The 70,298-nt window shown below is 46.5% G+C and overlaps 3 protein-coding genes across 5 annotated transcripts; 1 reads left to right on the top strand and 2 right to left on the bottom strand.

Annotated features, from left to right (window-relative positions):
- Positions 1–543: 543 nt before the first annotated feature.
- On the bottom strand, positions 544–8,269 carry LOC130874669 (disks large homolog 5-like). The gene is made up of 6 exons (XM_057770084.1): positions 8,137–8,269; positions 6,951–7,110; positions 5,156–5,299; positions 4,321–4,501; positions 2,994–3,109; positions 544–1,858 (listed from the first exon to the last, which is right to left on the bottom strand). The coding sequence occupies exons 1-6, from the start codon at positions 8,267–8,269 to the stop codon at positions 1,693–1,695; spliced, it is 900 nt and encodes a 299-aa protein (XP_057626067.1). The 3' UTR covers positions 544–1,692.
- Positions 8,270–10,557: 2,288 nt separating this feature from the next.
- Polr3a (RNA polymerase III subunit A) lies at positions 10,558–50,212 on the bottom strand. The gene is made up of 31 exons (XM_057770082.1): positions 50,062–50,212; positions 47,467–47,602; positions 47,113–47,250; positions 45,253–45,424; positions 44,705–44,859; positions 42,111–42,350; positions 41,834–41,996; positions 41,579–41,715; positions 38,992–39,095; positions 37,877–38,018; positions 35,493–35,633; positions 33,038–33,107; positions 31,907–32,034; positions 31,659–31,797; positions 30,571–30,735; positions 27,886–28,058; positions 26,226–26,337; positions 25,245–25,363; positions 24,544–24,681; positions 22,437–22,607; positions 21,183–21,296; positions 19,889–19,975; positions 19,723–19,805; positions 18,786–18,956; positions 17,630–17,723; positions 17,357–17,449; positions 15,712–15,876; positions 15,023–15,187; positions 14,533–14,664; positions 12,819–12,951; positions 10,558–11,272 (listed from the first exon to the last, which is right to left on the bottom strand). The coding sequence occupies exons 1-31, from the start codon at positions 50,103–50,105 to the stop codon at positions 11,124–11,126; spliced, it is 4,173 nt and encodes a 1,390-aa protein (XP_057626065.1). The 5' UTR covers positions 50,106–50,212; the 3' UTR covers positions 10,558–11,123.
- A 3,016-nt stretch (positions 50,213–53,228) lies between these two features.
- On the top strand, positions 53,229–58,759 carry Rps24 (ribosomal protein S24). 3 transcript variants are annotated; one of them, XM_057770915.1, is made up of 7 exons: positions 53,229–53,330; positions 54,078–54,143; positions 54,238–54,447; positions 56,105–56,215; positions 56,783–56,800; positions 58,114–58,133; positions 58,460–58,759. In XM_057770915.1, exons 1-5 carry the CDS (start codon positions 53,328–53,330, stop codon positions 56,786–56,788), a joined length of 396 nt encoding a protein of 131 aa, XP_057626898.1. In that variant the 5' UTR covers positions 53,229–53,327; the 3' UTR covers positions 56,789–56,800; positions 58,114–58,133; positions 58,460–58,759. The 3 variants fall into 3 exon arrangements, with proteins under 3 accessions (XP_057626898.1, XP_057626899.1, XP_057626897.1); XM_057770916.1 differs by lacking the exon at positions 56,783–56,800; XM_057770914.1 differs by lacking the exons at positions 56,783–56,800; positions 58,114–58,133.
- Positions 58,760–70,298: the final 11,539 nt, after the last annotated feature.

Below are 70,298 nucleotides of genomic sequence, written 5' to 3'. Positions count from 1 at the left end.
CCAACTGGACTGGGACTGAACGAGCATGTGATCAGACCGGACTCTCTGAATGTGGCTGACAATGAGGGCTGACTGAGAAGCCAATGATAATGGCACTGGGTTTTGATTCTACTGCATGTGTACTGACCTTTTGGGAGCCTAGTCTGTTTGGAGGCTCACCTTCCTAGACCTGGATGTAGGGGGGAGGGCCTTGGACTTCCCACAGGGCAGGGCATCCTGACTTCTCTTAGGATTGGAGAGGGAGGGGGAAGTGGGTGGAGTGGGAGGGAAATGGGAGGAGGTGGAAATTTTTAATTAATTAATTAAAAGAATGAAATAAACGTAATCTGTTATAACCTGAATAAAGTAGAGACACACTATTGTGAAGTTCCTGTGAATTTTAGGAAGTTTAATAGCACTTATGCCACTATAGATATTTTAGTTTAGAAAAATTATATATTTATCCATAACAATGATCACTAATACATTCTTTTTCTTTCAACTAATTATCATCAATGTTATGATTTAATGTTGATAAAATTGATATATTTGGTTATTTGACAATTTATTAAAATTTTAGTGCAAGAGTATATTTTAAAATAAACAATTTATGGTACACAGTTATAATAAAATGTTGAATGGTAAAATATTTGAAACAAGTATCAAGGAACTAGTAATTAGGGTAGAGAGTAAATACAGGGCATAAAGTCATCATTACGTTCAAGACAAATATTGACTACATCTACCTTGCTCTTTCTTAATAGTGAACCGCTCTTCAGATTTCTCTAGGAATGGTATTTCTTTTTCTTTGGGGCTACTTTATTTGCCTATACTCCTGGCCTGTTATTTTGTTAAAAGTCCCATCCTGAGTCGACTTTGCAAAGGCAATTTGCCTTTTCTGTGGCTTTAATATGTCTGTTGCACAAAAGTTCAAATGCAGAAAGCATTCTATTGGGCTTCGAGTTCAAATATTGTCATTCGTGGTGGGCTGGCCACATAACTCTTCGGAGTTTGTTTTTGATTATTTTCATCTCTGTGAAATAAATTAACTTTGAAATCTCAAAAAAAAATACATTTTTTTTCTTAAAGGGGGCTTTAACAGGGCATTCAACATAAACACTAGATAATACTCTTAACAAATTATGAAAAATCAATAACAAGAACAGATAACATCAAAATAACAAAGCCAAAACTTAAACAACTAAAAGCAAAAATTTTAAACAAAACCAAACAAAAATTAAGCTAATTAGCATTCTCTAAGAGACATGGTAGTGAGGCTGTCACCGATTGGAACAGCTTTTTAAGATGCCTGTAGTCATTCCTCTTTTGTTAGATGTCATGTCCCCCCCAAGGCTGAGGCCACTTGCTGCTAGATGTAGCATTTGGAGTAATTTTTGTCTCTGGTTTTCTGTACCCCAAGCATGGTTTTGATGCTTTCTTTTCTTTATGAGAACTGAGTCAACAGACACATGAATCAGATTGGGCATGACCACCTGGAGGGCAGCTGGTATTTCCTTCACTGGTGAGTTCACAGAAACAAGGGGTGTCTTTTTGTCTGGAGGCCTTGATCCTAATGTGAAGAATGTGATGGTTTCAAGGTGTCTGTGGCTCCCTTTGGCTTCCTCAGTTCTCTCAGGGGGTGTTATCAAGAAGGAAAGGGAATCAAGACCCAGAAGCAGCCATGCTGGGTCACTGGCTAGACATACTCAAGGCCTATTCCACGATGGGATCCAAATTTGAAGAATAAAATTGATCCCCAGACTTCAGTAGTTGCTGGGGATGGGGCTCAGCAGGTGGCTCTTCCTGTAGCAGCTCCTTCTGCAAGAGGCTCTCATCCTGGGCTGTGGCCTCTTCCACCTCAGGCTGGAGTGTTTTGGACCTGGAAGAGGATAGCAGTTAAGGCACAGGTCAAGAGGGGACATGCCATGTCAACTGTCTGGCTCCTACCTCCTAACACCTCAGGCGTCCTGGAGAACCAACATTGATCTTTGGACTGATATCATTTTTATAGCCCCCCCCCAATGGATCACAGAGTAGCTGGGCTTAGAACTTTTCTCAGTCCTAGACACATGTCATAACTTAAACTGAGCTTGTATGTTGCCCTTTCTACTAGAAAAATAGAACATTCTTCTACAGATCAGGGACATCATTTTGTACATAACAGCAGGATATAAATACTATAGCCAACAGTGTATGAGCAATACACTTGGTATTGATGAGTTACTGATCAACACATCATCTTATTGATAGCAGTAATACAGTCTTGCCATCTGGGCACCCGAACAAGGTCATGAGGTCAGCTCAGTCCTCATGCCCAGAGGGACCATAAACATGAGCACCATGCAAGATGGAGCCTGTCATGCTAGAGCAGCATTTCCTGCCATGTGTGCCTGAGAAAACTGGCCCTGCCTGGGCTCTGGAACCAAACAGAGACTTTCATTTCCTTAGGACTAAAGCTGGAGATCTGCATCCTGGCTCTCTTTGGAAGTCTGCTACAGCACACTCCAGAGAAGATTCTGATATGGCCTGTAGCTGAAGTATCTGCCTGGGTTCATCCTGGAAAGTCATTAACATATTCTATTCAGAGAACCCTTCGCACAGGAAATAGGCTAACGTTACAGAGAGCATTGCTCAAAGGTGGGAGTCTCTTCCCTACACAGGATGTTCCTAAATAAAAATGTTATTTCAGCAGGGTGTGGTGGTGCACACCTTTAAATCCCATCTCTGGGGAGGCTGAAGCAGACAAGTCTCTGCGAGTTCAAGGGAAGTCTGCTGAGAACAGAGAAAAGTCAGGAGGGAGAAAGTGAGACTCAACTCTAATAACAAACGAGGACCAAACATCTTATTTCCTGGATAGAAGTTCTTGTTGACTGCACCAGCACAATTCTCTTTGGGATTCTTTCCATGGTTCTAGCTTGGAGCCAAGCAGAGGGGCAGAAACTTAAAAAAGATAGAGGTTCAAGGTACAGGGGATCCACTTGTCTGTACCATGTCCTCCCAGTCTGGGCTCCTACCTCATCTGGGAGAACTCAAAGTGATGCCACAGCTTTTCTGCTGAGTCCTTTTTCTGGGTGTCTGCTTCCTTCTGCTTCAGCAGGAACTGAAGTCTTTCCACCAACCCCTTGAGCTCCTGTTCATTAGAAGAGTGTGTTCTTAGTGGAGGATTACACAATCTCACACAAATCTAAGCACACACAAAGGATCCCAGTAGCTTGCTGGTCATCCAGGCAGGAAAAACAGTAAACATCCAGGGAAGTAAGGAAGCCTGATTCAAGGCAGAGACTAAATAGAAACACAGTGTGGTCTCTGCTAGCCAGTGCACATGTGTGTCACGATCCACAACCCCCATATGCTTACACTACACACACATAGGCACACACACACACACACACATACACACAACACAAGAACTGAGAGTTAAAGAAAGAGGAACAGCGAGGGGGAAATGGAGTTTGTAGAAGCATCATGGCGGAGGAGCGGTCTAGACGAATCACACCAGCTCTCTCAGAACAGTCCCACAGCTCAGCCATCATTTCTTGAGGACGACTACGGTTGTGATTTGCTTGGCAAGACTATGTTGAGCTGGTTAGAGAAATTCTTCCCTTGAAGGCTCAATTCTCTCTCATTTGACCACCAGCTTGTCAAAAGCCCCCAGCAGATCATCCAGTCAACCCCAGACTGTAGTCTGCTGGATGGGAGAAGTGTCTAGCACTGATCCCAGACAACAGGGCTGAGGAGCTGCTACTCAGGCTCTGTCACTGGGAACTGAGAGCTGGGCAAAGGGAAGAGAACACACTGGGACACAGGAAGAAAGGAGAAGGCCCCATGCCACCCTAACCCATGCCAGTGAGGGGCACTCAATGGGCCCTTGCATGGGGATCTCCTTCTTGCAAACTGCTTCCCACCTGTGACCTCACATGAGCCCTGCCAAGCAAATGAGGCCCAGGACCCAGACCTCACTCACTCCAAGCTCTGTGCATAGAATGCTACCTATCATAGATCCATGTAAGTGTGTGGTGTGTTATTGACCCTTCTCCTTCACTGGACTGCAGCTTCAAACAGAGCAGCAGGAATGGTTCTCCTGTTTCAGACAGCAATTCCAGGTCCTGGTGACTATTGCTGTGTACTCAGAGCAATAACTCAGTCTCTCCTAAGAGGCTAACTTCCCAGAAGTACTTGGGCATGGACACTGAAATGAACACCTGGTAGCATGAGGTGGGAGGTCAAACGGGAGCATGAGTGAGTCAGGTGGGGGTGAATGCACAGGTGGGGGATGGGCAGAGAGCAGTCAGAAGGGCAAATGGGGCCAGACCTTAGCCTGGCTGATTTGCCTGCCCCTACCTGTTGTTGCGGGGTTTTGACGTCACTGTTCTCTTCTTGGTTCTTACAGAGCACTTTCAAGTCCTCTACGTGGTGCATCAGTAGGGCCCAATCATCCCGCAATTTCTTCTTCTCCTGCCTCAGCAGGTCCACCTTCTGCTCCAGGTGAGTATGATGCATCAGGATGAGGCTGTGGAGACCGCTGGAGAGACACACTGCATAGTAAGGCCCTGCCAGCCTCCTCCTGCCTCCCGCCTCCAGGAACCAGCACCCCAAAAGGCCTTATGCTTCCTTGAAAATGTAGCCAAGAGTCTGATACAGCCTTGACAGCTACACTCAGAAAGCCAAAGTGAGACAGCAGCTAATACCAGAAAGCATCAAACTACTATGGACAACCCAACACCAAACAGGATCCACATCCCTTCAATAGGAAGAGGAGGCCCCCACCTGTTCTTAACTGTCTATAGTAATGGGAAAACATCACCATATAGAGGGCAAATACCCTCCAAGGGGGGACAGGTGACCAAAGGTGAGCGTATTCTAACTACAAGTTCCGTAGCCACAAGACCTCTAAAGCCTGGGCCTGTGCTCCAGACACCAGGGCTGCCCAGCATTTCTCTCCTGGTGCAAAGCCCTTTTCTATCTAGAGGCTCCACGGGCTCTAGGACAATGGTGGTAGGGCTAACAGTCTCTTTCATGCTCTCCAATAATGAGTCCAAGAGACACAAGTCCCAGAGCTGCTTGCTAAGGAGCAGAAAGTCTAGAAGCAGAGGAAGGAAGTCTCTGTGCAGAGAAAAAGAAAGGCAGAGATGGCCGTTCAACAACTTTCAGGGTCCGTGTCAAGATGTGCCCTTACCGATACAAGACTGTCTCCTTGGTCAGCTCACTCAGCTTTTCTGAGGCCTCGGTGTTCTCGTCCTCCAGGCGCTTTAGTGCTGACAGGGCCTGTCTGTGCTGTAGCTTCACTTTCTCATTCAGGGGATTTGGTGGGTGGTAGGGCCTAAAACAGGAGGAAAGACTCCCATGAACACAGGCCTCAAGGATCATGGAAACTCAAGCTGGATCCTGGTCGACCACAGCCCAGGGGTTGCCACATTCTGGATACTATGTACTGGAACCTTGTGGTGCTTATTTCTTGTTATCCTGACCCTAGGTCAGCAGAGGCCTGGCTCAGATGGAGGGTTTCCTAGCTGCATGAGCTCACGCAGTAGGCCTAGGGGCCCAGTTGAGCTCTGTGTTACCAGGAGTGTATAACACAGGTGTAGCAACACCAGATATTGCAATGAAATCTCTTCTGCTTCAGAACAGCGATTCTAGGCCCTGGGTGACTCTCAGTGAACAGTAAGACAGAGAACATAACTCTGGGTTTCAGACCCAATAGCCAGACAGCAGTATAAACTCCATAAGGGAATCCTAGGTGCCATTACGGTGAACACATAAGACAACATTAGTAATGCTTAAAGTGGGCTCCCAGACCTCTGCACTGGCATCGCCTAGAAACGGGGGCAGGGAAATCCTTAGGTCCCAGCACAGATCCCTGCCTGCCATCGTTTGTAGGGACAGAAAAACATGCAAATGTGTGTATGGACACACACACACACACACACACACACACACACACGACAGATAGAGAAGGGAAGATATACAGACACAGAGAGGGTGAGCACCCACAATCAGATGCCAAAGAAATGTGTGGAGCAGTATTGTCAACGAGTACAATGCACAAAACTAGAGAGAAACTGTGATGAGCCCCAGGACTTCCAGTGACGCTGAGATGGACCAAGTGGGAAGAGGCCCCGCCAGCTGCTCCCAGCAGCTTTCAGCACACACCCTCCGGCCAAGCAAGTCCAAAGACTCACCACAAGCTAACAGCAGCTCGCATCTCACACAAGACACCGTCTGTCACATCTGATAATGCATGCTGGGAACTACACATTCCTGCCCCAGTCCCTGAGCCGTGTGACTCAGACCACAGGCTCTGGTTTTCATTTGGAGGAAGCAGAATTGTAAGAGTCCCCATCTCAGCTTCGGGGCTGCCTCTCCTCTGAGAAGAATTTAGGACATGAGGTCAGTCACTCAGGAAGTGCAGCCTCCTATAAACCAACACCTTTTTTTTTTTTAATTCAGAATTTCATTTTCATTTTATTTAAATAGAATTTTAGACACTTCTTTTACAAATTGTATATACAAATTTGCATATTCCCCTCCCTTCTCTCCTCCCTGTTGCCCCCTTTCCCATCTATACCCCTCTCCCCTTCAATTCCTTGTCTGTCTCCATCAGAAACAGGCAGGCCTCCTGTGGACTTGAGGAAAACATGTCATGTCACGTTAATACAGGCTGAGTTCCCTGCCTCGAATCATATCTAGTGTAGGTAAGGAAATACCGGATGGGAAGAGGTTCCCAAAAGGCAGATAAGCTCCAGAGAAGGGTCCTGATCTCACGACAGGAGCCCTACTAAGATATCAAGCTACACACTGTCACACACAAGCAGAGGGCCTAGGTCATCCCATGGAGGCTCCCGTCTGTTGGTCCAGAGCCCATGAGCTCCCACAAGCTCAGGTCAGATGGCACTGTGGAGCCCAAGACCTTAAAAGAAAGCAGGTGAGGATGACATTGCTGACGGTCCCATGAAGTCTGGAACAATGGATACCTATCATCCACCTTTCCTTCCGTGATAAAGATCACGTGATCCCGCAGTTCATTTCTTTGGCTGGTCATCAGCTGCAGCTCCCTGGTCAGCCTCTCCATTTCCTTCTGCATCTGTTTCTGGGTACGGGGCCTTGGGTTGGATGATGGCACCGCAGCAGCATCTGTGGGTAGATGGAACACAAGTGAGATGGCATAGCGACATGGCATAGATGATGGACAGGTCACCCTGAGACCCAAACAGAAGTACCATGTCTGGAACCTGGTGACAACCCAGGTTGAGATGCTCCCTCTGAGAACCTCAGCTCTCTCATTGCTCTAGAGATGTGGCTACATAAGCAGCCAGGGCTTTCCTCTGCCTCTCTACACATGCTCAGGGGAATAGACACCTCTTCAGACACAGAATTCACAGTAGCACAGGATGCAGTGTGGTCCGGAGCCCTGAAGCCTGCCTGGGGTTTCAGAAGCCGGAGAATAATGGCATAGCGCATAAGCACTCGGGTGCTGTGAGGAGCCCAGAATCCTTCCTGGCCAATCCAGGCCCATGGCTGTCAACTGAAAAGCCATGCAGGGGCACAACATGGTCAACGGGCTCACCAAGTCACCCACTGACTATCCAGATCACTGAAGCTGGCAGGAGGCAGCCAGTCTCTGCTCTGCTCCCATACCTCAGACAGTTGTTTGTCTACACTAGAGAACTGCCTGCCATCCTCAACTGCTGACATAGAACCCTAGGGGGCCACTGTCAGGGAGAGGTGCTCAGAGGAATTCTGCAGTACAGTCTGAGGATACAATGTCTTGTCCAGAGAACTTTTCTTCCCTTGTGACTAGTGTCAGAGAGAGAGACTGGACCCACAGGAAACCACAGAGGGTGAGAGGAAGTGATGCCTCCTAAGATGGGGACACATTAGTCCCTCCCTTCCTCCTATGGTCTCCTTCTGTCCCCACATATTAACCCAAACTACAGTGAAGGTCACAACTAAGCGGTCATCCCAGCACATCCTTGGCCTGGTAAGACTCTGGCTTAGGAGATGGGCAAACTCATGTTCTGGAATCCTTGACTTTGATGAATTATGAGCAGGGATGTCCATTAGCTACTGAGAGGCTCCTGGTCCGCTGTCCCATTACTGGAAGGCCCTCTTCAAATCCACCTCTTCCAGCTAGCTGCCCACCTCCTGCCCATGACTCACTGTGTCTTTGCCAGAACCATTTATTCCTTCCTGCTTTACGCCCAAACTGAGCGTCAGCTTCCTCCTGCCTCTCTCTGTTCTCTGGACGTTCTCCATCTGCTCTCCTAATTAGACCCCTCAGTCTTGAGAACATGACTCCTGCTGTACCCCGTGGGCACCAGGAATGTCCTAAGGGCAGTTGGTGTTGCTACAACACTAGTGACATCACATGGAACGCCAAGAGCTCTCCGGGATACAGTAGAATTGTCCGGGGAAGGGACTGCTGAGGTTATGGGGACTTGCATTTGTCCCCCTGCTAACTAGCTGTCCTGAACTGACCAGAAGTCCAGCTTCCCTGTCCAATAGCCTCTCTGGGAACACAGAAGAATCCATTCAGCACCTCCTCCTTCCAAACCCAGAGTTCCCTAAGCTTGATTGGAAAGGCCATATTACTTCCCATGTTGAGAACTGAGCTTTTCCTTCCAAAGATGCTGAAAATATCTCATTCTTTCTTCAAAATCACTCTGTTCATCAATATGAGCAAGCAAATCTTACTGAGTCTATGTTAAGATGAACATAACCAAGGAAAGGTCACCTTCCTCAAGAACAAGTGTTAGAAAGCACATTCAGGAAGAACCTGCAGAGCTGGTTACAGTGTGGGATTTAGGTTAAGAGTACAGTCATGGAAGCCATGTGCTTAGCTTTAGAAAATTGCCCTGGGATTCCACAGCCCATACAGAATGCTCCCATGAGGGTGCTGGCCAACGTGTAATGATCCATTAGCAGAGGAAACTGAACTAGGGAATCCACCAAGTGAAAAAGCCCCCAGGCTGAGTGTGGTGCTCTCCACTCTGCACCAAAGACAGCAATGCAGGGTTAGCTACAGGCCTCTGTGGGTTACCGTGCTTATTGTGGGAAAATCAAGGTAACAGCTGTAGACACTCCTCATTTGGCAGAGTGACTGCCTAGCATGTAGCAAGTCCTGCGTTCAATGACTAGTGCTGTCTTTAAAGGTCTTCGGGGCCCCATTTTTTAAAAAATATTTATTTATTTATTATGTATACAATATTCTGTGGGCTGGGTGATGGTGGTGCACGCCTTTAATCCCAGCACTAGGGAAGCAAAGGCAGGCGGATCTCTGTGAGTTTGAGACCAGCCTGGTCTACAGAGCTAGTTCCAGGACAGGCTCCAAAGCCACAGAGAAACCCTGTCTCGAAAAACCAAAAAACAAAAAAAAACAACAAAAAAACAATATTCTGTCTGTGTGTATGCCTGTAGGCCAGAAGAGGGCACCAGACCTCATTACAGATGGTTGTGAGCTACCATGGTTGTGAGCCACCATGTGGTTGCTGGGAACTCAGGACCTTTGGAAGAGTAGGCAATGCTCTTAACCGCTGAGCCATCTCTCCAGCCTGATCGGCGCCCCATTTGTAATCTTAGCCCTTGTGAAGTAGAAGCAGGATGATCTAAGCTCAAGGTGAACCTGCAAAACCAGTGTGAGGACAGCTTGGGAGACATGAAACCCTGTCTCAACATTAAAACAGAAATATAACCGACCTCCAAGGCCTCACCTACCAATCATTTCTATTGAAGAGAACAAACCATTCTCCCTATCATCTTGGGGAGATGGAGGGGAACATGAAGTGATCCAATAATTAAGGACCCTGTTCTTGCTTTTCCTTAGGTTTACACAGAGATGAAATCAAAGTGGGTATGACCATCTGAACTACTGAGCAATATCCAATGCTGCTTGCATAGTACTGTGTCTATGACAAACTCTGCCTTTCCCTTAGTGATGTTGCCCCAGCAGCAAGTGTCAGGGTCTGAGGCCCAAGCCCACTGATCCCTTCAGGGGGCTAGACAGAAGCCACCAGAGATACTCCTCCTCCTTTTCCAGAGATGAAATCAAACTGACCCATTCCAAACCTGGTTGGCTATGGAATCACAGATGATATTCCCTCACCCTTCTCAGAGTTCAGTTTAGGGTAGAGTTCAGGCACTTACATTTCTGATGAGTACCTTTGTATCCTGCCCAAGGCCCAGATTTGTTACAGGACTGGGTGCAGACAAGCAATGTGTTGCTGTCACTAAGAGGTACCCTGCCCAGGACTCTGCCCATAAGAGACTTTAGAGGAATCGCCCCTTCTTCCTCAGGATTGTTAATGACATTGGACAGTCTTCACTTGAGAGTCACAGGCTAGCCGGGCGGTGGTGGCGCATGCCTTTAATCCCAGCACTCGGGAGACAGAGGCAGGCGGATCTCTGGGAGTTCGAGGCCAGCCTGGTCTACAAGAGCTAGTTCCAGGACAGGAACCAAAAAGCTACGGAGTAACCCTGTCTCGAAAAAATCCAAAAAAAAAAAAAAAAAAAAAAAAAAAAAGAGTCACAGGCTACAGAGTCCTTCAAAAACGACTCACATTGCTAGGAAACCTGAAGTTTCTATTTCCTTTGCTTTTTAGGCAGTTAAATTAAAATAGACTGTGTCCAGTCAGGAACTAGCCATCCCACGCGGACCTCACATCCTAGTTGCTTTTCCAGGAATGCTTTGAAGCTGGTTTTCTTGGTTCAACAGTTCCTGGTTTCAAAGTAAAATAACAACAAACACTGTATTTCTCTCAGGACAAATAAATAACAGTAATGTATTTACATGAGTACATCAGTGTAAATCCCGCCAAAGGAGGGGAAATCAGAACTGTGCCCTGGCCTCTGTGGGCCCAGACCTGGCTCACAGGCAGAAGTGGGCACACGTTAGGGTCCTCTGCAGGGAAAGAGTGAGGTGAAATAGGCACTGAGCAGGCTGAGTAGCCATCGTGAGCCCCCACAAGTCAGGTTACAAGTAGACTCCCAGTTCCCCATCCGAGGAGTTCCTGCTGAGGCCATGGTGTTTGTCTGGCCCTGTGCACCACTTAAGGTCATGCAGGCATCTGTTCAAGGGATACAAACTTCTTCCATTCAGCAACAGACAGGACAACGAGCCAAGGCCAGGAACGGTGACCTCCTGCCATAGACTACGTGACAAGAGGGATGTGGAATTCGTTTGTGTCGAAGATCAGGGGCCTCCTGGGTGGTTTTGGGTCCCTGTTGGCCTTGTGCAGCAGCTTAAAGAGCCCAGTTCCGATGTTCATTGGGATTCCCATGATGATGCACTCAGACACACCTGGAACCAAGCAGAATCGAGGTCACATTACACAGGACTGCAGACTGGGGATCTGAGAACCAGCTCTACCACACACCACCTGACTGAACTTGGCTCACCACTTTCCTTCCCACATGCATATACCGGGGGACGGCCAAGGAGCACCGTCTCTGGAACCACAGTGCCTGCCTCAGCCAGCTCACTTTAACAGGAGCCAAAAAGCAGGAGGTAGACAGACTTCGGGGAACTGCTTAGGTAGGAGGAATCCTGCAAACGATCAGGAGATGCGTTTGCTACCTTCCTTCTTTAGCTTCTTGCCCAGAAGAAAAAATGACAATGTAGCTGAAAGTCCAGGCCCAGGGGTAGCAGCGCCTTTATCAGAACACTTGGAAGGCAATTGCCACAAACTTCCAGAAGGGACAGGAATTTCCTCCTCTCCTGGCTCCACTTCAAGACTGTCTATCTGTTTTGTTTTGGTTTTTGGAGACAGGGTTTCTCTATGTAGTCCTGGCTGCCCTAGAACTCCCTTCTGTACATCAGGCTTGCCTAGAACCTCCAGAGTGCTGGGATTAAAGGCATGTGCAATCACGACCTTCAAGTCTTAAAAGCTCTAAGGCTCTGTGCTAGAACTCTGATATCACAGGAAGGAAGCTGGAGGGAGATGCATTCTAAGTTGATGCCCAAAACAACTCCAGAACAAGACAGGTGAAAAGCCAAACTAAATCCAATACATAGTGGGAGTTAATGTTAAACTGGAATGTTCCATGTATAGGGACATTTCCAAGCAGGGTGGGGGACAGAGGCTGTGCCAAGGCTGCAAAAGTCGTACACGGGCTTCTCCTGTTCTAACCCTCCTCACCTTTCTTCTCCTGATGTTCTGAAGTCAGGGTCTCACTGTGGCCTTGACTGGCCTGGAACTGGCTATGTAGAAGAGGCTGGCCTTCGACTCACAGAGATCTGTTTGCCCTCTGCCTCCTGAGTCCTGGGATGAAAGGCGTGCATTCCCACACCTAGATTTCCCATCACCCCTCTCTCTCCATCTTCAACCTCTGTCTCCACATTTTCTGGGCGCCTTGGCTCTTTTTTTTTTGGTTTTTCGAGACAGGGTTTCTCTGTGGTTTTGGAGCCTGTCCTGGAACTAGCTCTTGTAGACCAGGCTGGTCTCGAACTCACAGAGATCCGCCTGCCTCTGCCTCCCGAGTGCTGGGATTAAAGGCGTGCGCCACCACTGCCCGGCCACCTTGGCTCTTAAAATGATGTTCAGTGCCTCATAGGAGGCAGGAACACAGGCCACTCTACTGCTACACCTGCTGGCTCTAACACCGCCTACCTTCTGTCAATCCTGGACAGCACGTAGGCTGTCAGTCAATGTGGCCAAGTATAGCTTTAAGGACTAAAAGGTCCCCACTGGCTCAGGGTCTATATTTTCTTTTGGGGAACTGAAGAACTGTCTACACTGAAAGTAGCTCACAGAATGGGGAGAGGGAAGGCAGGGTGCCTTAGCAGGACTCTGAAGACAAAAGATTCGTTTTCTATAAGCCATAGGCCTTCAACACTGCACACTTACCGCATACGGAGTCTTTCTGCCCAAAGTAAGCAGCATCAAAGAGATGGTCAGCTGTCTTCTCAAAGGAGGCCAGCATCAACACGCTCTCCTTCATCTTGGCCAGGCCAAACCTGGTAATACCCAGGACTTCACCCTGTGCCGGGGAAGAGGGTTAGATGAGTCTCAAGCCACTCCAGGACCAGTATGATCAGCCAAGCATCTATTCATGGCACCACTAAAAGCAGATGGTTTTCAGTGCAGCTTCACAGCCACTGAGGCAGGGATAATCCCAAGGACAAGGAGTCTGTTACTTGTCAATTGTACCCAGGAGCTGTGTCACACAGAATTGGGAACCTGAGTTTTAAAAAGGGGGTTCCTTCTTCGTCCTACATCAAGAAGCTAATACTAGAAACAATTTAGGTAATCTCAGTCAAGGAAATGTGCCAAACACAAACAGAACCACACAGGAGCGGTGCTATCAACATCTTATCAAGTGAAGGACTCCACGAAGTCTCACTGAGGATTTGTAGCCAGGTAGTGGCTGTTAGAATAGTCAGACATGGTCTTCAATGATGTAAACACGGGTGACGTACCCACGCTCCAGTTAATAACCTTTCCCTTACCCCTTGCCTTGTAAGCAGCCCGAATGACACTCATTGGGTCATTAAGAAAAAAGTCTTGAAAATAGAAGGACTAGAAGGAAGAGGAAGGGAATAAGGGGAGTAGGAAGTATACAAGAGAGGGTATCAGGGGCGAATAATACACAAAAAGGTCATAATGAAATTCAGGTTATGCATAATAATTATATGTTCATAAAAGCATTTCAGAAAACAAAATCAACGGCTCATGAGGAACAGTACCCAAGATTGACCTTTGGCTTCCACATAAATGGAAGGGCTGGAGATGAGCCCAGAAACTCAGGGATATTCACCATGACTTTGCTCTGTGTGAGCTACACCTCTGGTTCCATAATTTCCTCTAGTGCAGTAGAGGCTTGTCAGGAAAGGGTCATGTAAACACATGTAGTACTGTATGGAGCGGGAGCAAACACCCAGAGCAGCTTCCCTGACACTCCCACCTGAGAGCAAGGTAACTTACTGTGTGCGTGCATGCACTTGCGCTAATGGAGATCAAATACAGGGACCATGCTAGCAAGCGCTGTACCACTGAGCTACACCCCTCCTCTCTGGAGGGCTACAGAAGCAGCACTGGGATGGGTTAGGGAAACAACACCCCAAGTCACCTGGGCACCCTGGTTTTGGTAATGGCCAGTTTGGCTGGACAATAAGACTCAGGACATGGGCCCGGCAGTGGTGGCACTTGCCTTTAATCCCAGCACTCGGGAGGCAGAGGCAGGCGGATCTCTGTGACTTCAAGGCTAACCTGGTCTACAAGAGCTAGTTCCAGGATAGGCCCCAAAGCTACAGAGAAACCCTGTCTTGAAAAACAAAAACAACAACAAAAAGAATAAATGAATAAAGGACTTAGGACATAGGAAAAAAAGCCACGTTGAAGTTTTTCTCCTCCAATGATTGCCTGTGTTGAAATTCTCATACTGAGAATTTACCGAAACACCTGGTCTCACCAGCACACATGGGCCTTTTGGTGGTGACCTTACTTCCTGTCCAGGTCAGTCCTCACAGAAGTGTGTTTTATATGCTACACATGCTCTCTGGCTCTGTTTGCCAGACAGTGGATTTCAAGACTCTGAAACCCAGAGCCTCCTTTCTCTCACCTTGTAGGTCATCAGGTCAGAGAGCAGCATCACGTGCCTCCTGTCGATGCTCATGCCGTGGTTGACCATCGTGTACTGGATCTCATTGATGATGGTTGTCCGGGCAGCCTCAATGCCCAGAGTCTTCTCCACCTAGAGAGAGCGGAGTGAGTGGTGGCAGTCCCTTCTGGGGACTGTCTGAGAAACACAAAGCACAGACTGCTATATTTGCCAAAACAGATTGCTGTGAGCCGGGCGGTGGTGGCGCACGCCTTTAATCCCAGCACTTGGGAGGCAGAGGCAGGCGGATCTCTGAGTTCGAGGCCAGCCTGGTCTACAAGAGCTAGTTCCGGGACAGGCACCAAAGCTACAGAGAAACCCTGCCTCAAAAAACAAACAAACAAACAAACAAAAAAAAAACAGATTGCTGTGTAATTGTCGGGGTAAGAAAAGCAAATGTCAGGGACAGGAAACTTCTGGGTGTTGGCTCAGGATACAGATGCGATGGTACCTCATAGGTGTTATTGGAAGTGGTCCGGGTGCCTTTCACACCATGGGTGGCCATAACTGCCCGCAGGTTGTCACCTTCTACTAGAAGCTTGAACTTCTCCTTCCCGCTCTGCTCGTCGATATGGATGACAGCTCTGGACACCTCTGGGATGCCCTGTACCACCACCTACATTCAACACAATGCTTAAGATGCTGTCCCTACCAGAAACCTCAGAAACTGGGCTGAGGAATGCGCTGGTAACCAAGTTCACGCCACTCTAAGTCCCACTGTCACCAGCAGTGTGTGCACTCCAGGAGTGCCTAGGTACTGCTGGGGTCAGGAGACAGATGGTCCAGAGGACTGTGCTTCAACCTACAGTCAGCTTGAAGAGAGAGCAGGCAGTAGACAGACAGACAGACTTGCAGTCTCAGAAGTAGGTATAAAAGCTGGCTGAGGGCACAGTTGATAAAGGAACCTGCCACCAAGCCTGAGAACCCGAGTCTGACCCTTAAGACCAGGAAGCAGAGAGGAGTCAACTCCCACAAGCACACCACCCACTCCCAAAGCCCCCATATCAATAAGAACCAAGAACCAGACTGACTCCCTGGGTATATGACCATGAAGTACTGGGGTGCCATCCTTGGTCTCTGTAGTGACCTGGTCCCCAAGCCCACTCACGACTTTCTCTCCACAGGGGGACTCTGCCTCACCTTGGGTAGATCCTCTTTCAGGAACTGTAGCACATAATACATGGAGCTCTTGCTGTTCTCCCTGGGGGTGACACACACTACAGCCTCACCATGGACAGCCACATCACCAGGTTTCACTCGGAGCTTGGATGTGCAGATGGAGTACCGCACTGTCTCAGCATTCACCTGCAAAGTGTCGGGGGCATCACCAACAGCCACCTGCAGACTTCCATGCCAATGGCTTTCATCCTTGATGTAATATTCCCCCCGCCACCATAGGGTCTCTCTGTGTAGCTCTGGCTGTCCTACAATTCCGAGATCTGCCCGAGTCTGCCTGCTCATGATGACAGTTCTTGAAGAAGTCTTGGCAATTATGTTTGTGCCACCTCCCCTATCACAAAGTTTACTTTTCTTTTGATTCGTGTGTGTGTGTGTTTGTCTGTGTGGATGTGTATCACCTGTGTGTAGGTAGACAGGAAGAAGGGCTCAGAGCCTCTGGCCTCTGGCTGGAGTACAGGAGGTTGTAAGCTACTCTATGTGGGGCTGGAACAGAACTTTTGTCTCCTGGAAGAGCAGTAAGTAGTGCTCTTAACTGCTCAGCCAACTCTCCAACACCACAACATTTTGATATGCTACATATTTATGTTCAATATATGTGCTTGATTCATAAGTATCAGTTTATTCTCACTCAAAGAATGAACATTTTCCTCACTGAAAATACATGCATGCCCAACCAATGGCAACAGAACCACAGAGAACAACCTGGCCTCCTGGAGAAAGGAGGCCAGAGGACTGAAAGGTTGCTCTTTGTGTGCTACACTCCCGATCTAACTGGATTCTTAACTTTTTCTTTATTTTTATCTCGTCCCTAGATAAACCTAAGACCTTGTACAAGCAAGGAAATCCCTCTATTAACAAGCTACATCAATGCCTGTACATCAACTGTGTCACAAGGTCCACAGCAAGATAGACTTGACTGTCATGTGGGAACCACAAGACTGGTACTTGAGAATGGCTTCCAGAGTTTTTCAAGGCTAAGACTGGCTTAAGGATTAGAGAGCAAGAAAAGTGACAGCTCTCAGCCAGCAATTCCTACCCCTCAGCTGACCCCCAGCAATTCCTACCCCTCAGCTGACCCCCAGCAATTCCTACCCCTCAGCTGACCCCCAGCAATTCCTACCCCTCAGCTGACCCCCAGCAATTCCTACTCCTCAGCTGACCTCAGATACACGGTTATCAGTCAACTGTTCTCTTATCACCACAAATACAAGTCTCAGGGGACAGGTTAACTCACCAATTTAAAATATTACAAACCAGTCAAAAGCTATGGGGGGAGGGAGGGGGCACAAGTGCATAAAGCAGAGTTGGCTGGGCTCCTGATAGCACATAAAGATGGACAGAGATCAAATATCCTAACAGCCTGTGATGATAAACCAAAAAATGTAGCTCATACCCACACCAAGTCAACTAGTTTCTTATAATGGTCAAGTCTTTCTGCATCAGGGTCAGCTCAGAAGGATATGACAGTTAATGACGTGACCAACAACACAGACCAGCCAATATCTTTACACTGCTTCTTTTTCTGCTCACCGTTAACCCTGGTTTATCAGCACCTGTCTCAAGACCCATGCGATCACGTCCTCCACAGGTTACCTCTCTGGCTCACCTCCAATCTGAGAAGTCGAATCCGTTCCAGGGAGAGCTTGACAAGAATAAAGCAGTCATCAGGAAGAAACACCTCTTCAATATACTCTGAGATCTGCCATGGCAAAAGAGCAAAGCATTAGTCTCTCTCCACTCTCATGCCCCCCTCCCACCCCAGGCCCGCAGACACACTCCCCTCTAAGGCACATGGACGCTGCTGCAGGACCCATCCACAGCTGCTCTTGCACTTCCTCAACATTGCTGAAATCCCTTGTTAACAAAAGGGATTCTTTACCTCTCCCAGGAGGGTTTTCTCAATTCTGCCTTTCACCAGGCGTGCGTAATCTGCATCGTCATCCTTGTCTAGTTGTGCTGTGATAATCGGAGTGCTGCAAGGAGAAGGGATCGGCACACAAGGAAGGGGCTCTGTGCAGTGAACTGCTATGAAACCTGAGTGCCACTCACAGGCCTGAGCCCTTCAACAAAGGACTTCACAGACCTCTAAGACTAGTTTCAGGAGACCCAGGCCCATTCCATCCAGGAGAGGGTTGAACAAATTTTCCTGATGGAGGGAGCCCTCCCTCTCAGTTCTTTCTGCTCCCAGCTAACTCCTCATACAGGCCACCTCCCTCTGACCCTCTCCAGAATTATCCTACTCCTCTGTGCACCACTGCCCCTTCTGTCTTCACAACAGTGACCTATCAACACAGGCACCTGGGACAGGAGGCAAGCAGACCTCCGGCCACCTGGAGAGCCACAGCTGCTCCCCCAGGTGCAGCTACTTAACATCTGGTGTTATTCTTCTGCAGAACTTAAAAGAATAGGCAAAACGATTTTTACCCCTAAAAACATGATGTATCTCTAGTTCTTCTAGTCTCTGGTCTGTTGAAAATCTGACAGAGAATCACTCAGGGCTTACAGAAAATGACTACAAGCCAAGCAGGAGAAAACCAGTCAGAGCTACCTAGACATGAAGTAGTCACACCAAAGGGATGAAATGTCCACCGACCCAGTGCTCAGTACTCCTAGCTAATTTAGTATTTCCCTTTCCATGTAACTAGAAACCATAAAAAAATTCCAAACGGGGTGGGAGAGATGGTTCCTTGGATGAAAGCTCTGGCTGTTCTCACAGAGGTCCTGAACAATCCCCAGCAACTACAAGGTGGCTGGCAACCATCTCTAGTGGGCTGATGCCTTCTTCCGGCTTAAAGGCCTGCATGCAGATAGAGCACTCATATATATAAAATAAATCTTTAAAAAACAAAAATAAGATCACAGATTCCATTTCGACTATATTCAGTCTTTACTTGAGTGACTTTCTATAAATCCAAACACTCATCAACAACAAAAACTTGCCCTATGAACACCAGACACTAACCTATTAACAAAGCACAGGAATTCAGGAGGACAAGGACCACTGGTCTTCAAGAAACAAGCCAGGGAGCAGCTACCTGATAGCCTTGGAAGCATTGATGATCTCTTTGATCCGTGGCACACCCAATGTGATGTTCATGGAGGCTACCCCGGCAAAGTGGAAGGTCTTCAAGGTCATCTGGGTGCCTGGTTCACCAATGCTCTGGGCACAGAGTGCACCCACTGCAGAGCCTGGCTCCATCTGTGCTCTAGAAGAAAAAGGCACAGAAGAGGATAGGATGCAACAGAGAAAAGGGCAGCAAAACTGCTCCATTCAGGCTTTAAGTTACTGCCTCTTAGAAGAAATATATAGATTCTGTTAGGTTTAGGATACAAACAGCAATCAGCCAGGCAATGTTTGAGCCAGAGGTACAGGCTTGCGCAGACTAGGAACAAGTGCCATTAGGCAGGCAAGACGGTCAAGAGTGGCAGACAATATGACTAAATTCTGTGGGGTCAGCATGTGATTTAAGTTTGTAGTGATCTGCTCTTACTGGATATTAAAGAGGTCAGAGAGATGAAATCTGCCACACAGATCATGAGATTTTTATGGGAAAAGACATTCAGGAAATGCGTTTGTAAGTCCTTTGTATATATAGATTCTTGAGATGAGAAGACTCAACGTAAAATGGGCAGAATCATTCCACTGGCTGGGGCCTGACCTGTGTAACAGGGAAGAAAGCTAGCGCATCAGCAGAGGCGAGTGGGCTGCATGGGTGTTTGTTTCTTCTGCTCTTGAATGTCAGTGTGCCGTGACTAGGTGAGCTCTTGTCTTGCCTTCCCCCAAATAGACTCTAATATGGAACCGTGAGGCAAAAATCAATTCTTCCCTCTCTAAGCTGCTTTTAGTCAGAAAATTTTATCACATCAACAGAGATGAAACCAGGCCAGCCAGGATGCTGAACCAGTGAGACTATCCCAAGCACAGGAGTCCTGTATGGACGCCTGGGAGTCTAGGACAATTAGCATGCCTACCTCATGTACTTGTCCCTGCAGGTGTCCAGAAACTTCTCTATTTGGGTGGGAGTGATACGGTCCAACTGGTACAGCACACGAGGCTGGAAGGACAAAGCCAAGTGCACAGTCAAGACTAGCTGCATCAGTGAAACACTGTGTCCCAACAGGCCTGGGAAGGCTGTACCTCTGTTGTGCCATTATCATTGATGCCATATTTATCTCTGGTTTTCTTGATCTTCTCAGACACCCCTTTAATGAATGTTTTTATTTCCTGAAAAGATTATACGACACACATCAATTACATGATTCTCAATAATTTGGACAGCACAATCATTTTTGTAACTTCCAACAATGGACAAAGTGAACCATATCTTAGCAGCTACTAAATACACAGCAGCAAGGACACAATGAGGGTATTGGTTCTTATACAGTGCTTGTAAGGGGCCTTTAACTCTGGGGAAACTGATCTGTTTATTAAACCTCATTAGCCAAACTTTTCCATGAGTTACCTTGGGCCCTTACCTTGGCCACAAGGCTGTGGAATGGAACTCAGCGTAGTGCTGGGGACCCTATGAGGCACACATTTCCACACTCAGAACATGCATGACTCCGCTGTGAAGGTTTCTTTGGAAGCAAGCACGATCACTCACTCTAAACATCACTGGCTCTCTCCTATGGTTACTTGGTAACTGGTTCTCATGTTTGATTAGGCTAGCCAACACTTTTTTTTTTTAACCCTACGACAGGGTTTCTCTGTGTAACAGCTCTGGTTGACCTCAAACTTACTTTGTAGACTAGGCTGGCCTTGAACTCACCAAGATCCACCTATTTCTGCCTCCCCGTGCTGGACCTTAAGGCATATGACACCACACCTTGCTCGCTCAACTTGTTCTTTATATTGAGAAGAAATGAGACATGGAGGTATCCCTGCAGTTCAAACATTTTTCTAGATAGAAATGATTTCATTTAAGAAAGATTTTTTTTTTTAATTGTAAGATTTAAAGTCTCAGAAATAGATGGAGAGATGGCTCAGCAGTTAAGAACATTGGTTACTCTTTCCGGAGGATCCAGGTTCAATTCCCAGGACCCACACAGTAAAAAACAAAAGGTTAACCAAGAAAACTCTCAAGGCACACCATGACGAGGTCCCCAGAGAAGAGTGGGAAGACAACACAATTTGTTTCTGGCTGTGATGGAAAGCACTGCAATCTGAGACACATGGCAGTCCTTAATGGGAGATACTCAGAACGGCTGCAGAACGAATTGAACAGCAGACCTGTGACTAGTGACAGGGCTCACACAGACCAGTTCTCCAGGTTCTTTTTCTAACAGGAAGACAGGACATTAGTTCTTCATGCTGGCTAGTGAGGTACTGCGCAGGACACAACAAAAACCGCACTAAGACCATAGTTTACAGAACGCAGTGGGGGGCACCTGTCAGACCACATTCTCAGCACCACTGGGCAGGCAAAGCCTACCTGCAGGAAGCTGTCCTGGCAGCAAAGGAAGTCGTTCTTCTTCATGATGGCCTCAGTGGTCAAGGTGAGCTCGTTCTTACTGAGAGCAGGTTCGTTCTGACATGGATACACTGCCTGAGCACAGAAAGAATATGGTGTTACATAAGCCTGGTGAGGGGAGAGGGAGAGTACTAGGGGGAGGAATTTACTAGATAGACATAAAACTAAACAACTCAGTGAAGTTTTAGCAACCTGTGACTCCAATTCTCATGTGAAAGTGATAAACTGATATGCTGTCTTGTTGGTCTGAGACGGAATGGGGTAGCTCGGGCTGGCCTCAAGCTCACTATATAATAGAAGGTGGCCTTTAACTCCTGATCTTCCTCCTTTTCAAAGGACAGGATTACAGGCATGCACTATCATGTCCAGTCAGGAATCCCCATCTTATTTAAAGAGTTCCACTCTAATTTGTGAGTTTGGATCTATTATTTCCCAACTCAATTCCACCCCAGAATTATATCATAAATGTACACTGCTAAAGTTAGACCCCATGGCCCACCCACCCTGTAAGGTCAGCTACTTGGAAGGCCCAGGAACATAGATCAGAAGTTAAAAGTGCCTGGATTCAAAACATAATCAAGGCCAGTTTGGGCAGCTGAGCAAGACCCTGCTTGAAAACACAAAGTAAAAGAGTAACAAAGAATCAAGGTGTTGCTCATAAGAGAGCCCTTGCTTCAATCTCAACACTACAGAAAGTAGCCAGTCAACTAAACATCTCCAGAGGGGAGGGGCAACAATATTCCTCATGCTCGGGCTTTCCTCAAAGTTTCAATGGTTTCTGCCTGGTGGTTTCCAACTACTAGAAACAACTGCAAAAATACACCTTAGTGGAACCACCTTCTACTACTACTGGTCAAAAGGTACTAAACAAATATCCAAGTGAATACTTTCCAATTACTCTTCAAAAAGAGTGGTTCCAAATCATATTCCTGGCTCCAGGATATGAAATGAGCCTTCTGCCCAACACCCACTCTTTATAAAGCTTGTCTCAAGTCCGTGCCACTCCAGGAGAGGAGTCAGCGCCTCTTCCATTGGCATCTGATATGACTAACAATAGACTCCCGAATGAAGAGACAGAGTAACTAAAAGTAGCAAGGTGCTAATCTAGTACTGAGGCAGAGATGACTGAGTGGGAACTGTGGTACTTCAAACAGGACCGACACCTATGACAAAGCCCCCCAGAACTGTACCCCTCAACAGAGCGCTGCATCTCACTTTGATGTTGTCCAGAACCCTTTTGAACTCCAGAGGCTCATCTTTGCCCTCCATGGCGGCAGGATCTAAGCCATCTCCTCCGTAGATGAACTGGATGATGTCACCAGTGGAGCTCCTCACTGTCAGATCATACTGGGAGCACAGGTCTTCCAGGGATTTCACCAGCCTTCTCTACAGGAAGAAGAGGAAGCTGCTTCGTAACAATCAGACTTACCATTCAAAATTTCAAGGTTCAGGTCATTTATTTGTTCGTTTATTTTTCATGGTGTTACAGATGAACCAGGGCCTTGTGTGTGCTAGGTAAGCACTCTGTCACCTAGCCACATCCCCAGCTCTAAGTGACAAGTACTTTAGTTACATCAACATAACTTTATTAGTAATCCCTTAAGAGTACCTCCCGTGCCTGTGCAGTGAGAGCAGCTTACGCTCCACCCTCCGGAGTCTTACCCTTGTCAAGACTCCCTGCATCAGAAACCTCAGCTCCAAGAACTCTGCTTCCTCAGCTGCTTAGCCTTCCCACCCAGCTCCCTACGGTACAAACTAGTTTTTACGCACATTCATGCCAGGTTCCACAGAGATCCAGATACAAGCTCTCTTTTGGGACAGAGGAGGAAGCAGGGCAACAGACTTTGAATGAAGGATAACAACCACTTCCCAACTACTCTTGGAAAAATCCTCCACCACCAGCCAGCAGTGTGACTGTGGACTAGAGAATGAGAGAAACCTTAGAAAACAAGCTTGCCCTTGCCAGAACTCACTCCACCTAGGCTAACACGGTGCTCTTGGAAATTCACACTGTTCATGTCAACACCCTAAGTCAGAGCTCCTCACATGAGTGGAAAAAGCACTCACAGATCACTGGATTCTGACAAACTCGGCATACCTGGAATCCAAAGGGCATTCCCAGCAGAAGACAACAGCGTGAGGTGGTAACAAACAAGGCACACACAGGGTGCTGTCTGGAACGAGTGTCTCTGACCACTACCTCACCATCGTCACCTTTGTCTGACTCACTGGATCATTAAATCTTGGTTATGTAGTCTGCGAGGACCACATTTGCAGAGGGGACAGGACACAAACCTGTATCAAGCATGTGACCCAACAATGTAGTCTGGCAACTTTCTTTCTTTTTTTTGGTTTTTCGAGACTGGGTTTCTCTGTGGTTTTGGAGCCTGTCCTGGAACTAGCTCTTGTAGACCAGGCTGGCCTCGAACTCACAGAGATCCGCCTGCCTCTGCCTCCCGAGTGCTGGGATTAAAGGCGTGCGCCACCACCGCCCGGCATGGTCTGCCAACTTTAATAGGTATCTTAAACCATCAAAAACATGACCGATTTCGAGGGGCCAGGACTGTATTCAGCAGTTAATGTGCTGACCTAGCATTAGGGTGGCCTGTGCTCAATCCCTAGCAACAGAAACAAACACAGACACCCCCCCCCCAACACAGAGAGCTTGTATCGGAGAATGGAAATGATCATGGGGTCTGGAAAGAAATCCTTGGCTGCAACCTTAAAGGGGACACAGAGGGTCAAGTTTTACAGCCATTTGTAAGTGTAGCAAAGAACCCCCTATCTAGTTCAGCCTTGTCACTGAAGCTGTATTCCTGGGAGTCATGGAAAGGATGAATAACGAGACCTAAACAGTGATTATAAGCATTGGAAACCTTTCAGTAACTAGCAGGCAGTGATTACCCCACTCCCCTGTCATGCTAGGAAACAGCTTACAGAGGTTCAATGGTAAATTCAAGGCTATAAGCTCAGCATTTGCCTCTAGGAGACTTAGTCACCTGGGACTTTAATCTGGTCTCTGCCTTTCAGAGCACACAGGATAATCTGTCCTGGGCTACTGTTCTGTTTGTTTCTTAAATTCCAGAGCACCAACAAGTCTAAATGTTACCTTTTAATACCAAGAAGGGGCAAATCACAGCTCTCATACAAAGCACGCACCAACGCACATATGCACACATGAATGCAGCCATTCACACAAGGACGTGCGCATGCACACTGACACGCACACAAGAAGGCATGAACACAGTGAGCAGATGAGGCTCTCAGGCTCACATTCACACGGTGCTGTGGTTCTGTTGCTAAGGACACTTCCTCAACTTACCTGCATGTATCCTGTTTCTGCGGTCTTTACAGCAGTATCTACAAGACCCTCCCGACCAGCCATTGTGTGGAAGAAAAACTCAGTAGGCGTTAAACCAGAATAAAAGCTATTGGCCACAAAGCCTTTGGCAGCAGGGAGCTAAAGAGAGGTAGGAAAAACAGAAAATCAAACAAGGTTCAAGGCCTAAAAATTTTAAAATCCATCCACATCAGAAAATGTCCCCAAGAGGCTACACACAAACCCAGCCAGTGACTCAAGAACTGACAGGTGACCTATGCCCTTGCCTAGAGGAGAAATAATTTAGGCACTCCATCTTTGCTAGAATGCTGGTGCAGGTTAGAGGCTAGGAAGAGGAGAATGTGAGTTGAAACTGCTATTCCAGAAGAGCCAAGGACCTCAGAGGGCACCCAACCCATTCCCTGGGAAGCCATTGTCTTCAAGACTTCCATATTGTGGGCAGGCCCCGCCCACCTCCAAACCGGAACCTCCTGTAGCTAGAGGTGCTGAAGATGTAAAACAGACTGCAGCGAGGGCAGTGCAGCTCTGACACCAGCAGTCAGTGGGGCCAGACTGACATGCAGTGCAACTCAATGCCACAGCAACATATTCTATGTAAACACCAAGTGAAAATAACAGATGAATGATAAGACCTCAAGGGACAATCTAGACTAAAAGACTGTGTAGCTTCTACTGCCATTTACCTTCGAATGTTTCTCAAAGTGAGGCAAAGATCTGTTTTCAAAGCCATCTGGAACCCGGGAGCCACTGATGGCTTGCTGTCCCACACACGCGATCATCTGTGATATGTTAATGAAGGAACCTGGGAACAGGTCAGAAATGGAAAACTGTACTGGAAACAATAACAGAAGCCAAGCAGAACAGGGCATAAAATAGAATGTGACACAGCACGACCTGTCCAAGGTTACTGAAGGACAGAATGACAGTAACAGAGCTGGAACCAAGGACAGGGCTCAGGGACATGTGCATGTGTGGGGTGGAGGGAAGGTCCACTGGAGTCACTCAGATGACGACAGATTGGCCTCTGGACATGGGGTTTGCACAGAGAGGAGGAAGGGGAGAAGGAGTGTGAATGTGTGTGGGAGAGTGAGAGAGAAGCAAAGATAGAGGGGGACCCTAGGTGAGTGCCAGGAACAGGAAGCAGAGCAATGGGCAAAGGGCATTCAAGTTAGAGAGCTGGAATTTTATTTCATGATGAATAAAAACTCACAGCAATAGAAGCCAGGAGATTCTGAGTTTGAGCAATGCTGTAAAGTCTGAGTAAATATGAAATTAAAGAATTTTGCCACATCTAAGCTAGGGCTATAACTCAGCGGTAGCATACTTGCCTAAGAGGGGTGAGGTTCTCAGTTTGATCCTCAGCACACAAGAAAAGAAAAAAGATTGCCACATCACTCAATCTAAAAATTTCCAGCTTTCTTTTTAACACCAAATTTAGTCAAAGCACCTTCAAACTCAGGAACTCCGTCACGTTCCCAACTACTGTCTTCAAAAGACTTAAACTGTCCCAACCCAAATCAAACAAAAGCTCAGTCTTCCATGATTTAGAGACAGGCACTTGAAGAAATGAATTGCCTCTATGAAGATACAACCACTGAAGTAGTGTTCTAGAGACAAACCCCCGGCAGGGCACACAAACAGCCAACTCTGAGGGCTTAGCTCACCTTTGGAGCCACACAGGGCCATGGTGAGTGGGCTGTTGCTCTTGTCCAGCTCTCGGAGGCAGGCACTGCCAGCATGGTCCCTGATCACAGACAGCTCCTTCAGGATCAGGGCCTGAGGGGAGGGGCAGAGAGGGAAGAAAATGCAGCACTTGAGGAGCCATTTTCTGGCTCTGCAGATCAATAACCTTCAATCTGATATTTATAGAAAATCAAGACTGTTTCATCAGGATGTCAGATTTCCAATCAATGAAGTTTCCAGAACTTGACAATCAAAAAACCCAAGCTTCACTAAGGCCTTTCTTCCCCTAGGTCCTGGAAGAGTGTGAATCCCAGTGCATAACAAACTCCTAAGAAATATTTCAAATTGCTCATGAAGCAAATGCCCATGACTTTGTGTTGCTGTCTTTGTGAGAGCAGCTGGACATCCAGTCATGTCTGCATGCACACATGTAAATGCTCATGTGAAGGAGAACTGCTCACTCTGTTGTAGTTCTGTCTCTACCCGTCCTCACCCAGCATGCTCTCAATCTGCACGAGCAGAGAATGTGATAAGATGACTCCAGGACCACCTGACTGTGAGCAGAGACACAGCTCACATCTGAGCTGCTGAGCCCTCTGGGGGTCGTCGTCCTATTGAGGCCTCAATTAATTTTCTAAGTGGGTATGGTGAGAAACCTCCTCTCACCTCTCTGTCTAAAACTCAGGAAGACAGAAAAGGAGCTGACTTCCAGGGGACTAGGACGCTCCTGGGAGCCCAGCACTCAGGAACCGTGGCAGGATTCTGAATCAGAGACTGGGGTATATAAAACCTGTCTTTAAAAAACTCTCATGGAAAGAAAGAATTCTTCATCTTCACACTTCTTATTAGCCTGACCTGGTTTTGAGCCCTCTTTAGAAAACTAGTTATATGATTTGAAGAGAAAACAAAATACTTGCTTTGAACTTCTACAGGTGTGTGCCACCCCACACAGCTGGGAATACTTAATGCTTCAAGGGTCTATTTTCCATACTATAGGGAGGTGAAGGTACAAGACTCAGCCCATGGAGAAGGCAGAAGAAAGCAAGGTATGGTAACAAATCCAAGACTCGAGGCTGAGGGCAAAAGACCTTGAATTTGTGGCCAGCCTGAGCTACTTAGTGAAACCATCGTGAAACAGAACATTAAAATGCCCAGTGCCCCAAGTCCTGGTCCATTTGCTTTTGAATTTCAGGCTGCTAAAAGAGAGGAACAGATTTTGATGCACTCAGCCCTGTGGCTTTAAACATGAGGAGGCTGTGGGCTGTGTGTGAAACAACCCAACATGAATATTTTTATCATGTATCCAAGTCACGGTGATGATCAGCGTCCTGAGCTTTGGTGTGGTGTATCTATGGAGGAATGCTGCAGAGAGGGAGGTAGACGCTCTGAGGGACAATCAGAGCAGCCCCAGTGAAGCACAGACCCATGATGTCAAATGAATCCAAGTTCTCATACCAGACTGTGAAAGCTCAAAGAGCAAAAGCCCCACTTTGCCAAACAAGAACACAAGCCAGGAGTGGGACAAGAATATGCCCCACGCTTGCCCTGTTTGTCTGCCACCTTCTCTTCATGGCTTTTGGCCCATCCCAAACACACTGTAAGCAGGACAACTGACCATGCCCATCTGGAGGGCAGCCTCACCTCTAGTGTCTCCTCAGCAGTACAGCCTGGCTGCTGCTGCAGCTTGCCAGTGTTCAGGGCTTCAATGTATTCATCGCATTTCTTGTAGCCAGCATTTAGTAGCTCATATTTAGCCTTGAGCAGTCCCTGGCCAGGTGTGACATCACCAATCCCGATGGAGAACCCACGGTTAGCTGAGGGAGCAGAAGAGTGATAATCATTATCAGTAAAGCTGCCAGGCAGAGCTCATCCCTGCTGCCTGCCTTCCTCCTCTCAGAAATCACTCAAGGAGAACGGTTGAATTCAGTGGAGAGAGGAAGCACTATGTGACTCTGGGTTTGGTCTACAATAGGGAAAAAAAGGGCAAACATAAACGCCATCCCTGACAGACTAGGCCTAAGCTGCGCATATGAAAGTGGGTGGCTGAGGGTCCAGTCTTGGTTGCAAGGGAAAGAAGAGTCCCTTACAGTGTCTTTGGGTGGAAGTGAGGTCACCAGTGTCTGCAGACATGGAGATGAATGTACTGGAAACAAGGACAACGAATGTGAGGAAAGGCTCTGGGCTTCCTTTGGAAGGAAGATGGCAATTGAACCAAGAACTCTGGATTTGAGAACATTAGTCACAGTCAGATAAGATGATAACCATCTGTGCAGTTTATGATGTGGGGTCCTGAGCCCCCTCCTTGGCCAGCTTCCATGTCTCTATCCCCAGGGGAGGCTGAAACTAGAAGGAATGTCTCTGAAGAAATCAAGCCTCCCTAAATAAAACTGTTAATGACGGGGATAGGTGGTGGCCCTGGAGTGAGAAGACTGGCTCTCAGCTCAAACCAAGAACCTAGAGAACAATAAAACCTGAGCTGTATTTCCAGTCAGTGATGAGTAGCTCACACCCACGGATGAATGAATAACCAAGGAACAATATGGATCTCATGGATTTTAGGGCAATTTAGGTTTTTTATTTTTTTAAAGATTTTATTTATTATGGATACAGTGTTCTGTATGCTTGCAGGCCAGAAGAGGGCACCAGATCTCATTACAGATGGTTGTGAGGCACCATGTAGTCGTTGGGAATTGAACTTAGGACTTCTGAGCCATCTCTCTATCCCTTTAGGGAAGTTTTAACATGAAATATGACAGTATAAATTAAAGAGAAAAGGACAGAGAAAATTAAGGGAGCAAATATAAAAATACCCAGTAAAATTTCTTCAGAGCAATCAAAGTCAAATCCAGAGATCAAAGTGAGGCAACTCCTGCCAGGTGTGATGGTACACGCCCCTAATTCTGCATGGGAGGCAGAGACGGGCAGATCCCGTGAGCTTGAGGCCAGCCTGGTCTACATACCCATTTCCAGGCCAGTGGGGCTACATAGTGAGATCATGTCTCAAAAACATAAACAAAACAGAGGAAGTTGGAAAAATCCCAATGAGATAACCTTATCTGCAAATAATGATCATTTTGTCAGAAATCTAAGACTTACCAAGTAAAACATTCAAAACCAACAGAAATGATAAAAGACAAAAAGAATTGAGAATAAAGACAACGTTTTTAAGAAAAAAAGAAAAACAGAATTGATCCAGTAACTGGAAATGCAATTAACACATTTCCAACGGAAAGAAATGGAGATAAAATTATCAACGAAATAATGATGAAATTGCTCCTATAACTGCACAGTTATAGGAACGACTGAGTGATTAGCACAAGAGAGTAAAGAGCCTGCACCAGGGCTTCACTGTGACCCTTTCCAACAATACTAAACATAAGACACAGGATGGTCTCCAGGATGGGAAACAAAAAATTTAAAATATTATGGGGATAGAAATGGCTGCACCCTTTCCACAGTACCTCTAGAAGCTGCAACAGAACAGAACAATACTGAGGGGATTCTAAGGTAAAATATCCAGTCTAAAATTCTTCATCCAGGCAAAGAGTTAGTCAAATATGAGAAGAATTTTATGGTTGGCAAGACGGCTCAGTGGGTAAAGGTGCTTGCCACCATGCCTGATACCAGAGTCTGATCCTTAAGACCCACGTGGTAGAAGGAAAAACTCCTACAAGTTGTACCCTGACCTCCACACTTACGTTGTGGTATCAGTGTACCCATACTCACAGACAGACAGACACAGAGACACACAGACAACAAAACTCGATTTTGGGAATCATGCAAAAATCACTTGATAGATGCTACCCTCAAAGCATGAGCGAGCAAAGGAAAGAGCCATGTGAGCACAGGGGGGCGATACTGAACCATCTGCTTGGAATGAATTATGGGAGGCCCAGAGGCTACAGGAGGAAGAGACCTGGTCAGTCCTCATCAACCCAATATGGACCAAATTCAACAGAACTGCCATATACAGACTACCCATGTATGCTTCAGCATTGCCAGGGCATAAATTTCATTTAAATTTCAGAAGCTGAGTTTCTCTAGGTACTTGGGAAGCAGCCCACAAAGACCTTTTTATGCAATACACCATTTCACAGACAATAGGAAGCTACCATAGATTCTGATTGGAAAAAAATGAAAATCAAACTCAAATCTACCAACTTGTCAGTAGTGAGTCGAAGTCACAGATAAATACACAGACGATTTAGCATACTTTATCCGGTTTGGGTGTGGGAATGAAAACAGTGAAACAACACACTGTCCTACAACACTAAGCCTTTGCCAACTACAGCATTCCATGAAAAAAGGAGCTGCTGAGATACTCACATAGGTAGACAGGAGCCAGCCGGGCAAGCCGAGACATGGCATCGGCAGCCTCATTCTGCCCCCAGTCTCGCAGCAAAATGTAGAAGATGTTGTTCTTGGATCCCGACCCCAGGGTTCCTTTGTCCATGCTGCCACTCATCAGCTCACTGTTCTGAATCGTAACATCTGGAAGGGTGATACTGACAATGCATTTAAATGAACAATTATCTGGTTGAAAAATATGTTTATGTCCTGAAAATTCCTAGTACAGCTGAAGAATTTCTCAGAAAACCAGCACCCTTCTAAATGCTAGAACCCATGAGCACACCCGAGATTCACAGCTAGTCCCGAGGTCCTGTTAGCCAGTGAGCTGGGGAGAGCTATGGAGCTTGTGTTATACAGTAGCTATGGGATGCCGGCTGTGAACCTCACTCAGACCACTGTTTTAAAGGGACTCAGATGACTTGTATTTTAATCCTCTTTCTGTTATATTCTACTAAATCTGCATGTTAGCAAGACTTCTTCTTTCTGCCTAAGTGAAATCAGTTTTAAAAAAAAATTAGTCTTGGGGCAGGGAAGGCATGATGCCCTGAGTTCAATCCTAACCACCAAAGTAGAGTCAAACGGTACTGTTCCCCACCGAAGTCCCAGCACTCCTGAAGGTGAGGCAGAAGGGCTGCTGTTAGTTCCAGGTCAGTATGAGACACGATAGGAGGGCTTATATCCATTCAAAAAAACATAAAAAACAAGCAAACAAACAAAACCCACACCTACTAGTAGTGCTGTTAGACAATGAACACATGGTCTACAAGGCATATAATAAAAATAATGACAATAAAGTATAAACCTAAAACAACCTTTGCTGCCCACCTGTCCCCTGTCTCTTAGAAAAAAGCCAAACTGCATCAACTGACAAAACCCTTTAAAAGGACTGCTCTGAGCACTGGAACTGCCACACGGTGTCTGCTGTCCACAGAGACTGACACCAGCAGAAGCGCAGCTACACTGTCCTGGACCCTTTGCAGAAAGAGTGTAGTTGCTCTTAGCCAGTGAAGCTCACGCTAGGTCACCGCTTGCTCCTCCCAGTCCGCCCCATCCCATGCACTCACAGGAATCATTGACGCACAGGTCCTCCCCCTTGCCGCAGTACTGCTTGCCCTTGGTCCGGAGGTTGGCCCTCACTGGATTGTCATCGCTGGGTCTGAGGATGACACTGAAGATCTGCTTTCCAGTCCACAGAGTGACAGGCTGGAGGAGAGGAGGCAGCAGATGAGGGTGCAGTGACTCTGGGCGGGCGAGCCCAGCACCAGCACGGTCCCCTCCATTCCACTAGCCATCCACACAGATCCCAACGCACCTTTAGTATTGTAGGGGGTGGAAGGCGCACTTTAATTTTCTCATCCTTGCCAACCAGTATTGAAGCGATGATCTGGCAAGCCTTGGCTCGATCAAAGAAAGTGTCCTTGAGGGTGAGGAGGTAGGCACCTAAGGCAAAGAACCAGCACAGAAAGGAACCATGTGGGGGAACACACACATTTTCAACCTTCAAGTCAAATCAGACTGTTCCCCAGAGAAGAATAAAAACAGAGGTGCTGACTGTACCCCCAACCCTACTCCAAAGTAAGTCAAGTGGCTTTGCTTCATCTACGGCTCTTCTCAGAGCAGCGGCAGAGCCTAGGCCAGACACTAGGCCTAGAAAACCCCCAGGTTCAGGAAGATCAGCCTTGGCTGCATGGGAAGCTCAGGACCATCCCAGATGCAGCCCTACTGAACATCCCCCTGCATGCTCAGCCTACAGGAAGCCCTACCAAACCGCCCCCGAACTCAATCTGTATGAAGCCCACTGAATCCCTCAACTTTGCCTACATGAAGCCCATTGGCCCCCTCAGACTACATGAAGTCCCCTGTACCCCTACTAAACCTAAAGTTCCCGTACCCCTACTAAGCCTACATGAAGTCCCCTGTACCCCTACTAAGCTTACATAAAGTCCCCTGTACCCCTACTAAGCCTGCATAAAGTCCCCTGTACCCCTACTAAGCCTGCATAAAGTCCCCTGTACCCCTACTAAGCTAAGCCTACATGAAGTCTCCTGTACCCCACTCAGCCTACATGAAGGCCTACCCCACCACTACCCCGCCCCCCAGCCTCTACCACAAAACAAGCAACAAAAAAGTACCTGCCAAGTTTGAGGAGCTCAGTGAGTACACACAGAATCAAATGGATAAACAACTAGCAAAACCCACTTCCAACAATCTCAATATGTCAGAATGGCAAATCTCAATACAGGACAGGACATGGTGGTGCACACCCATAACCCTGGCACCCGGGAGTGTGCAAGAGGATTCTGAGTGCCAGGCCAGTTGAGCCACCCAGGGGCACACTGTCTACTTTCAAACTAAAAGTAGAAAGACTCCTAAGACAGGTAATAGCCATTGTCTGAATCACTGTGCCTGGGAAGCCAAAGTCTCCTTTCAAGTTAACGCTCACCTGTTAGGAAGTCCTGAATGGCAGCGATGAGCGGCTCCCCATTTCTTGGGGTCACAAGGTTCGCTTTGGTCTGAAGGAGAAACAAGCACATGTCAGCCACTCTGGCTGGACAGAGCAGCCTGAGGGTCTGCATCCCGTGACTGTAGGCATCACATGGCTGTTGAGAGGTCTCCACCCCAGCAGTCTTACTATACCGTGCAGTTCCCTTGTTGATCAAGGGAAAAGAAAAGTTCCCTAGTAGGGGCTTACTCTGTAGCCTAGGCTGGCCTGGAACTCACAGTGATCCTCCTGCCTCAGTTTTGTGAGCACTGGCGTTAACAAGTGTAGCCAAGACCAGCTAAGAACATTCCCTTCTGTGAGAGCTGTGTGACCTCTCACATCAACCACGCCCATGTTTCTCCACAATGACAGGAAAACCAGTGATTTCTCTTTAGATCGTAACACATTGAGAGCAAGCAGAGGTCTCTTGTCACAGTGGGACTCTTCTAACGTCCACAAGAAATGTGGAGGAGTTCCTGTGTATCTCTGGGTTTTCTAGGCCTCCTTACCATGCCCAAGGCTCAGAGACCTTTTATTCTCATTTGTGAGCTATCTCATGGTAACGACCCTGCACCTGGAGTGGTCCATGCACACTCACCGAGGTTTACCGACCCTCGCAGAGGGAAGATAGCAGGTGGTCTGAAGTTAGGGACATGGGGTGGGGTCTCATGATTCTGTGACTCTGCACACTCTGGGCCAATATCCATGCTGGGCCCTATATGCCTTACTGAGAACTGCTGCGCATAGTGCCAGATCAAGATTTCTCCAGGGAAACTCGTACTTTATGATTGTTATTTTAATAAGTTCTTACAAAAAAAGACAGCAGTATGGCTCCTGACAGGCAAAGTTTAACTGGTTGAGTGGTGGCTGTTATTCCTGAAAACATTTTACTATTATCTTTAATTTAAAATCAGCATGTGCTTTTTGCTTTAAAAAAAAAAAAAGAACTACAAATATGTCTGTTACCCTAGTGTTAGGAACAGATGTAGGAGGATTACAGTAAGTTCTAGGCTAGCCTGGGCTACCGAGCAAGCCCATCTCAGCAAAGAAATGGGGAGGCTGGAAGTGTGGCTTAGTTGTCAAGTGTAATTAAATTTTATTTACTTACTTTTAGTGGGGTCAGCAATGAATTAAGGGCTTCGGGCATGCCAGGGAAGAATTCACCATAGCGCCACAGCCAGACTGTCTCTACAAGTGGATTTTACAGGTAGAAATAGGGGGTACTTACAAGGGGGAAAATACTCAAACCAGATGTGGTATAATATGTGTACTCTTGGCCACGAGGGAGACTGAGACAGGAGGACCTCTTGAGCTCATGAGCTCAGCACTAACATAGACAACATACCTAGGTCCCAGTTAAAACCCACAAGTCCAAAGCTATACAAGTCAATATTCAGGAATTACTAAAATGGCACAGTCCTACACAGAAGACACCTAATAGTGCCATGTACAGCAGGATGTAGGAGAGGCAGTGTGGATGGTACAAGAGGCAGAGACCAAGTCCTAAGAGCAGGCATGAATCTCCCTATCATAGAACCTCTGCAGCCACAGCGGACTCATTTTAAGTTTGGAAGACAAAAGAGCACAGTGCCCTTTAAGAGGCCAGAGCAGCATGGAATACGCTTCGGGAAGTTTTCATTGACGACATACTGAGCAACCCATTTAGAAGGGCACCTCCCCCCACACTCATACTGGCACTGTGCAATTTTCCCCCCCTTTTTTGAGACAGGATCATGTAGCTCATGTTGGTTTTGAACTCATAATGTTCTTGTCTCTGCCTCAAGTGGGCTGGGTCTCACTCTGTAGCTCAGGTTCTTAAGTGCTGGGATTACAGGAATGCAATGTGCCACCATTCAGGCTATTTAGTTTATTTTCTTTCTTTTTCTTTTTTTCTTTTTTTTGGTTTTTCGAGACAGGGTTTCTCTGTAGCTTTGGTGCCTGTCCTGGAACTAGCTCTTGTAGACCAGGCTGGCCTTGAACTCCCAGAGATCCGCCTGCCTCTGCCTCCAGAGTGCTGGGATTAAAGGCCACTGCCCAGCTTTCTTTTTTGTTCTCTGTGTAGCCTTGGCTGTCTGGCCTGGACCTCACAGAGATCCATCCGCCTGCCTCTGCCTCCTGAGTGCTGGGATTAGAGGCGCGCGTCACCCCCAGCTAGTTTCACAGATGTTACTCGTGTCCACATTTCCTCCCAAGAATCCGAAGTACAGATCAGAAAATGCCGTCCCACCCTAAAAAGCACTTGTTACTAACTCACAAGACTGTTCAGAGGCTCAAAGGGACCCAATGAGAAAACCAGACGGAAGAGCACAAGCCTTGTAGCATGCGTGAGAACAGAGAGGCCCGACTTCTCTGGGCTTGGGACCTGCACTACTGTTTCATGTGGGGCCCAACTCACACGTAATATCCCACTACCTACCCCCATGAGAACAAGGGCCTCGGCTTTGGCCTCCTCTGTCTGGGGAAGATGAAGGTTCATTTCATCCCCATCGAAGTCTGCATTGTAGGGGGTGCAGACACATTCATTGAATCTGAAGGTCCGGTGGGGCTTGACCCTGGCCTGTGGAACACCAAAACAAAATATGAGCACCCAAAAGCTTCCTTGTTTCAAGCCATAAAGAAAAAACAAACATTGCCTAGAAAACTAGGTACTTTAAGGAAGTAAACTTCTATTTATTCTTTTGTGATAAACACAAATCACTTGTAAATTAGCCAAGTAAATTTAACATACTATAAGGCAAATACCAACACAGGAGACAATATATACAGTCTACAATCCTCAGTATTAACAAAGTTTCAAATATAGTTTATTATAGAAGAAGCCCCAAAGCAAGAAATGTAAGTCTACCAAGTAAGGAATTTGGAAGTCAGTGATTCTCAACTCCCCAGACTGATAATGAAGGGAAAAGAACTAGCCATGGATACTACCCTTCCTTTGTGAACTGTTCTTCAGGGTGAGCCGCTGCCCTAAGAGCAGAGGAAATACGTTCATTAAAGAAGTCTGGATGGGGCTGGAAAGATGGCTCAGCTGTAAAGAGCATTGATTGTTCTTCCAGAGGACCAGGGTTCAAATCGCAGCACACACCTGTCAGTAACTCCAGTTTCAGCGGACCCAACACCCACGGCAAAACACCAATGCATATAAAAAAATGATTAAAAAAGAAGTCTGGATAACACGTGATAAAGGAAAGAAATTAGAAATTGGGGCCTCCTGTGTAGTCTCAAGTATCTGAATCTTTCCCTTAGCATCAGCCAGAGTGGGGTGGCCAGAACACAATGAACATCCCTTATACAAACCAAGAGCAATAATAGCCAGTACCATCTATACATCAGCCCTGTCAAAAAGCTGAGCCTTTAGACTCATTTCAAGCTTACAGGGGTGAAAAGCAATAGCAAAGCCACATCTGCAAGTGAGCCCACAGCCCACAGCATTCTTCAAAGCCACTCTGCCACTAAGCACTCGACACGCCTCAAGAAACCCACTCTTCAAATCTCTCAAGCATTTCAGTGGCTAAGTTTCTTGTTTTGGTTTTTCGAGACAAAATGTCTCTGTGTAAGAGCCCTGGCTGTACTGGAACTAACTTACTCTGTAGACCAGGCTGGCCTTGAACTCAGAAATTTACCTGCCTTTGCCTCCCAACTGCAGGGATTAAAGGCATGCACCACCACCACCTGGTTTTAGCTGCTAAGTTAAAGGCAAAAGCAAAATCAAATCAATTTTTGCCTGTTTTATATAAAGCTGTGTGTACAACACACACATCTTCTTTTTTTTTTGGGGGGGGGTTTTTCGAGACAGGGTTTCTCTGTGGTTTTGGAGCCTGTCCTGGAACTAGCTCTTGTAGACCAGGCTGGTCTCGAACTCACAGAGATCCGCCTGCCTCTGCCTCCCGAGTGCTGGGATTAAAGGCGTGTGCCACCACCGCCCGGCCACACACATCTTCTTTAGCAAAATGAAACAATTCCAGTGATTTTCACATCAACTCTCAAATAGATCTGTACCACTGTAATGTTGTGTATGAATCTTAGACCTCACATCTTAAAAGCATTGAAGGGAGAGGTTGGAGATGGTTCTGAGGTTAGAAGGACTTGCTACTCCAGAGCACTTCAAGTTTGCTTCTCATCACCAATTTTGGGCCTCTCACAACTGCCTAGAAACCCAGTCCAGGGCTGGAGAGATGGCTCAGCGGTTAAGAGCATTGCCTGCTCTTCCAAAGGTCCTGAGTTCAATTCCCAGCAACCACATGGTGGCTCACAACCATCTGTAATGAGGTCTGGTGCCCTCTTCTGGTCTGCAGGCATACACACAAACAGAATACTATATACATAATAAAATAAATAAATAAATTAATTAATTAAAAAAAAAAAGAAAGAAACCCAGTCCAGAGGATCCCATGCCCTCTTCAGGTTTTCACACTTTCCTGCATACACACAGATACACCCACCCCCACACACATATACATAAAATCTAAAAGATTAAATTTAAAGTTAAAATCAAAGTCTTATCCTGTCCACCTGAGTTTGATCTCTGGGACGCACCTGGGAAAAGAGAAACTATCTTTCCAGCTTGTTCTCCATGAATGCAAACACACACTGCTATAAACCTAAGAGGAGCACCTCACACTGCTATATACCTGAGAGGAGCACCTCACACTGCTATAAACCTAAGAGGAGCACCTCACACTGCTATAAACCTAAGAGGAGCACCTCACACTGCTATAAACCTGAGAGGAGCACCTCACACTGCTATAAACCTAAGAGGAGCACCTCACACTGCTATAAACCTAAGAGGAGCACCTCACTTACCAGGTGGGCCATGATGCTCAGCTTGTGCAGCGAGGGCTGCCGGTTGAACAACACCACATCTCCATCTATTAAGTGTCTCTCTACGATGTCACCAAACTTGAGCTCCTGAGCCATCTTTTCTCGGTTTCCGTATTTCAGAAACCTGAGCAAGCAGGACACACACATAAGGTCTCTAAACTAAGTTCTCCCACCACGTTTCCCGCACTCAGAGCAGAAACTGATGTGTAAGACACTACCATCTTTCTGACTTATTTGAGTCAAGGTCTTCTCATGTAGCCCAGGCTGACCTGGAACTTGTGAACTTCCTGCACTGACCTTCCAAATGCTGGGACTACAGACATATGCCATTTTCCTTCCTTCCTTCCTTCCTTCCTTCCTTCCTTCCTTCCTTCCTTCCTTCCTTCCTTCCTTCCTTCCTTCCCTCCCTCCCTCCCTCCCTCCCTCCCTCCCTCCCTCCCTTCCTCCCTCCCTCCCTTTCTTTATGACAGGGTTTTTCTATGTAGCCGCGGCTGTCCTGGAACTCGCTCTGTAGACCAGGCTGGTCTTGAACCACCTGCCTCTGTCTCCCGAGGGTTAGGATTAAAGGCGTGCGCCACCACCGCCCAGTAAGACCCTATTTTTACCAAGAGAGTGCTGGGAGCTGGTGGTACAGCTCAGCAGTACATAGCAGTACACCCTCAAAGCCCTGGATTTAGTCTCCAGATGCATGAGAAATGGATGTTAAAATATTAATGTATTTTGTTTTGGAATCATTGAAATACAGTAATATTCCTTTTTCTACAGGATCCTTAAACCCCCATGGCATAAACCCCTGCTGGTCACCTCACCTGGCTGTACAAGCCAAACTTGGTGAAATGAGCACCAATGAGAGATCCTCAAGAGCCCAGTGACATACAAAACAACACAATTGTATCTCAAGGGATTCTAAAAACGTCACATGTAAAAGAACAATACTTCATGCATATTCAGTGATCAGACGACAGACACAGGACCATTCAATTTAAACATCTACGGTCCACACACCAAAATGCCAGCCACTATCTGCAATGCATTCCACAGTTCTAGTGAACAGCACCATCAGGCAGGTTAACCCCTCACGACTGGGAAGGTCTTACCTTTTCATCTGCATGTGTCTCTGCTGGATGAAATTGGCTCCTGGGTGAACATCAGGGCCGTTTCGAACCAGTTTCCTCAAAAAATTGATGTTTGCTTTGTTTACCTACAGGACCGTGATAAGAAACACAGTAAGACAATCTTTCCTTCCTATAAGCTAGTTAGCAGTGCTCAGAACAACAGCTGTTCATTGTACGGGTTCTAAGAGAAAGCGAGCCACCACGAGGCAGCTGTGGCCCACAGTATTGACACATGGCAGACAGCTCTAGACCTTGGTCTCTAGTCTCCGCATGTGCACTGGACTGTATGATGCTGTACTAGAACGGAATCTGCCAACTTTCACCAGGCTCTAAGTGAAGATACGGCAGCAGAACCACGGGCTGTGGCCTGTGCTAGCCATGCTCTGTAACTTCTTGGTCAACGGTTTCAAGGGGAAGAATCAGATCATTCTTCATTCAAATGAGAACATTTGGAACAGGTTTATGACAAGTATTGACGATCTAGACTGTCTATTAACCTCATGTATGCAGCTAATCAGCAAGCTTTATTACCAGGCCCTGCGGTGGTCTAGGTCTCCACACAGAGCTCAGAGTGGGGGCCGCTGTAACCAAATCTTATACTCAAAGAGTATGAGCTGAACGCAGACTGCTGCAGGCTTTCTGGATGAGACAGAACAGCATTCAAAAGACCGGTAGTTTTACAGTTTAAAAACTAACAACCTATCCCAAGAAAACTAAGCAGGAAGGACTGAATACTTATTATTATTTTGACAATTTTGTGACTACAAGTTTTTGGATGGCTAGAGCACAAAATCTACAAACAAACAAGAAGCACAGTTTTGTTTTGTTTATTTATTTATTTATTTATTTATTTTGGTTTTTCGAGACAGGGTTTCTCTGTGGCTTTGGAGCCTGTCCTGGAACTAGCTTTGTAGACCAGGCTGGTCTCGAACTCACAGAGATCCGCCTGCCTCTGCCTCCCAAGTGCTGGGATTAAAGGCGTGCGCCACCATTGCCCGGCTACAGTTTTGTTTTTTAAAAATTTAGAAAATTTTTTTCAGTGAAATACTTTAGAATGTGAGGATTAAAGAAACAAAGGTGTTGAAAGTGTTGTCAGTGGGGGAAAAAGCCGTAGCATAGAGGTGGAGTGGATGTATTCATAAACACAAAGCATGATACAGGGGTTACTCATATGAAAATGCTCACATCACCAAAACGCGCAAACCAGAATGGCTAGATGACACTGACTGAACTGAGAACCGACTGAGTGTGTCTAGTGTTTAGGGAAAGCCTGAAATGGATGGGCATGCCCTTCTGTTTTAAAACACATCGGAATGGGCGTAGGGTGGTTTTCCAGCTTTGAGGCTTCAGTTTTGTCTTTAGCACTGGGGAAAAAAGATTATTCTACAGATATAAAAACACTCTTTTTTTCATTTGCAGCTCTCTCTAACTGACAGAGACAGCTCAATGGTTTATTAAAAGCACTTGCCAGCAGGTTTGAGGAGCTACGCTCAATCACTTGCACTCACTGTGGAAAGAACTGACTCCTGAAATTTGTTCTCTGATCTCCACATGCACACTCTAAGACACGTGCACTCACACTTATGCACGTATACACACACAACACTAAAACCAAAAACAGAATACAAAGAAACTTAAGTACTTTATCCATCACCCCTTTAAAAATTTAAAAAGCTGAGCCTGGTGGTGGTGGTGGTGCACACCTTTAATTCCAGCACTCGGGAGACAGAGACAGGTGGACCCGTGAGTTCAAGACCAGCCTGGTATACAAGCGAGTTCCAGGACAGGCTCCAAAGCTACAGAGAAGCCCGGTTTCAAAAAAGAAAGAAAGAAAAAAAAGCTGATCCAGGCAAGGTGGCACACACCTTGAATCCTAACACTTGGGAGGCAGTGGCAGGCAGAGCTCTCTTAGTTCAAGGCCAGCCTGGTCTACAGAGTGGATTTCAGGACAGCTATAGCTACATAGTGAGACCCTGTCTCAAAACCCCAAACCAATTCAAACCAAACCCAAAAAGCACTTAAAAATAAAAACCTATTATTAAATATAGCTGTTTTACAAGAATTGTCTCCTTCGAGTCAGTGAGATTCCATTCTTGGTCCACTGAGCAGGGTGGAGGTCAGTGGCCAAGTTCTGACAAGCCTGGCACACATGGTCCCAGGCTGGAACTCTACCTCTGCAACAAACAAACAGCAACAACAAAAAAACCCAAAGGAGAACACAACTACCACAACTACAACTATGACTGTACCAGTGTAGCTGTTACAGAGGCTGTGTATGTTTAACAAAGTGGGATGAGCTGGAGAGATGACTCAGCAGGTCAGAGCACTGGCTGCTCTTCCAGAGGTTCTGAGTTCAGTTCCCAGCAACCACATGATGGCTCACAACCATCTGTAATGAATTCCGACGTCCCCTTCTGGCCTGCAGATGTACATGCAGACAGAACACTCATTTTTAAAAACTCATCAACAAAGTGGAACTAGGTATTTTCACAAAGCTGGAGCTCTGCATGAAATATCAATGGAAACATTGCATTGAAAACAAAGACCTGGGCAGCTGAACGGCATTTACCTTCTCAGGAAACGTTAGAATTTTGGCCACGTGAACTGGCACAGCTACTTCATCAATCCGGAGGTTGGGGTCAGGGGAGATGACTGTTCGGCCAGAAAAATCCACCCTCTTCCCTGAGAGATTACCTCTAAATCGACCTAAATAAATCAAAACCACCATGAGTCCCATGACACACCCCGTGCTGTTTGGGGGGGGGATCCGAACAGACGTATACTCCCTCAACAGGTGACAATGGTGACCTTGTCGGGGACCTACCCTGCTTTCCCTTCAGGCGCTGCACAAAGCCTCGAGTCCACTTCTTGGGTGCCATGTTGAGAGGGATGCCGGAGAGCTCACTGTTGATGTAGAGGGCGCACTGCAGCTGCAGGAAATCCCAGTCCTCCATGATCATCTGTGTCTTGGCTCCTGAGATCCGGTGCTGAGTACAGAAAGGTTAGAAACAAACCTGCTTTCTGAGCTTCCTTGCATTTCAGTGACCAAACATCTCGGATTCACTGAGTGCAGAAGGCACAAGTCAACAGGAAACACTGACCTTTTTAATGACATCATTTAGGAAAATGATCTCTGTCAGTTTCATTGTGAGGTCATCTTCATTGGTTCCAGACTTCAAATCACTTACGACAGAGGGTCTGATACACAAGGGAGGCACCAGAAGCCGGGTGAGAATCAAATCAGAGGGTTTTCCAGCTTCTGGGTTCATCAGAAGCAAAGGGACATCTTCAGCTGGGATGCGCTTAAACAAATTCAGAACTACTAAGGGATTCAAGTTCTCCTATGGGAAGCAGGAAGGAAGGACGAGAGAGATAGTAGGTTAGTTTCCTACAGGTTGGTAAAGTCATCCTTCCCTTTCCTTGAAAGCAGGATCCCATGTAGCCTAAAACTTGCTATGTGGTAGAAACCTGCCTAGGGCTAGCTGACCAGCGAGCCCTGGGGTTCCTCCTGTCTCTGCTTCCCGAGCTGGGATTATAAGCAAATACCACCACAACTGGCTCCCCTACCCCATGTGGGTTCTGGACATTCAACTGAAATTCTTTTGCAAGCACCTAACTACTGACTTTGGTTTCTTTTTATTATAATCAGCTTTTTTCCTAATAAGCTTATATTATCTTTGAATTAAGTTCATTAAGTGTTATGTTGTGAAGGGGGGGAAGGGCTCACAACACTCCACCCTAGCTAAGGAGTCATTGATAGTTTATGGCTTTTAGGGAAAGGAGAGTCAGTTTTCTTTAAGGTGTGGCTCCTGGTGGGTTAACAGATGACCCCATATTCTTGATAATATGGATAGCATAAATTTGACTTGGTGGGTCATTTAAAAGAGAGAGAGGTCAGGTGGTGGTGACACATGCCTTTAATCCCAGTACTCAGGAGGCAGAAACAGGCGGATCTCTGTGAGTCTGAGGCCAGTCTGGTCTACAAAGTTCCATGACAGATTCCAAAGCTACAGAAAGAAACCCTGCCTTGAAAAACCAAAAATAAATAAATAAATAAATAAAATAAAATAAAATAAAATAGAAAGAACATGACGTTGTGGCGGGATAGGCAGTGGATCTAAGGGGGCTCGGGGGAAGAGCAGGGAGTAAACATGATGAAAATATATTGTATGCATATATGAAATCTTAAAGAATTAACAAACATATTTAAAATGTTAAGCTATGGGGGCTGGAGAGATGGCTCCGTGGTTAAGAGCATTGCCTGCTCTTCCAAAGGTCCTGAGTTCAATTCCCAGCAACCACATGGCGGCTCACAACCATCTGTAAAGAGGTCTGGCGCCCTCTTCTGGCCTTCAGGCATACACACAGACAGAATATTGTATACATAATAAATAAATATTAAAAAAAAGAAAAAAATGTTAAGCTATGAATCAATAACTTATTAAGAACTCTGCAAATTATCAGATATCCAAAAATTCTAAGGTTGGAGTCAAGTATGGTGTCACATGCCTTTAATCCCTGTTTTTAAGAGGCAAAGGCAGGCCAGCCTGGTCTATATAGTAAGCACCACGATAGCCAGGACTACATAGCAATGGTTCTCAACCTTCTCCATGCTTCAACCATTTAATATAGCTCATTTTGTGATGACTCCAACCATATAACTATTTTTGATGCTACTTCACAACTGTAACTATGCTACTGCTATGAATTGTCAAGTAAATATCTGTGTTTTCCGATGGTCTAGGGTGACCCTTGTAAGGGTTGCTCGAACCTTGGGGGTAAGCCCCACAACTTGAGAACCACTGACATAGAAAAACCCTGTTTCAAAAACAAACAAACAAAAAATGGTCATTATGTGTCTTATTAAATTATGAAATTTTCTGGAAATTTTATTAACTGAATCTTACATTTCAATAATGAAATGTTATACTTAAGTTGACATCAACACACATTTTCTCTAGGGATCTGGAGAGAAACAAAGTTAGAAAGAAACATCTGTCCAGGAAGTGGTGGTGCACGCCTTTAATCCCAGCAATGGGGAGGCAGAGACAGCCTGTGAGTTTGAGGCCAGCCTGTTCTACAGAGAGAGAGAGTTCCAGGACAGGTAGGGGGCTGTTCACAGAGAAAGCCTGTCTTGAAATGAAAGAAAGAGAGAAAAAAGAAACCCCCAAAGCCCAAAGAACTACTATGTGTGATATAAGTTTGAGTGCTCACTAGTCTTCTGGGGACAGACTATAACTTCTGTTCAATTCTACGGTGCTGCCCACAAAGGACCAGGCTGGCACAGACTGAGCTTGACTAATCAGCTCCACCCACGACCTGGGTATGGCAGCACAAGCCTGTAACCCCAGCGCTTAGGAGACTGAGGAGTGATGGGAATGGAAGATCCTGTATTACACACTGAGACCCTATTTACCACCCCATGCCCACGAGGAAAGGAAACCACTAAAGGGAAGAACAAACAAACACATGGAGCTCAAAGCCAGTCCAATCAACTCAGCGCCAGACACACACCTCTCAGGTCCATGAAGCACTACGGGAGCTGAGCTGACAACATAACCGGACCCTCGTGTCTTCTTGAATGTGGGCATACTGGGGATGGAGTGTGGAGGAGGGAGAAACTGTGTGCAAGGGTACGTGTCTGCACATGGGTGTCCCTGTATGTTTGCGAGCTGCAGGCAAAGGGAAAGCTTACCTGTGCCCTTTCCAGCAGTGGTTCAACCTCTTTGTTGTGCTCAATGGCTGTCTCAAAGGACTGCAGGAAATCTGACACAATGGGATCCACAACTTTTTTGTTGGTCTTGTATTTTTCATGAATTATCTTCAGCAAACCACATTTCTTTACAGTACCTATAAGAGTGAGTTCATTTAGCAAGGATGAAAAAGTCAGGTTCTTTGCTCTGCTGGCTAAAGGTTATAGTCTAATGAAACTGACACAGCAATCAAAACGGAGAGGGGCATTTCCCAGTAACACACCAGGGCCTAGTTCACAGGGAAAAGGCTGATTTTAAAACATCATGCAGCCGGGCAGTGGTGGCGCACACCTTTAATCCCAGCACTTGGGAGGCAGAGGCAGGCAGATCTCTGTGAGTTCGAGGCCAGCCTGGTCTACAAGAGCTAGTTCCAGGACAGGAACCAAAAAGCTACGGAGAAACCCTGTCTCGAAAATCAAAAAAAAAAAAAAAATCATGCAGAACCAATCCATGAAACAAGAAGTGAGCAAAGCCTCTGGACACCCCTCACCGTTAAAGGCGCCACAGTAGGAACAAGTGCTTTTCTTCCGACACTTATCTGAGACCTTCTTCTTCAGGCCCCGCTTCTGCAGGTAGGTCAGGCCAGGCCTCTTCAGGAAATCTAGAAACTGCTGCTTCTCCTCCTGGGACAGCATAATGTGACAGCAGGTTTTGCAGATCATCTTTTAAAGATTAAACAGAGTGGAAACAAAGGTAAGAGACTAGAAAATTCCTCCCCTTTGGAGGGGGCACACGCCTTTAATCCCAGCACTGGGGAGGCAGAGGCAAGTGGATCTCTGTGAGTTCGAGGCCAGCCTGGTCTACAAGAGCTAGTTCCAGGACAGGCACCAAAGCTACAGAGAAACCTTGTCTCAAAAACAAACAAACAAGCCACTCTGGAGCTACCGAAATGGGAAAGGTGCTTTGCGCCAAGTCTGAGTCCAATCCCTGAGAACGACAAATTAGGAGAAAACTGATTCCTGTGTGTCTTCCTCTGACCCCCACTGAGTGCCCCCATACATATGTATACACAAATTAAGTGAATGTAATAATACTGCTAACTGTCACCTCTTTGTTGTGCACATGGAGTGAATTATCACGAACCAAGTCCATACATAGAGGTAGCTGTGTTCTCAGGATGTTGGCGGTACACAAGGCCGGATGGCAAAATTTTGTTGCCATCTCTTTCTTAATGCTTTCTGCATTATTTGAACTGTTATTATTTTTGGGCAGTGCTGAGGAATTGAACCTAGGACCTTATGCATGCTAGGCAAGTACTTATCAATGAACGTCTATGCATAGCTTCGTTTTTGGGACAGGGTCTTGTTATTTAGTTCAGGCTGACCTTGAACTCACCTCAAGTCTCAGGCTAGCTTCAAATTTTCAATCTTTCTGACTCTGCCTCTCTAGTCCTGTGATTACAGGCAGACATTACCACCCCTATAGCTTTTAACAACTGGAATCTGGATTTTTGAGCCCTTAAGACAAGGTCTCATTAGACAGCCCGAGCTGGCCTTGGACCTGGGATTCTCCTTGAGTGCTAGGATTACAGTGTGTGTTAAGTCTAGCTTAACATTACTTGCAATGAATAAACTACCACTTTCATTGTATCTTTTCTTTTAACAAGTATTTATTCTAGTGTGAGAGTGTGTGTATATCTGCATGCAATCTATAGCTTATGTGTAGAGGTCAGAGGGCAGGCAGAAGGACTCAATTCTCTCCTAAACATGGGACTTGGCCACTGAACTCAGGTGGTCAAACTTGGCATCAAGTGCCTTTACCCACTAAGCTATCTCCTCTGCCAGCTATTACTTTCTCAAGGGAAGTAAAACATTACAGAATCTGTAAGGAATTTAACATAATGCAAGATTATGATTGTGGTAGTCTGAATGTACTTGGCCACAATAATTTTATAGGGGTGGCACTATTAGGAGGTGTGGCTTTGTTGGAGGAAGTGTGTCACTGTGGGGGCGGGCCTTGAGGTTTCCTCTGCTCAGGATACCACCCAGTCAACTTTCTGCTGCACGCAAGCCAAGAAGTAGCCAGCATCATGTCAGCCTGCCAAATTACCATGCACCCCGTCATGATGATAATAGACTGAACCTCTGAAACTGTAAGCGAGTCACAATTAAAAGTTTTCTTTATAAGAGTTCCTCTGGTCATTATGTCTTTTCACAGCAAGAGAAACCCTAACTAAGACAATAATACTATGTATTTAGTATAAAAACATCCCGCAGCTACACAGAGAAACAGAAACCGTGTCTCAGAAAAACAAACGAACAAAAGACTTCCCCTGAATACAGCCCTCCTCACTCACAGTTCCTGGATTTACTCCAATGCCTCTGACTAAGCAGTGCTCAATCTCCCTTACCTGTAAGATGCCAATGACGGCTCTGAAGTACCCCACATGAAAGCACGGCAACTCGAGATCAATGTACCCATAGTGGCCTAGACAGTCTGCCAAGTTTTTCCCACAGGTTTCACAGGGGCGGTCCTTTTCACTTGTCCCCTTTGGAGGAAAGTACACACAACCATTAGTGGAGAGCATAAAAACCCAATCCTCACAAACAGCCGCAAAGCTACAGTGTGTCTATACCAGTCACACAGAAGCTGGAGTTCCTAATGCAAAGATGGGAGCGGAGGGAGAGACCCTGACTGCTTCCTATATGGGAAGTCACTTCATTAAGTGGGTCAATTGTCAGATCCTGGAGGGACAGGGCCTTACCATCCTATGGTCCAGCACTCCATATAACAAGGGGGCATGGTTGTTGTCTTGGCTGTACAGGTTCTTACTGACAACCTGGATATGTGCTTGCTGGCGCATCTCCTCGGGGGACTTCATTCCAAAACAAATATGGCTTCTGCAATGGAAACAGACAGGGAAAGCCCACCAAAGCCCATGGGTCCAGGTACACACTTGGCCCACCAAAGCTTCTGCCCTCCCGACTCTCTGTACAAACTGGTTCTACCAGACCCCAAAAGATTTTCACTTCTCAAAGCCTTCCTTCAAAACAACCCTTTACCCTATGGGAAACAGTTTCTGTTTTCATGAAATGTTATCCATCTCCAAGGTCACTTGGTGCCTGATCTAATGATGAACAGAATGACTTTCTCAGTTTACTGCTCTGCAGACACTGGTTGTTCATCCTGCTCCCTACCCAATCTGGAATTCCTTCCTCCTCTCTGCTCTCACGGTTCTCAGCACCCCGCGACACAAGCCTCTTCCCACTGTACGCTCCTCCTTTAGTGCCACGTGTTTATTTAGTTATTCCTTTAGTGTCTTTTGTTGTTGTTGTTTTGTTGCTGTTTTCGAGACAGGGTTTCTCTGTGGCTTTGGAGCCTGTCCTGGAACTAGCTCTTATAGACCAGGCTGGCCTCAAACTCACAGAGATCCGCCTGCCTCTGCCTCCCGAGTGCTGGGATTAAAGGTGTGCGCCACCTCAGCCCAGGCCTTTAGTGTCTTTTGAAGTTCCTTCTTCCACTGCTATCATTTAAATACTGGAACCCCACCTTATCCTGGGTCACAACCCTCCTCATTTTCTTTTGATTGTACGATCATCCTGGCTCTGTATACATGGATATCTGCCAAATCTCTTTAGGTTAGCCACTTCTAGTCAACTGGGTATCGGCATTTTCAATTCAGTGTATCTGAAATATTGTCCATACCGAACACGTACAGGCTTTCTCCCTTGTTATTTTCTTAAAAAAAAAAAAAAACCCAACCAACAAGCAAACAAACAAGCAAAACCATAGTAAAAGAGGCCAAATAGATTACCTAGAGAAACTGTGCCACTCTGCTTAATGGACTGAGCATTCTCATCATTTAGTGTCTGTTTATGAGTGCTGCTGAGGGTTACAGCCAATGTCCCAGGGCGTGAGGACTGTCCAAAATGACACAGGATGGTACAGTCTGGGCCTCTGCAAAACTGACCTTCTAGCTAAACTCCAAGGAGGACAGGAGCCCACAACAAGGAATTAAGAGAATGAACACTTGAAGCAGAAGGCAGATCCCTGGGCCCACAGACACTGGGCATCGTCAAGCAACCACATGGAAATAGCACAACACGGCACAGTCAGCTAAGGGTACAAGAGGAGTCTAGTAAGGCCTGCAGGAGGCTTGGAAGCAGAAGAGAATTAAGTGTCAGTGTAATAGAGAGCTATTGAAGATCCAAGTGACATAGATCTAGTTTTATTTTGAAATGAAGGAAGGGTCTTGCTATGTGGCTCCAGGTAGCCTCAAACTTATGGTCCTCTTGCCTTGGCCTGAGTGCTGGGATTATAGGCTTGTGGCAACACACTTGACCTCATCTGCATGGTAACAGCATCCTTGGGCTGCTGGGAGAGAATGTATTTTCTGTGTATAGGGCGGGTGTGAAGTCTGGCAGGGGTGGATACTGAGAACAGCTGGGAGGTCACCCAGGTAAGGCAGCTGTTCTAGTGAAGGGCAATCACACACATCACGATGTCAATCTCATTTCTCTCTTACATTTCCCTTTTCCATTTCATACCCTAAGGCTCTTTGAAATTGCTTCTCTCTCATGTTCCCACATCCATCCTTAACCCCGCACCCCTAGTTCAGGTCATCATCATTCCCAGTCCGGATCCCTGCCATGGCCTCCCAGAACGAGGAATCTTACACTAACGCTGTCCTGGTCAAACACTGACAAAAGTCTGACACTCTCTGCAAGACTACCATAGTGTTAAGTCCCCTGCTCCACGGCTACAAGGCCACCCTGTCCTCCCAATATGCGATTTGAAAAAGGTCTGGTCTTACCACAGGGTAAGCCCGGACTTATTCATTATGTGTGCGCCCGTTATCCCCTCTGCTTGTCGTTGCAATAGCCACAACCATTGCTGGTTTCTCTACTCTCCATTAGACCAAGCAGCAAATACTGCATTAACCGGTAATCTTTAGTGTACATCAATGGCCTCAGTACTAAGGTTCGCCGGAGGAAAAAAAAAATGGACCCGCCTTTAAAAAACATAAAAACTCATAAAGAAGAGGGTCTACGGCTTAATAATTAAGCTTTGAAGCAGAGGGCCTAGAATAGCAGCTTGGATTCTGATCCTGTCACCTAATTGCCTGTGAAGTCACTTTCTAGCTGGCAAACTTGGGTCAGCATGCACCACTGTCTCCTCGCGCCCAGGACGCCCGTTCCGACAATGCTCGGTCCATACCACTTTCCCTGCCGTAGTTCAGGAACCCCCTAGGGTCTGAAACCCCATCCTGGAACTTCTTTCTCTCTTAACAATTGTCCCTCACCGGGAACCCTCTGGGACGCGGGACCCCAATCCTCGTCCCTTCCCGGCCGCGGCTTACATTTTCTTAGCCACATCGGTCTCGCGGAACTGCTCCTTCACCATGGTGCCGGCTGCCCGGGCGCCCTTCGCAGGGCTCCGACTACAGACACCGCTGTTGCTGAACCTTCCTGGGGTACTTCTGGCTTCAGAGCTAATAGAACTGCAGCAGTTCTTCGGCCACCGTAGAGCGCCGCACGTGCCGCTTCCTCTTCCGCTGCCGGAGTCTATCAAGAGACGCTTCTCGCACGCTGCTTTGCGACCTCCAGCTACACCGCCACCTAGCGACACTGCATAAAAAAATGCACCAAGGCCGCGTGGAGCAAAGAAAATCCCTCTTCCCATAGGTTTCTCAAAACAATAGAGGAGTGAAAAGTACCATATTTATCTCAAAGTCAAAAATAAAAATAAAAAACTGTGAAGAAGGAGCATCTAATTGTTTGAGAAATTGGAAGTCAAAATCCACCTGCCAAAGGAAAAGAAGAGCACCATGGTGGGCAAACTAGAAGAAATAATAGCCGAAGACAAAGCTACACACACAAGCCTCCAGTCTGTAACGTTATTTGAGGGGAAGATGTAATTTATACAATTGCAAACTAGGACGTGTGTGTGTGTGTGTGTTTGCGTGTATTTTGTTTCCTGAGGAAGGATCTCACTCTATAGTCCCTGCTGGTCTTGAACTTGCCATCCTTCTGCTTCCATATTCTCAGGGATTAGATAACATTATCTAGTGTAAATATGTGTGTATACATATATATGTGTCATATATCTATATACATGATTCATTTTAATTATATGTTTGTAAACAGGTGTAGCAAGAACCTGCTGAATCCCACCCCTCTTTATGAACAGAACAGTATATTAAGAACTGCCTGAGCCGGGCGGTGGTGGCACACGCCTTTAATCCCAGCACTCGGGAGGCAGAGGCAGGCGGATCTCTGTGAATTCGAGGCCAGCCTGGTCTACAAAGGGAGTTCCAGGACAGGCTTCAAAGCTACAGAGAAACCCTGTCTCGAAAACAAAACAAAACAAAACAAAAACAAAACAAAACAAAACAAAACAAAAACCAAGAACTGCCTGGTTGCCTCTAAGGATAGTAGAAGACAATTGAAAAAGCTTGTTAGGTTTTATAACTTATATTATTGGGGTGGAGCAGCTCAGAAAAACCCATTGTTTAGCCAGTAAACTCTGTGAGGCAGAGGAGACTCTGACAGACTCCTTCAGGGCCTTCAGCCATCTGTTAACGGCTTCTGAGAAATGCTTTAAGTTTCTGTTTCCTGGTAAAACCAAGCTCAGGTGTAACCCAGACCATCACCCTAAAATCTTGCCTTCCACACTGCCCTAACATGCTTGTGTCTATGCACATACGTGCAGGCAGATGCACACTCGCCGCTGGGCCGCTCTGCACGAACACATTCATTTTCACGTACTGCTCCACTTTTTTGTTGTCGTTGTCTTGTTTTTGTTTTGTTGTTTTGTTTTGAGACAGGGTTTCTCTGTGCAGATTTGGAGCCTGTCCTGGAACTCGCTCCATAGATCGGGCTGGCCTCGAATTTTTAGAGATCCACCCGCTTCAGCCTCCCAAGTGCTGGGATTAAAGGCGTGCACCACCGCCCGATCACACTGCTCCACTTTATGCAAAGCGTAACTTCTGAATCGGGAAACATTAAAGGTTAATTTTGTATAAGAACACAGATTTGGGGAAAAAGAGCAAATATCTTTGAGATATGTTCTTTCTGTGTACCCCTACTTGCTCAGGGTGGACTCACGTTCCGATCTTGTTCAGCTTTGCAGACACACGAGATCATAGGTTTCTGCCACCATGCCTGGCTCAAATAGATGACGTCACTTTTCCCTTCTTAGTGCTAGCGACCGAATCAGAGCCTTTGCAGACTGGACAATGTTCTGTTGCTGAGCAGAACTACATCCTCCCTTCTTTTAAAACTTTCGGGGGAGCCAGGATCCCGCCAGGCTGCTCTGCAAATCGCTCTGCAGCCCAGGGCAGGTTTCAAACTTTTGATCCTCTTGCCTGACCTTGTCTAGCTCAGCAAGTTTTAGAGATGCTCATTAAATCTCAAAAACAAATTATACCAACTCAATCCCCTCCCAATCCAATATGTTGGTACATGTGGTGGCACACTTAGGAGGTGAAGGCAGGAGGGTCAGGAATTCAGGATGATTTCTTGGCAATACAACGAATTTTTTCTCGATGGGCTTCACCGAAAAAGATGCCGCTTCAAAGAATCCAAAACATCACACACACAAAAAATAAGTAACAACATGAAGTGCCGCAAACATGAAATGAAAGATTGTGTTAAGGTTTCTACTGTTTCCCTCTGTGTAAAACGGGCATGCTGCCTGAAAGGCCTTCTTTAAATGGCTTCAAGATTAACTCATCTGGAGGCAATTTTTTTTTTATTTTTATTTTTTTTTTAATATTTATTTATTATGTATACAATATTCTGTTGTTTGTGTATGTGTCTGCAGACCAGAAGAGGGCACCAGACTTCATTACAGATGGTTGTGAGCCACCATGTGGTTGCTGGGAATTGAACTCATGACCTTTGGAAGAGCAGACAATGCTCTTAACCACTGAGCCATCTCTCCAGCCCATGGAGGCAATTTTTATTTTATTTTTGAGTCAGGGTTGATGTGGGATGAGCCCTGACTGACCAAAAACTACCTATGTAGACCATGCTGGACTTGAACTTAGAGATCTGCCTGCTTCTCACGCCCAACTTGATTGAAGCAATGTAAACAAAGTGAACTGTGCCGGGTGTGGTGGCACCTGCCTTAAATCCCGTCACACAGAAGGCAGAGAAGGCAGAGTTCTAGGACGCTAACAACAAATCGGGCGGTGGTGGTGGCACGCCTTTAATCCCAGCACTCAGGAAGCAGAAGCAAGGGGATCTCTGTGAGTTCGAGGCCAGCGTGGTCTACATAACGAGTTCCAGGACTGGCTCCATAGCTACTGAGAAACCCGGTCTCGAAAAACCAAAAAGACAAACAAACAAACAACAACAAAAAACAAATCAGGAGGAAGACGCTTAATTGCAAAAGAACACGCCATTGCGCAACCACAAATCGGGCTGGCTAGACCTGGGGGCGTGCCTAGAGGCCAGAGGGGCGTGGCTTTAGGCACTTTCAATCAGGCATTGGTGTGGCCTGCCCCTAGGCTTTGGCCACGCCTCCGCGCCAGGACCCGGGTCCTTCCGTGCGCGTTGATATGATTGGCCGACCGGGAGCGGGCCTCTTTTCCTGCTTTAGCAGCTCGGCGCGGCCGTCATCATGGTGAGTCTGCTCCGGTCGTCGGCTCCATCCGTGGCGTATCCGCGCCATCCCTGCCCCAGCAGGCGTGCCACTGCAGCCGCAGCCGGCCGGGGCCCACCCGCTCCGCTCGGGCCATGTCGTACGGAGCCCGGTCGCCCGGGCCGCCCAGCCGGGGTCGTATGACCGCTCTCCGGAACACGCCGGGCTGCCGGGTCTCGGGGCCGCCGAATTCGGGCCGGGCTGGCGGGCCGAGGTGAAGAAGGCGCCTCCCCTTCTCCTGCTGGCTTTTGCGGTTGCAGTAACGTGGGGTGCTCTGTAGGGAGTGAGTGGTATCTGATACCCAGGGGCCAGGGATTCTTAAGAAACCTACACAACTTAAGAGTTAAGTAAAACCAATAGTGCTGAGCTTGAACTTTAATTGAGACGCTAAAATGGTGGCTACAATTTAAAAGTTAAGTGTCGATGCGCTGTGGTGGCCCACCCCTTTAATCCCAGCCCTTGAGAGTCAGGCAGATCTCTGCGAGTTCGAGGCCAGCCTGGTCTACGAAGCGAGTTCCACAACGGCTAGGACTGTTAAGAGAGAAACCCTGTCTCGAAAAATCAAGAGAAAGGAAAGGAAACTGATCACAGAAATTAAGAGGTTTGTGGTAATTTTACGGGGTGGTTGAGGTTGCCACTTTGACTTGGACACGTTAATAGTTGTTGAAGTAGCATGGTAAAGACAAGAAAGGGTTAGCATAATCTTACTAACTTGTGTGCTATCTGCAGAATGACACAGTAACGATCCGGACCAGGAAGTTCATGACCAATCGTCTGCTTCAAAGAAAACAGATGGTAAGGGTGGGCATGTCTAAGTTTGGCGTGTTGGGTCTTAATTTTGAAGATGTAGTTAATTGTAACATACTAAACCTAGACCTCTTTTTTTTAGGTTATTGATGTCCTTCATCCTGGGAAGGCAACAGTACCAAAGACAGAAATTCGGGAGAAGTTAGCCAAAATGTACAAAACCACACCAGATGTCATCTTTGTATTTGGGTTCAGAACTCATTTTGGTGGTGGGAAAACAACTGGTTTTGGCATGATCTATGATTCTCTCGATTATGCAAAGAAGAATGAGCCCAAACACAGACTTGCAAGAGTAGGTATCTTGTTTATTTTCCAATATCACTGTGTTGTGAATAGATAGAATGAGCAATAGCAAACAGTTTGGGAGCAGCAGTCATGTACTAGGAATCCTGAAGGGGGCTAATCCAGTGTTCTTTGCTTAATACAGAGGTTCCTGGTCAAGTGTGGGATTAAGTCTAACTGTAACCTTTTGACTTTAAAAGACCTCTCAGTATGGTATTTCAAGCTTTCCTCCTACCCCTTAGCCCATCTCCATGTAGTTGACTGTCCTGAACTGGAACTCAATAGCAGTTGTCCCCCAGCCTCCTAAATGGTGGGGTTGCAGGTGTGCACTGCCACATCTGGCTAGGAAGAAGTTGGTGGTTATTTAATGGGCAAGTTACAGTATATTACAACGCACCGGCAGTGGCTTTAAAATTTTAGGGCCCAATTCCATCTAGTCCAAAACTGGCAACAAGCTTGATACTTCATTGATGATGAGAACCTTTATTTTTTAAGTTTGCTCTCATTGTTGCTCAGGTTGGCCTAGAACTCATGATACTCTGCCTCCAGGGTGGTAAGATTACATGCAGGGGTCACCAGACCTGACTTGTTTTCTTGTTGGGGCGGGGTGGAGCCTCTAGCATAAAATGGACACAAATTTGCAGCGATCAGTTGACCTCACCTTAAATGCTAGGATTGTAAGTGAGCTGCCGAGCTCAGGGAGTTGTTCTTTTCCTCCTCTTGAATCCAGTTTCTGCTTGCTGTGGTGAATCCTCTAGTAGAACAGTTTTGTAGGGAGATTTACTAAATGAAATTTTTGTTGAGATGGTGCTGCCATGGCTGACTTCAAGTCACAGATCAGCTACCTCTGAATGCTGGGATTGGAGGTGTGAGCCACTACACATGACTAGATAGCCTTTTAAAGATACTCTTGGGCTGGAGAGATGGCTCAGGTTAAGAGCACTTGACTGTTTTTCCAGAGGACCTGAGTTCAATTCCTAGCAACCACATGGTGGTTTACAGCCATCTGTAATGATATCTGGTGCCATCTTCTGGCGTGCAAGCATACATGGAAGGAATGTTGTATACATAATAAATAAAGTGGTACTCTGGGAATCCATTGCTGAAGTGCTTGGGAGCCTTGTGAAGAACTTGCCAGGAATAACCAAGAGCAGATGAAAGGGTTAGGATCTCCATGGTTGAAAGGGCATAGAGAGCTCTTCATGGAAGTGATACCCTGTCACTTCACTAGAGAAGTAGGAATTGAAAGGGAAATGTCATGGCAGCTTAAAAAGGTATATTAGGTCTGGTGGTGGTGATACAGGTGTAGGCGCTTGTAAATCCTAGCGGAGGCAGGCAGGTGTAAATTCAAGGACAGCCAGGGCCAAACAAAAACCCTGTCTCAAAAAAAAGTATGTTTGGGCTGGAGAGATGGCTCAGGTTAAGAGCACTGCCTGCACTTCCAAAGGTCCTGAGTTCAATTCCCAGCAACCACATGATGGTTCACAACTATCTGTAATAAGGTTTGGTGCCCTCTTCTGGGCTGCAGGCATACAGACAGAATATTGTATACATAATAAATATTTTAAAAAAGTACGTTTATTTGTAAAACTATTTCAGAGTTTTCTCAGCGTCTCCATTGGTGATGGATGAGTTAACTAGATACATATACTCTTTCTTTCTGGTAGCATGGCCTTTATGAGAAGAAAAAGACCTCCCGAAAACAGCGAAAGGAACGCAAGAATAGAATGAAGAAGGTTAGGGGGACTGCGAAGGCCAATGTTGGTGCTGGCAAAAAGGTACGACTCAAGGGAGGTTCAGAAATGTCTGTGATTGTCGAGCTTAATATTGTCTATGAAGAGGCGTTCCTTTTCTAAATAATCTTTCTTGGTGTTTTTTTGTTCCCTCTTCTGGATTGCAGAAGGTAACGTTTTGAGCAGCTATGTAGCATAGTAGTGTCCTAGGGTAGATTGGCCCACATCTGCTCATAGACTAGCACAACCCAGCATAGGGCCACATTGACTCAGCTATCGTAGTGGGTGCTTTCAAGTCCTGGTTCAGGAATTTCTCATGCTGATTGACGTAGACACTTCAAGAAAGAACAGACATGTTCTTAAGATTTCGTTTTGCTTTTTAGCACAGAGGTTTTTGAAGCAGCTGGATCAATGTGGCCCATGCTTTCCAAATGTCAAACTGCTTTCCTACCCAGTTACCTGAGATCACAGTGCTTTGAGTAATGAGTTTATGCCAGCTTTGCTAGCTAGCTGTGAGTAGCAGGGTGGAATTCAGGTGTTGGGTTGCTGAATAATCAAGTGTTCTGTGAATTTTTCCCCCTCCTCTACTGTCTTGGATTTCTTGTTCAACAGAAATGAATTATCTAGCAGGTACTGAGATTGAGCACGGTGTGGGGATGTGTCACCGTCACTGAGCTGGCTTTGATGCTTTGCATGTTGGCTTTTGGACAACAGTTTTTCATAGTGTGACCTATTAAAATACCAATGACCTGTTTTAAGTATCTTAATACTGGAAGGACTTAACTCAAAGATGCATGTTACATGGGTGGGTAGTGATTCACTGAAGGGAGGTAGCTTCCCTGGTCTCTCAGAACTTGGAGTTTGAGACTGCTTTTTAGGAAATGGCTTCAGTGACCTTTCTTCAGGGTGCTGCAAGAGCACCTGCTCCCATCAATGTCTTAGCATATCTGTCCCTATTAGTCTCCTGTTCGTAATAGAAAACTTAGAGGTAGCATATGGATATTTTTACCACATGCATTTTAATCAGAGTGGTTCCTTGCTCTAGTATATTTGTAGCGTGCAGTGGAATTACATTAGTAGCATTTTAGAAATGTGCCCACCACCCCTCATGCCTGTCTTTCAAGCTGCCTGCCTGAGACTGTAATCAAATGACTTCTATCAGCACTGTAGAACTGCATAGGTGTTGCAGATTATACCTGCTGATTGATAGAAGTTTTGATGATGCAGTCAGATTTGTCTCTTGCCAGACCTGAAGGCCGTTTAACACAGATTCTTTGCCAAGCCACCAGGTTCAGCCTCAGTCCCTTCGGGTGTCCTGGGGAGCTGACACTGGGGCTGGCCAGACACATCCTGTACTAGCACCACCTTGAAAAGCCAACTCAAAATGGTAGTGGCCTCTGGAATGTTTTGCTTATAGTGGAACTGGTGTTCCTTTAACATGCAGTGGAGCTTAAATCAAGGCACCGGTCACATTTGTATTTTTATTTACGTTTTTTGTTACTAATCTGTATACCTCATGGTATCCAAGATTGGTATACTTTAAAGGATTAAAATGGAACAGGTTTCAAAAGACTGGCCTAATCATTTAGAGCCTTCCCATTGGAGTCTAGAAGAGTCCCAAGTCTGGGCCCTCTGCTTGACACCAGAGCCAAGGGGCCTAGCCTTAGGGGTGTTTCTTTCACCTAAATGCTAGTAATCAACAATGTAGGTTTGTTACCACTCATTTGTGTGCCACCTTGCTAACATTGGAGTTGTAGTAATCAGGCAAGGTGCTGTCAGAATTGGGTGGTGTGTAAGGAATGTCCGTGTACAATCACAGAACGGTCACCTGAGGTACCTGGTTGCATGTACTTTGAGCGCAGATATGTTGGTGTTTGAGAGGGGACTACTAATGAACTGTTTGTTTTCCTCCTTCCCATTCCCCCTTTCCTGCACTGATGCAGTGAGTGGAGATTGGATACAGGTATAATTCAAGCTCTTACGTAGATCATTAGACTCCTTATTACTGACATAGTTTGAGCAAGCGTGTGAACATTTATACATAGATTTATAAGTGTACAGTTTGTAACAGTACTAACTTACTGTCTAATTCAGATAGTGACTTGTTTTTGTTTTTGTTTCATTTCTAACGTGAATATTTACTTTCTGAATGTTTGCATCATTTTCTTAGTTTCTGTTTTAGGTTGTTAATACTTGTTTTGCATGAGTTTCTTTTTTTAAAGAGTTTGTCTTTGAACTTTAAAGATATTTTAAAGGTTGTTGCTGACTAATTTTTTTTTTCGTTCACAGCCAAAGGAGTAGATCGGCGGTGACTTGATCTGCTGTGGTTTGCAGGCAATTTCCCAGAGGACAAATAAACTAAAAGCTTATGTGTCTGGAGTCTGCCGTTTATTGGGTATTAGAAGTATCAGGTGGCTGGGCTAGAGAGATGGCTCAGTTTAAGAGCATTGACTGCTCTTTCAGAGGTCCTGAGTTCAATTCCCAGCAACCACATGGTGGCTCACAGCCATCTATAATGAGATCTGGTGCCCTCTACTGGTGTGCAGGCAGAACACTGCATATATAATAAATAATTTTTTTTTGAAAGTATCAGGTGGCTGTTTAAGTGTTTGAGTTTACTGCTCTTAGGTAAAAGCCTGCTGCACGGAGCTCATACAAGTCCTAGAGGATGGTGGGTGTAGATGACTGCACGGGCAAAGCATAGGACCAGTGCGTGAGCCCCGTTAGCATTCACCTTGGCTGAAGCCTAGACTCCAACTTAGTTTAGTTTTTTGTGTGTGTGCCCCCCCCCTCGAGTTTCTCTAGCTTTGGAGCCTGTCCTGGAACTAGCTCTTGTAGACCAGGCTGGCTTCAACTCAGATTTGCCTGCGCCACCACCATCTTGTGATGGTTTCCCTTGCCTTCCTTCCTGCTTGCCTCTGCTTTCCTGCAGGCTTGGGTTAAAGGTCTGCACCCCCACTCTCATGCCTCACCCCTGGCCTTACTAACAGCTTAATCTGCTGGTATGGCTCATTCCTGTGATTCATTGGATCTTGCCGTATGGAAACCTGTAAAACAAGCTTAGGTCCTTTTTTTTTTTTTTTTGGTTTTTCGAGACAGGGTTTCTCTGTGGTTTTGGAGCCTGTCCTGGAGCTAGACCAGGCTGGTCTCAAACTCACAGAGGTCTGCCTGCCTTTGCCTCCCAAGTGCTGGCATTAAAGGCGTGCGCCACCACCGCCCAGCTTCAAGCTTAGGTCTTTCTAATTTACCTGGCTAGTGGCATTGAACCCAGCGAGTGTTTTGGCTCTAGCCCATGGCTAGTCAAGCAGCAGACACCACTTTTCTTTGCCTGATACTAGGAGTGTTCAAACTCAAGGGCCAACACTGGGTTGATCAGGTGTTTGGGCGATTTTGGTTGGAGTCTGCCTAAAAGGCATTACAGCTTATGGGTGGTACATTTGTCCTTTCAGGTGTGTGTGTGGTGGAGCCCATGACTTTGCATATAGACTAGAGCTGGCTGAGTGCTTTTCTGGGAAAGCCCAGCATGGTTTCCCCCTGAGAGTTAAATCAGTTGGTATGGGACCATGTGAGATTTAGACATGTGAGTGCAATGAACACTGAGTGCATAACTGGAGACCTCTTGACTGTAGAGGTGGTTTGCTCTTGAAGAGGGCTTTGTTCCAAATTTTCAGCATCTTGTGGCTTAACAATCGTAACTCTGGTTCAAGGGGTCTGATATTCTCTTCTGGTCTCCAGGTATATACAATATACGAGACACCTTAAAATGATTGATGGCTACTGAAGAACCTGCTAAGCTGGACAGGAGAAATGGGGTCAACATCCCAGAACATGGAGAAGCCTTTAATTTGGGGAACAAATATGCGACACTTGTAGCTAGAGATGTGGGTGTGCAGCATTTTGGGTTTTTTTAGGAATTTTTTTCCCTGCTGGGCTCAAATGGCCGGTAGAATATAGACTGGACTGAACTGGTTATCAAAGTGGTTACAGGGTTGAGTAAGGTGAGGTATAAGCTAAGGCTGGGATGGGAGGTTGGTGGGCGAGAGTGGAAGCAAAGAGGTAACTTGGGGTACAGGATGGGTTTCTGTTGAGCAGGCTGGTCCAGGCCTGCAGGGGAACTTGATGGTAGGGATGTGAGTGAAACAGCTGAAGCCAGTGTTGCCAATCTTAGTGACTGCTGAAGGCTGCTGACCTTGCAAACAGCCTGTGCCCACTAGCTTTGGGTCAATGTCAAACTGAGGCCGTTGAGGGGTACCTGTTCTGCCCCTCTTAATCACAAGCTATTAATCAATCACAAGACTCAGAATGACAGGAGGCTTAAGGATTGAGCAACTGTCAGGAAGTGAGGATTTGGGAAAACAGTTTTGTGCTATTGAACTTGGGAATGTTGGAGGCTGTGGCCCAGCCCTGACAACTAGAGAGACACTGCTTTCTGCAGGTTTGGGGCAAGCCTTTATAAGGATGTAAAATTGATCTTACTGAGGAAATCAACAGCACAGCCCCTCCAGCTTGGCACTAACTGGAAACTAATGAGCAGGATTCCAACTCTAGACCTTGTGCCTACTTGACGAGTGGTATTCTGAGCTTGCCTCTGCCTAGAAACCCCTGAGGGTGGTTCTGCAAGTGCAGTGTTTGCATTGTGTTGTGCTTTGTGTGATGCTTGTGTTGCAGCCTAAGCAATCAGGCAGCTTTTTGTTGTCCTTTACAGCTTCCTTTCCTTGGCAAGTTTTGTTTTTTCCCAAGACAGGGTTTCTCTGTGTATCTCTGGCCGTCCTGGAACTTACTCTGTAAGATCAGGCTGGCCTCAAACAGAGGTTCGTCTCTGCCTCTGCCTCCCAAGTGCTAGGTTTAAAGATGTGTGCCAGCACTGCCCAGCTAGTGAATTTATTTTGAATTGCCCTAAAGAGAACATCTACCATACTCTCATGGAGCTGAGGTAGGCAGCATTGTAAACTGTACATTATGTGGACAGTGGTGAGCAATTAATCTCGAGGAAGGTATCTCTTCCAGGTTAGAGAGGGTGTAGGCAATAGATCTTTGCTACCAAGTGGTGGTGAGGGTGGGGTTAGCATGCAGTTGTGTGACCCCATAACATCACTGTATGCAGTCATAAAGCTGCTTTCTTTTGGGCATGCTGTTGCTCAGTGAGGTGCCATTTGCCACAGCAATGCTGAACATAGGTAGCTAACCCTGCTCCTCATTTAACAAGTTGCTATGTGCACCACTGGTCCCTGATCTGGCACCTGCGGAGGAAAGATAAGCCAATAGGAGAGTAAACTTAGAATCCTGTGGTCTGGCTCCTGGAGTGGCTAGCAGTGCTTGGTTGGGACATGATGGCAGTTCCCAGCCGAAATTGGTGTATGAGGCTGGATCCCAGGGGAGGTAACACCAGGAAAAGTGACATGATCTAATGCAAATGCAGAAAGGTAGTCTCATTTGAGGCCATGAAAGAGGAAACTAAGGTGCACCAGGGAGTGGCCATTCTGCAGTGGGGCAGGAGACAGGATGGGATGGATATCCTTCTGAGTTGAGATGAAATGCTGGTGTGACTGGTGGCTTCAGATAGAGTTGCTCTTTATCCCTGCCTTTCTCAAGGGGGAAATTCCATTCCATACAGAACTCAGGTTTGCTAAACAGACAAGATGACTCTGGGCTATCAGTCATACCAGGGTGAGTTTTCCTGAGTCCCAGAGTCCCACACTCCCTTTTAGACTCACCCCCTACCCAGGCGGTGGTGGCACACACCTTTAATCCGAGCACTTGGGAGGCAGAGGCAGGCGGATCTTACTCCTATGCCAGACTGAGGCCCTGTCTCCCAGTCTTCAGGCTGGGAGTGAGTTAGGGTACAAGACTTGCTCTCCTGGAAGGGACTTGCCGAGGTCATAAGGGAACAGTCCAGGAAGACCTCGTGTGCCAGGCTAAAGACTTCTCATCCAATATTTTGGTTGAGTAAAAGAAAATGTGGAGAATTAGAGTTGAACAGTAGGTCAAGTGTCCTTGTCACATGCTGAGTTTTTCCACACAAAGTACTTGAACCGTTTGACTGCTCATCAGGCAGGCATGATGGAAAGATTTGTACAGCAGGATAGGGACGGTGAACTGGCAGCTGAGCAGTGTACTGGCGAAGGAAGCCAGGTTAGGAACCGGACCCGTTCTTGCTCCTCAGCCTCCACGCATCAAGTACCTCTCTGAGGGAACAGAGAGCTTACGGCTCCGTCTTCCATGCCCCTCCCACTGCATCAGGTCTAGATTTAGTAAGAGACCCTGTCTCAAAAAAGTAAGGGGGAGATTAAGAGGGGAGGGGGTCTGAGGTGGAGGTCTGGCCTCTCGTGTTCATGCACAGATAAGCACATGGGTGCCCACACACGTGAATAGGCACATGTGATACACACATGAACATGTTTATTGGGGGTATACTGGGGGCTAAGCCCAGAAGGGAGGCACTGTTCTCTCTGATGAAGAGCTGAGCTTCTCAGGCGTTAAGGTTGCAGTCTAATGAGCCTGGGGACCAGCTGAGGCGGGTCTTCCTTGTCTTCACACCAGCACGAGCACCACCTTGGAGTGCTTGTTACAGTGGCAAATTTCAGGGCCCCACCCAGCCAAAGAAAGTGAGGGTGGGGTCAGTAACTTGGGTTTTAACTTGGAGGTGAGTCTGGTGCGGACTGAGGTTGAGGGTTTTGGGGAATAGACGCTGTAGAGGGGACAGCGGTAGGGACCAGCAAAGAACCTTCCTAGATGGGATAAAGGTGGTCACTCCGGCCGTTTTCCACGAGGGGGCACTGTGGGCACAGGTTTGGAATAGCCTGCTTTGTTGTTAAGGCCGCTGCTCTCTGGAAAGCCTGCTGCTAGATTAACAGAGGGGTCAGGCTTGCTTCTTCCGGGAAGGTCTGGCGGGCTGGTAATCTTGTTTACAGGATTCGGCCCTTGTAGAGAAGCTGAACCTGGAGGGCTTGCTGAGGGCTTGCTGCTGCTCACGTGTGCACGGCGATGTCTACCCATCCGTGGGGCAAGGTCTCTGCCGATCCACTGCAAACAGCATAACCCCTTTGTAGCTGTGCAGTCAGGCAGTTTAGTTTCTTTAGAGGGCAGAGCGCTAGAACCCCCAGCAGCCGCTTATGGCTCAGCAGTCAGCGTGCTGCAGTGTCTGGTTGAATGCAGCCAGAAGCTATCTTCAAGTCTTTGTGATCAGGGGCAATTTTCCTTTGCCTCTGGGCCTCAGTTTCCCTGTTAGGTTGAGGAAGTAACTTTGATTGGTGGCCATCAGCAGTTCTTTCTGGGTCTAAAATCCTACTGAAGGGAAGAAAGGAAGAAGCCAGCATTGTTTTTCTCTGTCTCCTAGTGAAGCATCCTTCAAACAGCATCCCCCCCCCCCAGCAGAAACTCTGGGGATGTAAATTCTCTTCTCTTAAAAATAAGGGTAAATGCACACATGTAAAGATACATACAAGTCCTGCCCCAGGGAGCTGAGGAAGAGCCTACTTGTACTTTGAAAGACACCGGCTGCAGGGGGCTGCCGGAGCTATGACATGACATCTATCTCTGGTGTCCATTTAAGTAGGCCTTTCCAGGGACTCGCGAGGCAGTAAGGTGGAACCAACCAAATTAGATTTTTTTCCCCCATGTCCTTAGACACCCAGGATTTGCCTCTATATGGATTTCTATTCTGAGTTGTTTGGAAGGAGGAAAGATTTACATCATGGTCTCTCAGCTGCTCTGTGTATTTCTTCAGAAAATTCATTGCCCCAGAGTGACTTTAGCGTTTCCCTCCAGAATACAGCGCTTGGTGTCTTACATTTACACTGACTGGCCCCTCACCCAGTTGAGTGCTGAGCTGCACAGTAGGCCTCTGGCATTGCCGGTTCTGGGTCTTTTTAGAAGTACACAACACTTGTGTATTTGAGGATCGCAGCCCTCTCCTGTTCCCACCATGTCTGGTGCTATGCAGAGAGTTTGGTTAGAAATTGCCCGTCCCACCTCCAAGACCACTGAGGCCCAAGCTCTCACCATACATGGTACATGTTAAGCAAGATGAGTCTTCCTGTTTCCCCAGAGAAGGGAAGGGAAGCTTTAGGGCCCGTTCAGCACCTCCATGTACTGCAGAGTCAGCGGCTTGTGAGGTCTCTGAATTTGTTAATAGGAAAGAGGGGCCTGGGCTTCAGACTGCTTCACTTAAAGTTCCTGCCCCTTAAATGGTCATTTGAAGAAGCTCAGGTGTATTTACACACACATAAACATCTACCGCCCCCCCCCCACACTTACACCCCAATACACATGCACCTGTGGAGTGGGGATGGAACAACCTAAGGCCTTGGACACTCAGGGAGGGAGAATGCTTTACCTGAGTTGCACCCCAGCCTCGTCCTGACATCTTTGAGTTAAGAAGCTCTCAACTCACGCTGTCTAGCTAATCGTTTTGTGTCATCCTGCACAGTCTGCCACTAGAACATCAGCGACCCCTGGAGGCTGAGGTTTGACATGGCAACCCCAGTGCTCCCCCTATGTCATCAATCCAGTGCACTGGGAGGAGGCCTTGGCTGCAGGTAACTTTGAACCAACAATCAGTATAAAGAACCTTGAGCAGACAGAACACGGTGCTCCTGGGCAAAGACCTCTAGGGCTGGCGAGTGCAGCCGTTTCCTAGTGTTAACACTGGCTCAGACAGTTTCTCAGCTTTGCTGATTCACGTGGGTGTTTGTTCTGTGGGATGTGCCAATCGCAGGTGGGCAAGGAAGTACTCAGCTTCTGGCTGACTCCATGGAAGCTCACTCCCCCTCAAGCCCACCACCGTCTCCCCATAGGCCATTTCTAGACTAGGCCATCAGTAGAAAATGGATTGGGGACCACTACCAGTCTTTACGGTGGCGGGAGGGAGACAGTGGAGGCTTTGTGGGGTCCCTTTGACCAGAGGCCTCTGGAGCATGAGGACATTTATTAAAAAAACAAAGGCAGTGCTGGAGGTATCTCTGGGATTGGTTCAAGAAAATAATTCCAGAACATGAACAAGCTCTATACTCCAATTTCTCTATATATTCTCTAACACTTGTTAGTATCTATGGCGTTGATTTAGCTCACCCCAACAGTGAAGGGGTAAGCTAATTTTGGTTTTGTTTTTGAGATAGAATCTTATGATGTCACGCAGGCTGGCTTCCTCTTGGATAGCTGAAGGTAACCTTGAACTTCACACCTTCCTGCCTTTACTTCCTAGGTTCTGAGATCACTACTACTATGCTTAGTTTTAGCTGGTGCTGGAGAGCAAACCCTGGGCTTCGTGTATCCCAGCAAGCACGCTACTAAGTGAGCTGCATCTCCAGCCCTGGGTTTTTGTTTTTTGAAATAGGTCTTGTTGGGTCAAAATTATCTCAGGGTCTGTACCTCGAGGCCTATAGGACAGAGAAAAGCCTGGCTCAAGTTTGAGTGAGGATGAGACAGCAAAATCTAGGTAGATGCCCCTCCGGCCAGAGGGAGAGCTTGGCTATCTCTCATTGGCTGGAGGTACCCCCACATCACAGAATGTCACTTAATCTATATAAGCTGATGCTCACAGTAACAAATTCAGTTCCTGCTTTGACTTGACTCCCTATTGTGTCTGATTGTCCTGTGTGTGGGGCTGCGGAATGAGCAGATAGCGCACTCACCTTTCCCTGGGGAATAAGGAGGCTCAGGAAACCTAGCAAGTTCTCATTGTATGATTCACGTTGGTCTTGAACTCACTATGTAGCTTTCTTAGTTATTGTTGTGTTGCTGTGAAGAGACACCATGACCAAGATCACTCTTATAAAAGAAAGCATTTAATTGGAGTTCCCTTACAGGTTTAGAGGTTTAGTCCATGTCTGTCATGGCAAGAAGCAGACAGGCATAGCGCTGGAGCAGTAGCTGAGAATTTTAGGTCCCGATTCACAGGCAGTATAGACAGAGAGAAAGAGACAATGGGCTTGGTGTGGGTTTCTGAAAGAAACCTCAAAGCTGACTCCCAATGACACATCTACTCCAACCAGGCCACACCTCCTAATCCTTCCCAAACAGTTCCACTAACTGGGACCAAACATCCAACTTTATGAGCTAATGGGGCCATTCTCTTTCAAATCACTACGGTAACCCAAACTGGGATTGGTCTTGAGCTCTTTATGTTTCAACCTTTCTAGTGCTGGAATTATAGGTGTCTGCCACCACACTTGATTTATGAATGCATTTTTCTTTGTGTGTGTGTATGTATGTTTGTGTGTATGTGTATTCTGAAGATTAAACCTAGAGTCTTGTATAAATTAGGCAAATGTTCTATCATTGAACTAAACCTCCAGCCTTCATTATAGTTTTCATTTATATTTCATAATAATATTTCTTTTGCAGGTCATGGTGGCACACGCCTTTAATTCTGACACTCTGGGGGCATAGACAAATATGTATCTGTGAGTTTGAGGCCAACCTGCTCTACATAGCAAGTTCTAGGACAATCAGAACTAAATAGAGAGATGCTGTCTCAAAAAGCCAAAACAGGCAAATAACCCATCTAATGGTTTTGATCATTTTTCCATGTGTTTATTTATGTGTATATATTCTATCGTCATGTCTATTACCATGAAGAAATACCCTGAGACAAACAGCATTAGAGGAGAAAGGATTTATTTCAGTTCATCATTTTAGGTTCCTGTCCATTACTGTGGAGAAGTCAGAGCAGCAGGAGCTGGAGACAGCTAGTTACATCACATCCACTGCCAAGAGCGGAGAGAAATGAATACAGACATGCTCAGTTGCTGGTTTGCTCTTACTGAGCTTTCTCCTCTCATATTGTTCAGGATCTCTTGTCTAGGGAATGGTGCTGCTTACAACGGGCAGGTCTTCCTATATCAATTAACAATCAAGGTAATTCCCCACAGATAAGTCCACAGGCCAATCTGATCCATATAATTCCCCATTAAGACTCTATTTCTGGATGATTCTTGGTTGTCACATTGACAGTTAAAACTAACTAGCACAGCCAGGCGATGGTGGCGCACGCCTTTAATCCCAGTACTCGGGAGGTAGAGGCAGGCAGATCTCTGTGAGTTTGAGACCAGCCTGGTCTACAGAGCTAGTTCCAGGACAGGCTCCAAAGCCACAGAGAAACCTTGTCTTGAAAAACCAAGAAAAAAAAAAAACTAACTAGCACACAAATCTTTAGAAAAATATCTGTGTAGGCTGGAGAGATGGCTCAGAGGTTAAGAGCATTGCTTGTTCTTCCAAAGGTCCTGAGTTCAATTCCTGGCAACCACATGGTGGCTCACAACCATCTGTAATGGGGTCTGGTGTCCTCTTCTGGCCTGCAGGCATATACACAGACAGAATATTGTATGCATAATAAATAAATAAATAAATATTAAAAAAATCTGTGTGTGTTGTGGGGGATATTGCAGGTAGGTGAACATGAACATGGAAGTCAGAAGACAACCTTGGATGTCAATCCTCAGTCATAGTCCACCATGGTTTTTGAGGCAGGGTTTTATTGACTTGGACCTTGACAAGTAGGCTGACTGGTGAGTGAGCCTCAGGGACCTCTGCCTCTCTAGCACTGGGATTACAAGTGTATGTCTGCCCTTAAAAACAAAAGCAAAAAAGCATGAACTAAGATACTAATGCTTGCAGAAACCTACTTTGCTGACTGAGCTACCTCCCCAGCCCTTATCTGTGCTTTTGTTATTGAACTGTAAGGGTTCCTCTGTGTGTGTGTGTGTGTGTCTGTCTGTCTGTCTGTCTGTCTGTGTGTTAGCTAAGTGCTATACCTAGCAAGATGGGAGTCCCCCCATCATTTTTTTTTTGAAACAGTGTCTTGCTAAGTTGACTGGGTCAGCCTTAAGCTTACTGTATAGCCCAGACTGTCCTAAAATTCTCAGTCTCTCAGCCTCAGCCTCCTGAATGTGATTACATACCATCAAACACAACAGTGTTCCCAGTTGAGGAAAAAACAAACTAAAATTGAGAATTTAAGCTACTGTCTGAGAGTTACTTAATAGGTGTCTATTGGTGTGCCCCAATGGCTGGGCTCCTCTACACACCGTGATTCTCTGTTTCAAGAAATCCAGTCCCTTGACTGTGACTCTAGGGATGTTTAGGGCTGTGATTATTTAGATCCCTCCAATGTCAGATTGAGGCCCCAAATCTAAATGTAGATAATGTCCAGCTGCCTGCCTTAGCGGAACAAGGACTCCTGGAGCAGGGGTAGGGGCCTGCTGCTTTGCCATGTCTTAAGACTTCGCTGGGAAGTACAGCAGGTTTTGAAACTATGAGGAGAACCAATGCATAATAGAGTACCAGGTGGGCTTGCCTTCTGACTGTAGCTGTGTGTGACCGGTTAGAATGTGAGGGGCTGCTTCCTGAGACTGAAAAGGCAAGGGCTCTATCGGATGACTATCCTGCTGGAAAAGTCTGAAGTTAGTCCTGGGAATGCAAGGCATGGAAATAGATATGACTGGACAATAAAAGGCCATTTATTTAATCTTTCTTTTTGAGAAGGGGTCTCCTGTAGCTCAGACTGGCCTAACACTTGCTATCTGTGAGGGAGATGATCTTGAACTTCTGATCCTTCTACCTCTACCTCCCAAGTGCAGAGATTACAGATATGTGCCACCAGACCCCAAACCCTGGGCTTTGTGAATGGTAGGCAAACATTCTACCAGCTCAACTACAGCCCCCAGCCTAGGGGTGAGGTTTTAAAACTCAGAGGTAATAGAAGATAGGAGCTTCTTGAGGACAGTGAGCTTCCTCTCCCTGCTTGGGAATGAACCGAGGTTGGTTACTTCTGTGGTGCGACTCCCTTCGAGCCTCTTCCAGCCATCAGCAAAGTGTAGACTTAAAGCAGGGGCCAGTTAGGGTTACTTTTAGCCCCCAAAGCCTGTGCGCCATGGCTTGTGATTTTATAGAGACTTCCTGTCCATACAGCTGAGATTGCTCCCAGCCCAGATTTGTCATGTCTCACTGATCCCAAGGGCTAAATTTGGAATTTAATAATAACACTTTGGATTTATGTAGCCTGTTTCCTTGGAGGCGCTTCATCTGTTATCCCATTAATTCTCATAACGTCCCTGGGCAGAAGGTGAGTGAGCAGAGAGATGAGAGGAGATCTCGCTGTGGCTTCTACACATCCTGAAGGTGAGAGGAGACGGCTGCCATGGGAGCAAGCTAGGGACCGCATCATTGCCCCACATTGTTGCCCCCGGACTGGCCCTCATGGGAACGGGCTGCCTTTGAGTAAACTGATCATCTCAAAATAATGCTCATGTCTCAGGCAGTGTGTTGGTAGTTTAGTTACACACACACACACACACACACACACACACACACACACACAATTAAGACCTACCCATTGTACGTAGATTTCCAGGTAGAAGCTGTTAGAGTAGGGGAGAATGAGTGTGAGACCATGTAAGAACATGAAACCTTCCAGGCGGTGGTTTAATCCCAGCGCTTGAGAGGCAGAGGCAGGCAGATCTCTGTGAGTTCAAGACCAGCCTGGTCTACAAGAATGAGATCTAGGACACCTAGGGCTGTTACACAGAGAAACCCTGTTTCGAAAAACCGAAAAAAACAAAACAAACAAACAAACAAAAAAAACGAAGCCTGAACCTCAAGGTTCAGTGGGAGGTCATTGTGTTAACTCTACCAGAGGAGGTAGGCCATGGGCCTCAAGATGTTTTCTACAGAGAGAGAGGGGCTACAGCAAACCCTGGTCTTGAAGGTCGATGCTGAGAATTCTTGATGGTTTGTCTTCCTTCTGATGGGATGCAGATAACACCACTTTATCCTCAATGGGGCTCTGTAGGACTCTCAGCCCATGACTGGATGCTTCTAGATGCAGAGCTAGGGAGGCAGATTGCTTCCAGGAGGGTCGGTGACTCCTCTGGTTAGAAGCTGCTGGAAGTGGCTGGGGAAGTTGGGCAAGAATGGGAGGGAGAAGGGGGGCTGAAGAGATGGCTCAGAGGTTAAGAGCATTGCCTGCTCTACCAAAGGTCCTGAGTTCAATTCCCAGCAACCACATGGTGGCTCACAACTATCTGTAATGTGGTCTGGTGCTCTCTTCTGACCTTCAGGCACACAGGCAGACAGAATATTGTATACATAATAAATAAATAAATAAATATTAAAAAAATATTTATTTTAA

This window comes from Chionomys nivalis, chromosome 5, assembly GCF_950005125.1.
Source record: "Chionomys nivalis chromosome 5, mChiNiv1.1, whole genome shotgun sequence".
Classification (NCBI taxonomy): Eukaryota; Metazoa; Chordata; class Mammalia; order Rodentia; family Cricetidae; genus Chionomys; species Chionomys nivalis.
The sequence above is the reverse complement of the archived record's forward strand: the minus strand, read 5'-3'. Positions and strand labels throughout refer to the sequence as shown.

Excerpts from the sequence above, each read along its gene's own strand:
- LOC130874669 (XM_057770084.1), bottom strand. The coding sequence starts at position 8,269 with ATGTTCTCAAGACTGAGGGGTCTAATTAGGAGAGCAGATGGAGAACGT. Across the intron at positions 5,300-6,950 it reads GAAGGAAAGGTGGATGATAG|GCCCTACCACCCACCAAATC; the intron begins GTATCCATTGTT and ends CTCCTGTTTTAG. Across the intron at positions 1,859-2,993 it reads TTTGAGTTCTCCCAGATGAG|GTCCAAAACACTCCAGCCTG; the intron begins GTAGGAGCCCAG and ends ATCCTCTTCCAG.
- Rps24 (XM_057770914.1), top strand. Across the intron at positions 54,144-54,237 it reads TGCTTCAAAGAAAACAGATG|GTTATTGATGTCCTTCATCC; the intron begins GTAAGGGTGGGC and ends TCTTTTTTTTAG. Across the intron at positions 54,448-56,104 it reads CCAAACACAGACTTGCAAGA|CATGGCCTTTATGAGAAGAA; the intron begins GTAGGTATCTTG and ends TCTTTCTGGTAG.
- Polr3a (XM_057770082.1), bottom strand. The coding sequence starts at position 50,105 with ATGGTGAAGGAGCAGTTCCGCGAGACCGATGTGGCTAAGAAAAT. Across the intron at positions 14,665-15,022 it reads CTTCCAATAACACCTATGAG|GTGGAGAAGACTCTGGGCAT; the intron begins GTACCATCGCAT and ends CGCTCTCTCTAG. Across the intron at positions 12,952-14,532 it reads CTGACCTGATGACCTACAAG|GGTGAAGTCCTGGGTATTAC; the intron begins GTGAGAGAAAGG and ends TCCCCGGCACAG.